Below are 72,089 nucleotides of genomic sequence, written 5' to 3'. Positions count from 1 at the left end.
GCTTACTCAGTTTATTTCTTCATGTTTTATAGAGGTTCGTTAGCTAGCTCGATTTGGACGGCGTAGGAGATAAGCATCACACTATCCAGTCGATTTCTCAGTACTTTTGAACTCATAGAAGTTGTGTAAATATGGCATGTATAGGCTAGTTTATGGGAATATGTTTTTGGATACTTTAGCTTATTGTATAGTTATGTGTTTTGATGTTCTTAAGCCATGAGATTTGGCTTAATTGTTATAATGGTCAAATGTGTATAAGATGATATGTTTTGGAAAGTTTGCTTAAGAAGGATTTTATGCATTTGATAATAGTGGTATGTGATGAGTTGGTGATTGGGAAATGCTTGAATGTTATTTGATATTAGGATAGGTATAAGGTTGAATCATATTAGTTTTACATGTGTTTAAATGCACAAATGGTATTGATTTGAGAATGTAAATGATTGGTTTTAAAATGGTATGTATGTGCATTGAAATGGTTGTTTATAGTTGCTCATATTGTATGTGAATTTGGTACTATATGAATGGTTTAAGTACATGTGTTTTAGGGTGTGAAAAGTGGCTTAAACCAAGCCTCTTTCATGCCACACAGCCTGAGTACATCGGCGTGTGACCCTTATTCGAAAATTTTTCTAAGTTTTCCCAAAACTTTTATATGTTATCGATTCAGTCCCAAACGTATGAATTAAGCTTTGTATGGTCGATTTAAGCATGTTATGAATATGAATAATTGATAATTACTGAAATGAAATGATATTTGTTAAATGTTTGATGAATTACCGATTTGAACTGAGTTAAAAGTCCGGTAATGCCTCTTAACCTATTCCGGTGACTATTACGAGTTAGGGGTGTTACAATACATGTAAGGTTACCAATCCAGGCTAAACCTTTAAAACGACATCAATTTACCAATCCAGGCTAAACCTATGTCTCATGTATCTTCAAGTCCACAACAAATGTTGGATCTCGGTAATCATCGGTGATAAATCTATACAAGTGTGCATGAAGCCTTTACTAAGTTCACTCGGGCATTTTCAACACACACACGTACACATACATTTCTTTCCAATTTAGTCCAAATCTCACCTTTTGTACCAAATCGTAAACAATCCAAATTTCAACCAAACATACATTTACTCAAAATTTAAAGACATAAAAATTTAGGTACAATAATACCATATGAAATTACCTAGCAAAACAATAAGCAATTGTATATTTAAGGACTAATTAACAATTTTACCTTTTCCCGATTATCCTTAGTCTAATTCAATTCCCAATCTATACAATAATTCGGTTCAATTTATCAATACCAATCATTTAATACTATTCCCTAATCTACATGTACCAATTGAATTTCATTTTTGAATGTTTGCTAAAGTTTTTCAATTTATTCAATTTAGTCCCTAAATTGAAATTACCATAACTTTCAAATTGAGCTTCAATTTTGAAACTGCATCTTTCTATGACACTCTATTATCAATTATTACATAAATTTCACATCAATTTCAAAATTTATACACTTTAGTCATTATGCTCAAAAACTAGCAATTAAACATTACAAATTAGTACTTTTTCACATTTAAGCTTAAAATATAACAATTTAACTCCAATTTCTTTAAGAAACCAACAATGGCATCTTTCAAAAACTTTAAGAATTCTACAAATTGGTACATGGACTAGTTATATCAAGTTTCCACGACCTCAAAAATATAAAAGTTATAAGAAAATGATTAAATTAAACTCACCAATTCAAGGGTCGAATATGTTGAAGCTTTGCAAATGGCTTCCTAGGTTTTCAGTGGAGAAGAAGGAAAAATATAAATATGATAGCTTTTATTAATAGCACCTACCACCATTTGACCATTTAAAAATGGTCTAATTACTCAATTAGTCCTTTAGTTATTTAAAAATCTATAGCAATAAAATTTTACAATTTAGTCATTGTTCCTTACTTAACTATCACTTTGATAAAATTATGGGACCAAACTTTAATAAAATTTTATATTAGCCTTATAAATATTATTATTTAATATTTACAGACTCAAACTACGAAAATGGGGTTCTAAAACTGTCATTTTCGACACCATTGAAAATCTAACTATTACATTGTGGATATCAATAAGCATAAATCCAAAGCAAAGAAAGATAAGGAGATGAATTCTTTAAGTCTCTTATAATCTGTGAAAAATTGATTTTCATAGAGTTTGAGTGTAAATGGAGACAAAATCGTGGAACGAGTATAGACTAATGTGAAAGATGAAAGGTTATGGAAAAAAAAGATGAAAAATGAGAGATGAACAAATGAAACATGAAAATTGAAAGTTAATATGAAAAATGAAATAGTGGAAAGGGATAAAATTAGGTTACATTTTTTAATTGTACTTTTTGGTAATAGGCCTTGTCGAAACCATTTTTTTTATTGTTGGAAAAAACAAAAAAAAATTAGTTGTCGATGAAAATTTGGAGTCGCCACCAATCTTTTATTAAGGTGTGATTGGGTCACCTAAAAACGACTTTGGTCTATGAATTTTAGAAAAACGGGTCCGGGAGTCGGTTACGTATGAGGAAGGATTAGCACCCTCATAACGCCCAAAAATTGGTACCTAGTTCATTAATTAATGTCTTAATGTTGAAAATTTGAAAAATAAAATCCTTAGCAAAAACTTAAAAACATTACGTATTAAAACCCTTATCATTTCAGAGAAAGAAAATGTCACACCCAATGCGTTAGGGCACGACATTCTAATTTCCTCAAAAATGAATTAGGCCAGAATACTCGTGTAATAAAAATTTAAAAGAATATCCATTTATTCAAGATTTAAGAAATCGCGGCCCAATACGTTAGGGCACAATTTCTCCAAAATCCTAAACTTGGAATATTTCCTTTATTATTTTTTAGAAAAAATCTTCATTTCGAGAAATCAATGCGTCACATCCAATATGTTAGGACACAACGTGTTGAATTCCCAATAATGAGTTATTATTTTTTGATTAAAGAGAAATGCTTGATTGTTAGATTTAACGAAGAAAATCGGAACCCAATACGTTAGGGCTCAATTTCCTTGAAAATCCTAAATGCAAGCATTATCTCAATTTTGAAAAGTTTGAAATCGAGTAAAAAATGATGTGATGCTGCATTAAATATACAATGCAATAATAAATATTACAATAGCATAGAAATAATATGAATAAACAAAATCGATAACATGCAAAGTATCAAATAAATAAAAATATGAAAACATAAATCAACAAAATAAAAAATAAATAAAGAAAAGAGAGCGTAACATATACATTGGAATTATGAGAAATAAAATACATGATTTACATATAAAATTTGAATTATAAAATTTATATAATGCATATATGAAAATAAAGAAAAAATATATAAATATACATATGTAAAATTTTTAAATATATTTGTTAAAGATATAAATATGCATTTATGCATTTTCAAAAATATAAAGAAATGCGCGTATGTATATGAAAATATAATAGAATATTAGAGAAAAATAAATATATATATACATGTAAAATATATTAAAATAATTAAATAATATTGACATTAAAAATATATGTATTTATAAATATGAAAATATTAGTTAAAAATAAATATGTACATGTATAAAAATAAATATACATGTATATATATATAGATTTAAAAAATAATAATACTTACTCTATTAAAGTTAATTAATTTTAAGAAAAATATTAAAAGAGACTAAATTGAACTACAAATATAAAAATCTGGGGTAGATTCGCAAATAATTAAAGACTGGGGGGTATCATTGAACATGCTAACAATTCAGAGGGGCTGGAAAGGAAATTATCCCTTCTCCTCTGAAACGACGCCGTTGCAAATTGGACCAAATTGAAATTGAAACAAATAGAATGGTAAATTTTAAAAAAAATAAAAAAAAACTTAACTGGAAATATATTAAAAGGCAGAGGGGCTAAAAACGCAATTTTCCCCTCCGCTCAAAAACACGCGGATCCTAGGCCGGGTCGGGTCAGAGTCGGGTTGGCCTCCCAAAACGACGCCGTTTTGGGCGTCTGGGGGCCCTCCAAAACGGTACCGTTTTGGTACCGTATAAAAGCCCCCATTCCTCCAAAAACAATTCATTTTAAAACATTTTTAAGAAAAAAACCAAAATCCTTTCAAAAAAAAACTCTCAACCCCTTTGTCCTCGGCCATCGGTCGGTCATTGGCCCCCCGCTCCGGCCACCGACCATCAATGACGGCGCCGCTGTATGCGGTGGCCGGAAAGACGAAAATCTCAGATCTGACCCTTTCAAAACCTTTAAAACTGGATCTAGCCCCGAAATTTCCAAAATATTAACGGAGGGGGCCTCAAATCTCGAGAAACCTTTAGGTTTTCGGCCGTGAATCCTCGGTGACGACTTCCTCTGCCATCCGCGGCGGTTGGGGCTCGAATACAGGTTGTTTTATTTCCTTTTTGTACTTATATTTATACGCATGCAAATAAAAAAATAGTAAACTAAAATAAAGCAAATAAATATACCTTTTTGTACTTATATTTATACGCATGCAAATAAAAAAATAGTAAACTAAAATAAAGCAAATAAATATAGACCTTTAAATAGATTTTTTGCTTTCTCTGTATTGAACTCGTTATTCGTATTTGCTGTGAAAACAACAGTTTTTTATTGATTTTTCCCCCTATCCTATTACAGTGTATTGAGTTTGATTTTATAGCAAACAATGAAACAAGAAAAGTAAACAAAATCTTCTAGTATCTTGCTTGATTCGTGATTTCAAAGATTTTTCTTGCCGTATTCTGTTTTGTTTCCTTCCTTGTTGCGCAGGTATGAAGATCGTGCGAAGATTCGGGGGCATGGTTGCGGCGGCCAAAGTTTACCCTAGAACTCTAGGGTTTCTGAAATTGTTCTTGGGCCTGGGGGTTAATTTTGGGTCATTCGTTATTGTATTTTGTTTTGGGTTTTGGGCCCAAAAAAAACTGTTGTATTTGGACCATTTAGTTTCACGTAGGCCGGGCAAATTTGGCCCATTACAAGCCTAATGAACACATGAATTGGAGTGCTCCACATGACCTGGACACACGGCCGTGTGGATACTGGAGCTAATTTTTTTTCAATTTTAATTCGAGACACACGATATCAGTGAGTTACATAGCCTAGAGACAGGGTTGTGTGTGTCTCACATGGCCTCGTACACGGGTTTGGGAGAAGCGAAAGATCATCGCAGACAGATGTATCCTAGGCTATGTTGATACTGGAAGTATTGTTATTTTATTTTTGAAGCATCACACGAGCTAAGATGATCCACACGACTTGACGACATGACGTGTGTGGCACACGACCTTGACACATGGATATGACATAGGCCGTGTGAATCTTGGAGTTAATTTTTTTTTAAGATTTCGAGTAAGGCATGAGCTGAAACTGTACACAAGAGAGTAAAACACAGCTTTATGGCCCAACATGGGCCAATACACGACTGTGTCCCCCTATAAAGTTGAAAACCCAAACTTTTTTTTTACTTTTACCTTTCTAACCGTTTTTCACCCCCTTCCTATTCCACCGTTCCCACAAATCCACAACCCTCACCGTCATCGATCTTTCCCTTACCGATCCGACCACCTATCCACACATTCATGTGTTGACCCTGCTTATCCCTCTCACGCTATTCCTTTTCTCCTCCACTTACACCGAATCGTTCTTCCCCCTATTCCCTTTCGCAACATCAGAATCCCTCGCCATCGATTAGCACCACACTCTCACCAATCCCTCTTCTTTTCACCACATCCACTGTTCTTCGCTTCACCCTATTCCTCTTTGACTTCGCGCAACAACTGTGGCTAAAACCTCCGTGCCTTGTCCTCTTCCATTTTTTTTCACTACTCGCACTTCTACCTGACCACCAGCCACCAAGCTACATCTGTTCCTCCTTTCTCACCGTACATAAATCATTTCCCCTTCCACATTCGAACCCAACCATCATCACCATTCCTTCTCCAATGACCACAACCACGACCTGCCCCTCCATGTGCCATCCACCGCATCTCTATTGACTACCTCTATCACCGTCGGAAATAACCCCCACCATCTAAAATGACGACGACGAGGGTTATGGATTGGTTGAAATGGTGGAAGGGGAAGGGAAAGGGGTGAAAAACGGTTAGAAAGGAAAAAGTAAAAAACAAGTTAGGGTTTTCAACTTTAAAGGGGGAATGGTCATGTATTGGCTTGTGCTCGGCCACACGGTCATGCCTCACTCTCGTGTGTACACTTTCAACCCAAGTGTCATTTGAAATCTAAAAAATATTAGCTATAGGACTCACACAGCGTAAGACACGTCCGTGTGTCCAGGCCATGTGCCACAAACTGCCTGTGTAGCTAGGCCATATGGGTCATCTTAGCCCTTATAATGCTTCAAAAAGAAAATAACAATACTACCAGTATCAACATTGCCTAGGACATGCCTGTGTGTCTAGGTCTTCTATCACACAAGGCCGTTTGCCATGCCGTGTGCAATGATCCTTCGCTTCTCCCACGCCCGTGTGTGAGGTCATGTGTCTCACACGATCATGTCTCTAGACTATGTAACTCAATGATGTGTTTCTCGAATTAAAATTGAAAAAATTTTAGCTCTAGTATCAACGACCTAGGACATACCCGTGTGTCCTGGTTGTATGGAACACCCCAAACTGTGTGTTTACTTTTTTTAAGTAATAAATTTTTTTATTATATATATACTTTTATTTTTTATTTTTTTTAAAGAGCATGAAAGTAAACTGAAAGATAAAAACACTCAGGTTGCCTCTCAAGAAATTCTTATTTAAAGTCTAAGCTTGACTTTTCTCTTTTTGAGTAAACGGTTAAGACGGATATTAGAGCCAAAGCTCCTCTCTATCATTATCATTATTACCACCGGAATAAAATTTGGGACAATGATCGTTTACCTTGAATGTGTCGTATTCAGGATGTGTTACCTCAATTGTACCGTATGGAAAAATGATTTATACCACACATAGGTTGAACCCTTTTTACTTAAACGCTGAAGGAAAAATTCGTGGATTTGATTTTTCTAATAGTACTTTATCCCCAACTTTGAATTGGTTCATTCTCTTCACCTGCACATCATGGCATTGCTTTGTTACTTCATTTTACTCTATCTATTGCTCATCAACCTTCGTTCGTCATTCATCTAATTGGTCAAGCTGCACCGTTCACTCTTCACTTGTCCCTCAAGTTCTATCATTTTCAATAAAATATGTCTTCAACATGTTTTCATAAGGGATTTCTTACAAAAAATGTTTAGCCACATGATTACTAACATTAGCAAAACAATTAGTATCATCTCGCTCACTTGGGACTCCCACAAAATCACGTGCTTTAAGAGTAATATTTTCATCACCTACACGAAACACAAGTTCACCGGTACCCACATCAACAAAATTTCTAGCAGTGGCTAAAAAGGGTTGACCTAAGATCATAGGTACCTCAATATCCTCATCCATGTCCAATACAAAAAAAAAATCAACAGAGAATATAAATTTATTAGCTTTCACAAGTACATCCTCAATAATACCCCTAGGATATCTAATTGGTCTATCCGTTAATTGAATACTCATCCTAGTGGATTTAGGTTCCCCAATACCAAGTTGTTTGAACATCTTATAAGGCATGACATTTATACTAGCCCCCAAATTAGCCAAAGCTTTTTCAACATTTAAACTACCAATGAGACAAGGAATAGTAAAATTCCCTGGATCTTTAAGTTTGTTGGGTAGTTTGTTTTGGAGAATGATTGAGCAAACTACAATTAGCTCTACAGTCGACAAGTCGTCTAATTTCCTTTTATTTGTTAACAGCTCCTTTAAAAATTTTACATACTTTGGCATTTGCGAAAGATCTTCAACAAACGGTAAGTTAATGTACAATTTTCTTTAGAGTTCAAGAAATTTACCATATTATTCTTTTATGTGGTCTCTCTTTAATGCTACTGGACATGAAACTCGTGGTTTGTAGTTTTTGATTATCGACTTACTAACCTTTCCACATTTCGAACAGTGATTGCATGGATTTGCTCCTTTGGGTTAGTTCCAGTGTTGCTAGGTAAGCTACATTGTGGTCTTTCTGAAACAAGTTTGGCAAGCTGTCCAATTTGATTTTCAAGCACATGAATCGATGCTTGCTAATTTTTAGTGTTGTTTCAGTGTTTTAAAATCGAGTTTCAAACACCGAAATAAATTTAGCTAACATCTCCTCAAGGTTTGGTTTCTTTTCTTGCTAATAAAGTTGCTGAAAACCCGAATGAGGTTGTGACCTTTAATTTCCTTAACCACCCTAAGAGAAATTTGTACAGTTCCTCCAACCTGCATTATAACTATTGCTATAAGGGTTATTTTACCCAATAAGTAAACTTGCTCATGCTCCATGTTAAACTTGAAGGGTGAATATTCTAAACTAATCATCCCCGCTCCGTTCGTATCACATTGCATTACTAGGTTCACTTGCGTAGAAAAATTCAAACCATCAATTTTCTTATTCAGTGCTTCCACTTGACTTGTAAACATAGCAACTGCATCTAGATTAAAAACACTGTTTGCTTTCATCAGTTTTGTTCTCATGACTTGTCACTAATAGTTATTTAGTGCTTTTTCCTCATTAAAAACTTGAGCTAGCTCGGGTGTTTTGTTATTCAGAGTTCCACCAGCTGTTGCATCAAATAATTGCCTAGTCAAGGGATTCAAACCATTGTAGAAGGTTTGAACTTATAACCACAAAGGTAACCCATGAGGAGAGAACCTTCACAAAATATCCTTAAATCTCTCGCATGCATCATATAATGTCTCCAAATCAATTTAAGCAAAAGAAGAGATGTCGTTCCTCAACTTAGCTATTTTAGTCGGTGGGAAGTACTTCAACATAAATTTTTCAGTCAATTGCGCCTAAGTAGTGATAGCACCCTGTGGAAGTGAAATCAACCATTGTTTTCCCTTGCTCCTCAAAGAGAATGGGAACAATAGTAAGCGTATGGCATCATCAATAGCGTCATTGATCTTAAATGTGTCACAAATATCTAGAAAGTTAGCCAAATGAGTATATAGATCTTCATCTTACAAACCATCAAACTGAAAATAGTGTTGTACCATCTGAATTGTGTTCGGCTTCAGCTCAAAATTGTTTACAGTAATAGTCGGTCTCACAATACTCAATTCAACCCCAATCATAATAGGTTTAGCATAATCATACATAATACGATGAGCAGGAGCTACAGGAAGCTGTTGATTATTTTGATTATCACCCATCTCCACAGCAATATCCTTTTCCTCTTGATCGTCTACAATATTCGGTTGATTTTGCCTTGTTTCTCTAACCTCTTTACGATTTCTATGAGCAGTCTTTTCAACTTCACTATAAAAAATTAACAGTTCCGACAGGTTTCCTCTAGGCATAAACCAAAAGAACCGATCAGAGTCAAACAAACGAAAAATTAGAATGTAAAAATTAAATTAAAAATAAAAATAAAAAATGGATAACTTAAGAGAAATAATTTTTTCCTAATATTTTAGTCCCCAACAACGATGCCAAAAACATGATGCAATCGTAAACCAACTAAAAATTCGACAAAGGTAAGTGCACCTATAAATTAATAGTGTAGCTACGGTGAGCAAAGATATCATTCCCACGCAGACTAAAAGTACTAGTAATTAATGTCTTTCTATTATTTAACCGATAAATTCGAATAATTGATTGAAAACTAAAATTAACTAAACTAATTGCTAACAAACATGACAAAGAACAATTTAGGAAAATAAATTATTAACAACCAAGAAGTGAAACAATACCCAGGAAAGAATTCATCTAGATTTCATCTGTCATTATCAATCTTAATTACGTAATTTCTTCACTTAGTATCTTACTTCGTAGAAATCCCTTAATTATGCTAATATCTTTCTTCAAGATTGATGTGTCATAATTCGGTGTAATAGTTTAAACTAATTTCTGCACTTTAGGATCTTGAAAGCAAGCATTTTCATTAAATTTTAATGATGTTTTTTTAAGTTTTATTAAAGTTAATGAAATGTGCAAATTGAGTCCTTTATTGACCTTAAGGGTCAGATTAGGCCTAAGGGTTAGCTAGTGAACTTTGTAAGTGTGCAGGAGACCATTAGAAGGCATACTAAACCAATAACGGTCACTATGTCACAACATAGAATGATCAATGTCGCAACATAGAGAGTAGAATGGAAAAATCATGAGACTGCCTTCGATGTCGCGACATATCCTAAGGGTGCTGCGACATACCCCTAAAGATATCCCAAGAGGAGTATACTAAATTTTATTTCACGACACAGGTCATGGTGTGTTGCAACATTGACTCTCAACAAAAATTAACACGAGCCAAGAGGCGTTTTGGCCTGCACAATCAAACTTAAAGCTTGGGAACATCAGCTAACCTAGGGTTAAGGACAACAACCACCTAAAATTTATAAATAGGCTCAATTATCACATATTATAGACATCAATTACTTAGTTTAGAATTATGCTTTTAATTTCAGTTCAGTTTTCTTTATTCTTAAGTTTTAGATTTATTTTCATGTTGTTCTTTGTTTACCTTGAGAGATCTGATTTATGGAGACAATCAAATTGTGTGGATTCGCATTCATTCTTAATACAAATCAAGCTTTTTCTTAAACTCTATATTTTCAATTCATTCAACAAGCTTGTTCTTTATATCGATTCTATATTGATTATGAAAACCATGAGGAACTAATCCTTTTATGGGGGATTAGGGAGTGGAGGTATGATCTTTTAACTATTTTATAAGGTTACTCAATGGATCAGCTGTTTAGGAAAGGAAGAACCTAAACCCTAGGCCTGACAACCCTAGGAAGTCATCAAGGTGGGAATTGACCCAAAATTGGTACGGCCTATCCGTAAACACCTTCACCCCAAGTCAGTCTGGACTGTGAGGTCAGAAGATAAGTAGTCCTTACTGACTCATTATTTGAGTGGAAGATCGGAAGATCATGCTGGAATAACAAGTAGTTGATTGACAAAAACCTAAAGTGACTATTGATGGGGATGACCGAAGCGAGCTAATCACCCATAATCATATTTGATTTATTTCATTTCTCGATCTCTTGATTTTTTATTTCTTTCCTTATTATATTTTATTATTTCTTAAAAAATCCTTTTATTATGTTTTCGTATTATAACTGATTTAGAGTACTAATTAGATCTTTCAGTGTTCTGGTTAAAATCAATCTAGCACTAGCCCTCCTTGGGTACGATCCTCAGAGTACTTACCTACTCCGTTGTAACTATATTACAATTGGACCCGTATACTTGCGGATACCGCCTCATCGATATAGTTTTTACTGCAGTATCCACACTTTGGACATTAGTACGTCCGGAGGCAGTCAAAGACTAAGAGCAACTGACTTTAAGTTGATTAATTGAAATCTCTTTTTAATTAAAACCCTTATTATCGCATTAAATTGATCTATGGATCCCCCTATTAGATTTGAATCTAATTCGAAAGATTTATGCCATCTTATTTCTAAGATTGCATGCAACTCCACTTAATTACGCTAGATCTACTCTTAAACAGGTTCTATTCCTCCTCTGATTTAAGCAAATTAAACATGGATCAATAGTCTTGAAATATCAAACAAAGAATTAAACACACATAATTAAATACAAGATCCAAGTATTTATTGCGTAAAAATATATATTAAATAATAGAATCCATCCTAGGGTTCATATCTCTAGGTATTTGGAAAATAGTTCATGATAGCAAATAAAAACATCTCAAAGGCAGTATAACCAAAAGAAACAAAGAAACTCATAATAAACTTCAAAGAAATTAAAAGGAGATCTTTAATTTTGATGGAAATCTGCTTCAGAATCGCTTCAATGGTGTTTTTCGAGTTGTTTTCTCGAATATTCTATGAAGGCTCTCTCCTATCTTCTTATTTTTGTCATATATAGGTCTTAGAATGCCCCAAAGACCTAAAAATTGTGTTTCTCCGCTGTTTACAGTGCAAATCATGATTTTGACATGGTCTGGCACACACTCGTGTGATAGCCTGTGTGGCTCACACGACGGTGTCTCCAGCCCGTGTGGCCCTTGTACCTTGCTCCGATTTTTGCTCCTTTTGCTCGCAAATGCTCTCCTAAGTATTGAAACATAAATTTAAAGGATTAGGAGCATAACATTCACCATTTTACATCGAATAATCATCCAAAAATGGATTAAGAATTGGATTAAAGCATGTTACTTTTAGCACTTATCACCTAACAATAGTTGGGCTTATTGATGGTCTATAATTTAGAAGTCTAAAATTATAAGTTTGTTTGTTCTTTAAAGTACTTTTTTAATAATTATTATTTTATATTATTGAATTGATTGAACCATGGTTGAATATGTTGGATTAGGAATCAGTGGTCTGATAGATTCAACCACATTTTGGTTTAAGAAAACATTAACAAAAGTTATTAGCAATTCAAGTTCATGTGTTTACCAATAATTGGACTAACTTCTCAATTTTAATAAAATACGAAGACCAAATTTTGACAAATTAAAGTAGAGGTACTACCTACTCAACTAGAACTACACCAAAACAGGCTTTTAGCGGCACTTTTAGCGGCGCTTGGACAAAAAATACAGGTAAAAATCGAGCATTAGCAGCGCTTTATGGAAATCGCCACAAAAGATCGAGCATTAGCAGCGTTTTTGAAAACGCCAAAAAAAGCTAAAGCCCAAAAAACTAAAGCCTCGTTTTTCTTACCTTCGGGGCTTTAGCGAAAATCGCCACTTTTAAAAAAGCGCCGCTAATGCTCTATGTTTTAGAGGCGTTTTTAAAAAAGCGTCGCTAAAGCTTGGGGTTTTAGTGGCGTTTTTGAAAAAGTGCCGCTAATGCTCGATGTTTTAGCGGCGTTTTTTAAAAAGCGCCGCTAATGTTGGGTGCTTTAGCGGCATTTTTTAAAAAGCGCCGCTAAAAACATTTTATCTTAATTGGTTTATTTATATTAATTAAATAAAATTCAATTTATTTCTAATTGAATATTTAAAATCTTCAGAAAAAATAATGACACGTAGAAATAAGTTGAAATAAAACACATGGAAAAATTAAAATACTATTATTTAAAATAATTTTAAAGTTTTTGGGTACATGATTACTGATTTTTTAATTTATATATTAAAAATTTCTTATAAAATCGTAAAAGAGATAGTATTAATTTTAAAATATTGAATTAATTTTCACTATGGTTTAGGGTTTTTGGTTTAGGGTATATGATTTATTTAAGATTTAAGGTCGGTTTAGGAGTTACCATTTTAAGGTTTATGGAGTATGGGTTTAGGGATTAGGGATTATGGTTTAAGGGTCGGGATTTAAGGTTTCAAGGTAAGGGTTTAGGGGTTAGACATTAAGGGTTAAGAGTTAGGGATTTAAGGTTTAGGGATTCAAGGGCCAGGTTAGGGTTTTGGGTTTAGATTAATTATTTTTTTAATTTATATTTTAAATATGTTCTTATATAATTGTAAAAGAGATAATAATAAATTTATTTAGGGTTTTTAGTTTAGGGTATATGATTAATTTAAGATTTAAAACCGGTTTCGGAGTTCATATTTTAAGGTTTAGGGAGTATGGAATTAGGGATTGTGGTTTAAGGGTTGGGATTTAAGGTTTAGGGGTTATGGGTTAGGGGTTTAAGGGTTAGACGTTAGGGGTTAAGAGTTAGGGTTTTAGGATTTAGGGATTCAAGGGTCGAGTTAGGGTTTTGGGTTTAGATTAATTATTTTTTTAATTTATATTTTAACTATGTTCTTATATAATTGTAAAAGAGATAATAATAAATTAAATATATTGAAATTATGAGTGTAGTTTAAATTATTTTAAATATGAGTATACTTTATATGTATTGAATGGTTAATTTAGGGTTGAAGGTTAACGTTTACTTTAGATTTGTTAAATGATAAAATTTTATACAATTAATTAATGTTTTTATATTTAAAAAAATTTAATCTAAATCATTTGATATATTTAAATATTAGTTTAAATAGAATTAATAAATAAGTTAAAAAAGTAATAGATTGATATGGATATTTAGGTATAATTATTTATTTTGGAGAGGACCAAATTATAAGAAATAAAATAAAATAAAAAAATAAAAGGCATTAGCGGCACTTTTTAAAAAACGCCACTATAGATAGAGCATTAGCGGCGTTTTTTAAAAAACGCCGCTATAGATCGAGCATTAGCGGCTTTTCTTCAAAAATGCCGCTATAGATTGAGCTTTAGCAGCGCTATTTTAAAAACGCCGCAAAAAATAAGCACAACGAGTTTTAGAGGCATTAGCGACGCTTTTTAAAAAACGCCGCTATAAAATTAAGCATTAGCAGCGTTTTTCATTTTATTTTTTTCCCCACCAAAAAATTTGAAGCGCGCCCACTTATCATCCTAAACCCTAACCCCGCCAATATCTCTCCTTCGGCTCTACCCTTTTATCAAAACTGAGCGCCACTTTTTACCCTTTCTTCTTATAACTCAAAACACCAAACCCCCCTTCGCAACTGCTCACTTTCGCCAGGTACCTCTTCCTTTACCCTCCTATCCCTAGATCTCGATTTCCCCTTTTCTATTTCGATTTTGTATTTTGTTTTATTTGATGGCATTGAATCGCTAATTCGTTTCCAAGCTTCGGTTCTGTTTGGTTACTGAGAAAAAAACTTAAGATTTGAAGCGCGTTTTTTTCCCTTTTGGCAGAGAAAAAATGGACCAGTACCAGAAAGTGGAGAAGCCGAAGGCTGAGACGCTAATAAACGAGAATGAGCTGAGGATTATAGTTCAAGGGAGAATGAGGAATTACATTTCTTACGCCATGACTCTGCTTCAGGTTTTTCATTGTTTCGCTTAATATACCTTCCCTCTGTTATTCTTTTCATTGTTTCAGGTCTCATTTGGGTTTTACAGGAGAAAGGTGCAAATAAGATTGTGCTTAAAGCTACAGGTAGAGCTATAAACAAGACTGTCATGATTGCTGAATTAATTATGGTTTGTAGAAGCAGCCAGATGATTTGTAGTGGCAGTATTATACATGAGCTATCTCAGCTGCTTTTTACTTGTTTCTGCTTTATTTGACCATTTCTATCTCAATTTTCCCACCATTTTATGTTATGTTTCTTATACTTTCTAATCTCTCTGTTTGACTCGTATCAGGTCTATGGGGCTTTACGCATGACTGTGAAAATATTCTTGATGTGGAATTCCAAAATGGTAATAGATGGTGGTGAAGACACAACTGTTGCAACTTCATGGCTTGAGGCTAGTAATTTAGTTGCTGTCCCCTGTGTATGGTTGTTGCTTTCTTGAAGTATTCACTAATTTAAAAGAATCAGGAAAGCCATTTTCTGGAAGTTGTTTATATTTTATGTGAATTTGGGCGGTAGAGTATACTTATAGTTTACTTGTAATTTATGATTTATTATACTTTATATGAGGAGCTTGATGCTGGGGATATGGAGCGGACAAGAGATGTGTACAGGTATCTTTATGTTCTTGCAATGGATTAATGGTTCTGTTGGTTGCTATTATTGCTAAATTGCAAATGAAATAATTGCTTTACTAATAAATCTTGTCAACTAACTCTGCAAGAAATTTGCCAGTTGGCTACTATTTGAACGTTTGCATGTTTTGGTTTCATGTTCTGCTAACAGTCCATTTCATTACCCTGTAACAGTCCATTTTTCCTTTTTCTTTTACTTTTTTTTTTCTCATTTTCAATGTTTATTTTAGCGAAGTGCCCTAATGTAAGTTGAAAAATTCAACAGAAATGTTTTGTTTGATTCTTAATTTGGAATTGTGATTTTTTTCACTGTTTCGATATGCTAAATCAGAACTCACAGTAATATGAGTATTATTGTGCTTTTATTTTTGTTTTTCTTTCTTCGTTGACTGGAGACTGAGAGCGAAGACTACAACAGTAGCTGAGTTTTGCTTTTTTGATTTTTTTGTGTGATTATTGTAATTATTATTTTTAATTTTTGTCCGGTCGCAGCTCTCTTTGAAGTTTATTGACACCGAGCAATTTCAAAGGTAAGTGTGTACTTTTATTTTATTATTGGTTTAGCTTCAATTCAGATCTCATTTATTGTTCTTTTGATTTTGATGATACAGGCTCCGTGAGCTGAAACAACTTGGTAAAGAATGATTGACTCAAAAAAATCAAACCTTGATGTTTCTTAGTGTATGCTAAATGCAAGAACTAAATCTACTTATTGTTTCCATGTTCCTATTCTTGTTTGCAGCAAATATGCTATAGAGATTTGAAATTAGAAAATACCCTTTTAGATGGAAGTCCTGCACCTCGTTTGAAAATCTGCGATTTCGGTTACTCTAAGGTTTGGGAATAATTATATATAGTCCATCTTAAATGTCAGTTGCTTTATGATTTTCAAATCATTAAGTTGTTTTTTTAACACTTGGTGTAGTCATCTCTGTTGCATTCAAGACCCAAATCAACAGTTGGAACTCCAGCATATATAGCACCGGAAGTTCTGGCACGGCGAGAGTATGATGGAAAGGTATTATTTCAACTGTATAAAAAATAAAAGAAGTAATATCTGTGTGAAATAGAAAAAATCTAGCTGAGCATTCTATTGATCTGGTGTGCTATTTTTGCCTTTGAAGCCTAACATGTGATCACAAATATCTAATCCAAAGATTTTGAAATGCATGATAGTATCTATTCTTCCACTTCTTGGATTTTCTCATTTTTTATTCGATTTATTACTTTAAAAATATAAGAGATGTGATGAAATGCATTTTGTAGTTGTCCTTGTTTATGAAAGTTTGCAATGCCTTAGACATGTTGGAAGGGATCAGGTTAATTCTCACATGCTTGTTATAGTCGAGTACCTTTTTCATTCTCTTCTTAATTTGACATCCGTCTCTTAATATGTTAATAGAGAGAAATTTTGAGCATTAACCAGACAATTATTATATCATGCTTTTCTGCAATTTAAAGTTTTTCTTAGCGGCTGCGTTTTATTAGGTGATGATATATTAGAAACTTGTAGTAGCCAAAGCTAAAATTAGCAGACCTTGTTTGGAAACTGATTCAACCCATAAATGGTGATTGTAAACTGTGTGAAGTTCCAAATTACTAATTAGTAATTGGCCTTTGTATGTGAAATAACTGTCCTTTCGGACCTGCACTTTATTGTATGTTCTGCACAAGGTGGGATTGTTGTGTTGGTTGTTACTAGGGGTAATGAGTTTTGGCATATGGATATACAGATCTATATGTTTGTGTTCGTCAGCAATGAGATACAGCTTAATTGGTATATGAAGAGTTTCCACAAGAAATGCTTAAAGCAATATTGCTTCCATTTTTGTCATTACATATTAAGCCTTTTCCACAAAAAAATGATGGCCTTTTTATCATTACATATTAAGCCTTTTCTACATCTGACATGAAAGCACATGTAGGGTGATTGAAAATGAGTATTTAGGTCTGAGAAATGGCATACTGGATCAATCAGCCATACTGCTTTCAAGCCATGGTTATCTAACTTACATGAACTGCAAAGTAAGTCAAACATTTTGTAGTAGTTTTAGGAATAACATATCCTTTGTTTGGAAGTGTTCGATCTATTTTTGTTAGCTTGGCACTACTTATGCTTAATTTAGTCTTCATACAATTGCTATAATTTGGTTATCAGCGAGATTTATGATTGTTTTCTATTTTTATTGATTTATGTAGTCAATCTCTCTTCTTTTTGCAAATTAATACTATTGTTCCTTGTTAAAAAATTGAATAGTTTAGACAATCATTAGAAAGAATGCCTGTTTGTGACACATGGAAGAGCTATTGAGATTGTTTGTTAGTATGGTTCAACCTGCTGCTAAAGTTGCACATAATTGTTTGCTATAATTTTTTTTTGAGCCTTAATGGCTATATATATTTTTTATTTTTAACATCTCTGTTGTTTACCAAGTTTGTTGGTTTATCTGATCATTTGGTTTTGCATCCTTTAGATATTGAAGGTGTAGTAGAGGATTCAATCTCTTCAAGCTGGAAAAGACAAGGCTTAGCACTTCTTCAAGTGGAGTGTTATTTAATGTTGCATTCCATGGTCGTTTATCTTAGTCGGAACTTGAATTTTTGTAGCTACCTTTTATACTAGCCTCTTTAACCATGATTGTTAATTATTACGTGTTTTGTAGCTTCTTTTATATTTGGGCGATTTAATATAGATCAAATGAGTTGTGAGATAGATTGCTCATTTATTTAAACATAATATTTTAATTCTAAATTTAAATTCATTAATTTTTTTATCCTTAAAAGTATATAGTTTAAAGCTTAAATTTCAAAAATAAAACATAATATAATATTTATTATAGAAATAAATATTATTTAATTAATTTTTTTAAAAGCATGTTTTAGTGGCGTTTGTGGCAAAAGTGCCCGCTAAAGGTCATGATCTTTAGCGGTGTTTGTGTTAGAAGCGCCGGTAAAGACCATGATCTTTAGCGGCGTTTTTTCACATAAACGCTGCTAAAGTTAGCGACGTTGTCAATAGCGGCATTTTTTATGCCGTTAAAAGTCTGTTTTGGTGTAGTGTGGGTATGAAACTTTTATGTATTTAGGGTTATTTTTCTTACAAATCTAGACTTGGAAAAAAAAGTTTGCAAATTATACTTAGTTGTGTATTAAATTCAAAGTTAAATTGTTTTATTGAAGTTATCAAAACTTTTTTCCAAATGCATTTTTTTAACTTGTTACTTAAATGTAGGGAGTGTAAATACTTGCAAGCTACTTGAGTTTAATCTGAAAAACCATGAACTCGGCTTAGTAATTATCTAGCTAAGCTTGAGCTATCAATCGAGTCAAATTCAAGATTAGAAATAATCGGCTCGAACAACTTGTGAGACTTATTGAGATTTTCATTTTTAAATATTTTATATTATTAAATTATGTTATTGCTCATAACCCTAATTTTAGTTATTGAGCATAGCTTGAGCTCAAACTTGAAGATGTCCGAGCTTAATCGAGTTTGAGTATGAAAGTTGATAAACAAGCTTAATGAGTGATTAACACTTATGGCATTTGATTCACTATTAGTATATTATTTTAAAACACAAAGTATATTAACTTTTATTTCAAGCCTAAGATTACAATTTTAATTAGCATATAACTATGACTTTCTTTTAATGAAAGGTAACTAGAAACCACCATCTGGAGGTCATATGTTAACTTATGCTTGTGAAGCTTAGAGTAGGTAGAATCCAACAACAGTTACGACACTGACGATGAGAGTGGCGACCTTGATTACAATAGCATTAGAGGGTGTTGGTGCGGGACTATCATTACTAGATTTCAAGCTATCACTATCAGCAACATCACCCGCACTTTTAGGGCTACAAGAAGGGGCATCAGAAACTTCATCATTGATAGTTGGTGGAGGAGGTTATGAGACCACCTCGGGGGACTCAACGTCAGGAATGAATCCCTTTTTGGACTTAGGGTTGCCGCTTTTGCTAAGGCTAGGGGAAGAGGAGCTTGAAGAGCTCTTTGGGGCTGCAGAATGAGATGACTTGGGTGCTATTTCGTCGGATTTTGATGGTGAGAAGAAGGGCTATTGGAGGATTGTGACAGTGACTTGATAGAGGAAGTCTTGGGGGAGAAAGCCGGAGAAGAAGAAGATAGTGGCTTCGAAGGTGAAGAATCCTTAGAAGGGGCTGGTGAAGTTGATGAATCAACTGAAAATACCCCAACAACAGCCATGAAAACAAGTGCAACAACAGCAAGATCTTGGTAGGCCATCTTTCACTTTTACTTCTTAATAATTTCTTATACACTTGTTATCTTTTTATCATTAAAATATTGAGATATATATATTCAATAGTGTGTGTAAGAGAAGTGAATTTCTTATGAACCTTTAACATCTCAAAATAGTAGATTAAGATTTTGTTTTGTTGTTTATTCTTTTTAGATAAATATCTAATTTAATTGTTAATGTTTGTTTATACTGATATTTGTCCTTTAAAAATTGTACAATAAACTAATTATTGTAGTAACCATATTTAAACTTATAACAAAACTTTTCAATGGTTAAACTTTTAAATGCAATTAAAATTTAAACCAACAATATATTTTATGTTAAAAGTAAATTGACTTATTCAGTTAACTTTGTTATATTTGTCTCTTCTGTCTTATCTAATATCTAATTATCTATCATATTTTATATTCCTCAATGGCTTCATTAAATGGAAAGAACCATGGGTTCGAGTTCGTATTATTACGAAAAAGATGTGAAGCTGCAATGCCTATTTCATGATCTCTCAAATGTTGATTTTTCATGAATAAAGCGGTTTGTATGGTTCACCTTATGGTTGATCATGGGCGGATAGGAACTTGTAGTCTTGTGAAACAGTGTTTTTTTCCTCTCTCTAACCTAAAGGTTGGCCTAATGTTTTTCTTTTGGGGAAAGGGGAAACGTGTTTTAGCATCAATATTCAAGTTGCCAACTTGTCTCACCTATTTTCCTATTTTATAATTTGTTAAATTTATTTACTTTGCTTTAATTGTTAGAGCTTCTGTCTGATACTTAGATGATTATGTTCATGTTTATGTGTTTATTAACACTTAGTTGTTGAAATCAAATTGGATAGGTCGATTAGATTGAAAACTAGTCGATATATCGATCTAAAATAAGAAGAAAAATCAATTGACCTACAAACCGGTATAAAACGTGAACCGGATAAACTATTAAAAAACCGATTCAATGGATATTTTTAATATTTTAGGCCAAAACGAAAAAAAATTGTTCTTTTTTTCATTCAAAAGCCCTTCAAGCTCTCTGTTAAATCTACTCATCCGCTTTTCTTTTCTTTTTTTGCTAAAAAACCCAGAGCATAGAAAGATAAAGAGATAAATTATTAAAGTCTTTTATAAATGGAGAATAAGTGGTTTTTGTTAGAGTTTGAGTTATTCAATTGTCTTTCTTATACTTTATATCGTCCATTTCTTATCTAGTAGCTATCATATATTTTATGCTTCAAAGGTTCTATTAATGAAAAGAAACGTGGGTTCTAAGTTCATATTATTATGAAAAATTGTGAAGTTGCAATGGTTATTTTATGATCTCTCGAATGTTGAGCTTTCATGTACAGAGTGGTTTGTATGGTTCATCTTATCTTTTCCTTGCTTGTATGGTTGATTATATAGAAGATTTATTAATATTGGGAGGAATAAAATAAAGAAAATGATAAAGAATATATTGGAGAAGAGAAATAAATTTTGTATGGAAGAAATAAAATTCTTTCTAATAATTTTTTTAAATCACACTTAAAATCTTCATTACATACAACTCTTTATATAAGAGTTGTAAGTGACTATTCATCTATATCACTAAATGCTAGGAGTTGTGACTATTCATGCATGTGTGTAACCTTTCATATTCAAGTCTCTTCACTATTCATAATGTGTGTAACTTTTCATCTTCAAGTCTCTTCACTCTTCATATTCAAGTCTCTTCACTCTTCTAACTTTTCATAATTTATTTGTGCAATATTAATTTAATTATGTGCCAATAATGCCTCCCTTAAATTAAACTTGCTTTGAACTCCCAACCTTTCAACATTTTTTCTTGAATACTTGTCCACTTAGCGGCTTTGTGAAAATATCAACCATCTGATCTTCCGTCTTGCAATATTCAACTTAAACATCACCATTATTCACTAGTTCCCTCAAGAAGTGATATCGAATGCGAATGTGTTTGTCCTTCTATGAAGAACTGGATCTTTTGTGACCGAAATAGTAGAACTATTGTCACAAAAAAAATTGTTGACTTGCTCTGTTTCTGCTTAAGACTCTCCAAAATTCTACGTAACCAAATCAATTGACATCCTGCATAAGATGCAGCGATATATTCAGCTTCTGTAGTCGAAAGCGCCACAACTGATTGTTTCTTTGAGCTCCATGAAACTGCACCAATACTGAGGTGAAAAACATAACCAGAAGTGCTTCTGCTATCATCAATGCTTCCTGCTAAATCACTATCCATATAACCAATGAGATCAACTAATGTATTAGCTTTATAGAAAATTTCATAATCAATGGTTCCCTTCACATATCTCAATATTCTCTTGGCAGCCTCCCAGTGATTGGAGTAAGGTTTCTCCATGAATCTACTCACCAAGCTAACAGCAAACACGATGTCAGGCCTTGTCGAAGTCAGATACATCAACTTTCCAACCAAACTTCTGAATATGGTGGAATTGACTAGCTTTCCTTCACCCTCTTTAGATAACTTCAGACCTGTAGTAAAGACTGGATTCACATTTTCCATCTTGAACCTTTTTAGAACTTCCTTTGCGTAGCTCTCTTGTGAAATAAAAATTCCTTTCTCGGATTGATGAACTTCAATGCCAAGAAAATGATGAAGTTCTCCCAAATCTATCATCTTAAATTCTGCCATCATTGAGTGCTGAAATTCTTTCAACATCTTCACATCATTTCCTGTAAAAATAAGATCATCAACGTAGAGACTTACAACCATGAATCTTCCTTGAGAATTGTCTTTGATGTAGAGAGTATGCTCATATGGACATTTCTGGAATCCACACTTCTGAAAATAAGAATCGATGCGGCTGTACCAAGCTCGGGGTGATTGCTTCAATCCGTACAAAGCTTTCTTCAACTTGTAAACTTTTTCTGCTTCTCCTTTTTTGACAAACCCTGGTGGTTGATCAACATAGACTTCTTCTTTGAGAACACCATTCAAAAACACAGATTTTATGTCCATTTGGAATATTTTCCAATTGTTTTGGGTAGCAAGAGAAATAAGTAACCGAACTGTCTCAAGTATTGAAGCTGGAGCTAATACTTCTGTAAAATCTTCTCCTTCCTTTTGCTTATATCCTTTTGCAACCAGTCTTGCCTTGTACTTTTTGATAGAGCCATTCGGATTCATCTTTGTCTTGTACACACATTTGACTCCAATTAAATTCTTGTGGGGCGGCAAATCTGTAAGCTCCCATGTATCATTGTTTTCAATTGAGCAAATCTCTTCTTTCATGGCTTTCCTCCATATTTCTTCTTGATATGCATCATCAAAAGAAAATGGATCTTCTCCTGCAAAAAAGGCAAAGAATACAACATCATTTTGCACAACTTCATCAGTTACATCATATAACTCTTGGATGCTTCTCGTTTTTCAGATCGGGCTGGATGAAGAAGAATTCGATGAAGAACTTGGGGAAGCAGGAGGATTTCCTACTTGAGCATCATCTTCAACATTCTCAATTACTACCTCTTCTTCTTCTTCTTCAAGATCAAAAGGAAAAATTGGCAAATTTTCTTTTTCAACTTCCATATCTTCAAACATGGAATTTTCATCAAACCGAACATCTCGGCTTATCACAATCTTCTTTGTCACCGGATTGTACAACTTGTATGCCTTACTTCTTTCACTATAGCCAATGAAAATGAATTTCTCTGACTTGTCATCCAACTTACTTCTCATTGCATCTGGAATATGAGAGTAAGCAACACTCTCAAATACTCTAAGATGAGGAACACTAGGCTTTGTACCATACCACGCCTCATGTGGTGTGCAATTCTCCAAGCTTCTTGTCGGCGATCTGTTGATAAGATAAACTGCACAGAAAACAGCTTCAGCCCAAAATCTTCTTGATAACCTCTTCTTCTTAAGAAGACATCTAGCCATTTCCATAATTGTTTTATTCTTTCTTTCACACACACCATTTTGCTGAGGCATATGGCGGACTGTCATTTCATGCCGGATGCCACTATCTCGGCAATATTTCTCAAATTCTTTCGAAAAATATTCACCTCCACGATCTGTCCGTAAGGTGTTAATTTTCATCCTAGTAAAGTTCTCCACTTCTGCCTTGAAATCTTTGAATCTCTGAAAAGCCTCTGATTTTTCTTGTACACAATACACCAATAACTTTCTTGAGTAATCATCAATGAAAGAGATAAAGTAACGATTACCTCCCAAAGATGAAATTGTCATTGGACCACAAAGATCCGAGTGAATAAGTTGCAATGGTCTTCTTGCTTTCCACGAGGATTAAGAAGGAAAACCAATTTTGTGTTGCTTTCCAAGTTGACATGCTTCACAAATATCATCAAGCCGATTGATTTTTGGTAAACCTCTGACCATCATCTTCCTTGAAAGCATCTCCAAATTTCCATAGTTCAAATGTCCATATCTATCATGCCATAACTTTGAAACTTCTTTATGAGCACCAATAAAGCAAGACATATTCTGATTTTGAAGGGTGAAAGAGAAAAGATTATTTGATGCCACTCCAACTCTAGCAACAACCTGATTTTTCCTTGATAAATAGCAAGCCATGTCACGAAAATGAATATCATACCCCTTCGTCAAAAGATGCCAACGCTAAGTAGATTATTTTTAAGACTAGGAACAAAATAAACTCCAGACATTTTCTCTACCCTTCCTTGCTTTGTTTTGAACTCCAACTCACCAACACCACTAACTTTGTAAGCCTTGCCATCTCCTACTTTTACTTCTCCACAATCAGATTCAAAGAACTTCAAAAATAAATTTTTGCTACCTGTAATATGCTTGCTAGCACCACTGTCTATGTACCAGACATCATCAATCTCTCCACCATGAGACACGAGCAACAAAGTTTCTTGCTTTTGCTCTTGATTATTTTGTACTATATTAGCTTCATTTTTCTCTTCTTTCTTGTACCAGCATTCACTTGCCAAATGACTAGGTTTGCGACAATGATAACATTCAAAATAGCCACGACCTCTTTCTCTTTGATTGCCACGTCCACGTCCTCTTTGTGATCCTCTAAAATTCTAACTTTGGTTGGCTTCGTTCCATCCATTCTCCGTGCTTGCATCTTCACCTCTTTCACGAGCATTTGAGCCTCTTCCTCTAAAATTTCTTCCTCTTCCACGACCGCGATCTCTCCCTCTTTGATTTTTAAAATCTCCCTTCTTCTCATTTAGAGACAACTTTGACTGGAGTGCTTGATCTAGATCTACTTCCTTCTTCTTGTTGTTTAATCTTTCTTCATGGGCTTGCAACGAACCTGTGAGTTCATCAATAGTCATGGTACTCAAGTCCTTTGATTCTTCAATGGCTACCACAATGTAGTCAAATCTGGAATCCAAAGAACAGAGGATTTTCTCAACACCACGAATATCATCCATAGTTTCACCATTTCTTTTTAATTGGTTGACTATAGACAAAACCCGTGAACAGTAATCAGAAACTGATTCCGACTCTATTTTTTGCAATCTTTCAAACTCTCCTCGAAGAGTTTGCAACCGAACTCTTTTCACCTTTTCATCTCCTTTGAAAGAATTTTGTAAAATCTCCCATGCTTGTTTTGCCGTGGTGGCACAAGCTATTTTTTCCCATGCCGCTTCATATGATTCAACTCCTTAATATATCCAAAATAAGGCTTGTTGATTTTTCTTCCTTGATTTTCTTAAACTCTCTTTTTGAACTTGTGATAATCCTTCCTCCTCTTCAGCCTCAACTTCATTATAACATTTTTCAACAATCTCCCAAACTTCTAAAGATCCAAGAAGAGCTTTCATTTGGATACTCCATTTGTCATAATTTTCTTGGGTTAATTGGGGAACGGAAGAAAGAGGAATAGAATTGTTCATTTCGATCGAACAAGGCTCTGATACCGATTTGTAGAAGATTGATTAATACTTTGAGAAACAAAACAAAGAAAATGATAAAGAATATACTAAAGAAGAGAAATAAATTTTGTATGAAAGAAATAAAATTCTTTCTAATAAAATTTTTTTTTAAATCACACTGAAAATCTTCATCACATACAACTCTTTATATAGGAGTTGTAAGTGACTATTCATCTATATCACTAAATGCTAGGAGTTGTGACTATTCATGCATGTGTGTAACCTTTCATATTCAAGTCTCTTCACTCTTCATAATGTGTGTAACTTTTCATCTTCAAGTCTCTTCACTCTTCATATTCAAGTCTCTTCAGTCTTCTAACTTTTCATAACTTATTTGTACAAGATTAATTTAATTATGTGCCAACAGATTATGGGCTAATAAATCACTTGTAGATCTGATTAAGATTTGTGTTATCTTTTAAGTCTAAAAGGCCAACCTAATATTTTGAAAATAAAAATGACTTCATCTCTAATATTCAAGTTGCCTGCATAGTTTGACCTATTTTCTTATTTCATAATTTGTTAATTTTCTTTTCTTTTCTTTTACTAAGAATTATTTATGGTAGGGGTTAAAATTTTCATGTAACACTTAGATAACATGAGTTTTTTTTTTTTTGCTCAGTCGATTGGTAAATTCCAACTACTTTCAAAGATGAAAAGATTACAAAACTCCCAGAGTAACTTTCACTCCGAAGCACACTCGACCGGAGACATTCAACATCAACGCAAACAAAATTAATAGCCAGCGAATGACAGTCACCACCAAACATTAAATAATGAAGGTCTCCTTACACTTGCTTTTGCCAGAGCATCAACCATACCATTATCTTGCCAGTGAATAAATGTGAATTGAACTCGAACTAACCTGCTTTTGCCAGAGTATCAACCATACCATTATCTTGCCAGTGAATATATGTGAATTGAACTCGAACTAACGAGTAAATGACACAAGTTCATGTTCATGTGTTAATCAACACTAAAAACAAAAACTATTAATAATTTAAATTCATGTATTTACTAATAATTGAATTAAGTTCTCAATTTAAAAAAAAATAAAAGTAGGGACTGCCATCTCAATTCAAAAGTAAATTGATATAATACCTTTGCTGAAGTTATCACAACTTTTTGTTAATTGGTTGCTTAAATGTAGCAAATATTGCAAGACCACGACGATGACTTGTATAAAAATTTAAGATATTTTATTTCAAATACGATGCAATTAAAATCGGATCTAAATCAAATGCCAAATGTATATAAAAAAATTGTAGTTTTATACACTATTTTTGGGTTTTGAATTAGTATCTTCAGATCAGTCTTTTCAGTTTTTAATTCCTTTTCCTTTTGGATACTTTCTCTCGAAAGAGTTTCCATCTCATCTGAATTAAGAATGGTATGTTAGCTCTTAATTCAATTTATTTCTTAAAATATTAGGTAATTGTAATTTTCTTTATTTTTATTACTAATGATTTGGTTTATGATATAATTTTCTGAATCTTCTAATCATCGTCGAAGCAATTATGGATATAATCCAATGAATAAATCAGACAATTGGTGTAATTTTGTTATATTATAAAATTTCATACACTAATAATATGGATTACTCGAATAATGTCTTAAACTAGTCTATTATAGAATTAGAATAGTGTTGGTTATGTGTTCTAATAAATGTTTTGATCACTTTCATCAGTCTAGTATTTATAAAGATACACCAGGGAAAGACAAGCATAAGGGACGCCACCATGGATTAAGCCAACAGAAGAAGCAAGAGATTAAAGAAGCATTTGAACTATTCGACACTGATGGATCTGGTATATAAGCTTAATTGCATCATAATTTATTATGCTTTTCGGATTTGAATGTAACTTTAAATTTTATTTCAAGTTTTTATGTATTTAAAAAAAATTCAAAGATGATCATTTCTTAATATTCATATCCAGATGGATATTCTTTTGAGTCTCAATTCTCCACATTTTACTAAATTATAGTCTGAATTTTGCTGTCCAGGTACCATTGATGCCAAAGAGCTTAATGTTGCCATGAGGTATACATACATACATACATACATACATACATACATACATACATTTTACCTGATATCAGAACTAAATAGAGCTAATCGTTTTTAGCATTACAGGGCACTAGGTTTCGAGATGACAGAAGAGGTAATCTTTCAAATATCCTGGTTGTGCTATATATAGCATGTTAAGTTTATATATATGTATATATATTCAGAATCCTTTAATGTTTAATCTGCTACATCACATTCACACACACACACCAGCAAATCGAACAAATGATTGCAGGTGTAGATAAAGATGGAAGTGGAGCCATTGATTTTGATGAATTTGTGTATATGATGACTGCCAAAATTGGTGAAAGAGACACTAAAGAAGAGCTTACGAAAGCATTCCAAATCATTGATCAAGATAACAACGTAAATATCTGCTTCTGTCTTTTCTGGTTATTTGCATCAGAATTCCTCAACTATGGTTAAAATAACAATGCAAATATTAAATTGCTAATACATGTGTATCTACAGCATTTATAGTTCTGACTTGACTTGTTAAAAACACGAAACTACCCTCGAAAAATTTATTAACATTAAAATGTTAAATTCAAGCTATCCATTTACTATCTTTTAACGTCTAAATTAACAGATCTGATTAATAAAATATTATTTTAAGAACTCAATTGAAACATATTTGAAGTTCTAATAGATAGTTTGCCCATGTTTATTAACCCTTCTTCATTTGAATTCAGGGAAAGATATCTGCCCAAGACATTGAACGCATAGCAAACGAGCTTGGTGTAAACCTGACTAAAAAAGAGATTCAAGACATGATTGAAGAAGCTGATAAAGATAGTAAGCTCCAATAACATTTCTTCTTCAATCTTAATATACAATTTGTCATCTAAGTTTCAAGGAAAGCTTATTAGTTAATGGTTGATAATTTTGAATACAGATGATGGAGAGGTAAGTATGGACGAGTTCATGAGGATGATGAAGAGAACAACATATGGATACTAGAAAGTTCCATTTTAATGGTGAATTGGAAGGGTTTTTGCTGCAGTCAATGCTTTAAAAATGTTTTCGATTTTCTATAAACTGAACTGAACGTTTCATCATCGCATTTAAACATATAGCTGATCTATATTATGTTAAAAGATGAATTAAATTATAGAGGTTTGACTTTGTTATATCATGCGGTAGTGTAGAGTTGTTGATGAATTGTATTGTGAGTTGCAAGTAAAGATATTGTCAAAGTTGTGTGACCTAAATTTCTGTTAAAGAAATAAAATATAGTGACAAAATAGGGGGATTTGTGGGGGCAAAGGTCAAGGGCCGAATTAATTAGAGTCAGCCATGATTGAAACTTTACTCAACAATTGGTATAACATCAAATCTTGAGTTCAATGAGACAAAGTACATCATTAGTAAGTCACTGCTAGTGTCACGAGCCAAAGTGCAAAGCCCGTAACCATCGCACCAAATGTTCCTATGGAGGTCTATCGTTTAGATGCAGATCATTTGGCCCACAAGAGCTGGCCTGATTCAAAGAGCTGTTAGATTGAAGCCTAGGTGGCTCAATGATAAAGATATGGCAACATAGGCTACCTTGGTTAATAGGGAAACTAATCTTAGAAGATTGAGGAGAATCATATCTTGTAAGATTAGATTGTATTTGATTATATAATCTTGTAAATCCCTAGATTTAAGGGATAGGCTAATCTCGTCCATTGATGTAACTTGATCTAGACCGTCGGTTTTGGGGGAGCTCAACTATAAATAGAGAGTCTCCCCCTCACTTGTAACTCACTTTATTCTTTGATTGTTTCTTGTATTCTTTACGAGAAAGTAATACAATTAAGAGCATTTACTCAAACACCTCTCGTGCATAATTTTCTATGGCTTTCTGTTCTTTTGTGCTTTCTTTTGATAGTGTTGCTTCCGCTATATAAATTGATGATTTGGAGGAATTCTTTGTGAATCTTCTATTGTTTGATGGTTAGGCTGACTTAGGCATATTTGGTACAAAAGGAATGCCTAAGGCCGCAAGGAACACGAGACAAAAGTTCTAACCCCGTGATAAGTGGTATCAAAGCTTTGGTTGTGAAGGCACCATTGGGATGTCAAAAGAAGATTTTGATCAAAAGTGGGTCGATAAACTAATCATTTTGAAGGATATGTTGTCGATAGTAGAGAAACGAGTGAATAAACTCGAGGAGTCCATGGGGGACACGAATGACTCACAAGATGCGCTTGGTGAACGCATAGATGACTTGGCGGAGCAATCCAAGGACTTTGTAACCATATGTCTCACTTCCAATAGGGATAATGTGCAAGAGTTGCTGAATTTTCATAAGAAGAAGATGACAGAAAGGAATGATGCTCTCAAGGCCATGGTGATTGCTTGAAGGAGGAAACAATGGCCACAAAAAAGGCTTTGAACACAAGAATAGAGGAGCTTGAGGGAGAGCTTCCCTTGTGTCGAGCAACCGTGGGGAATAGAGTGCCAAGTGCAGCACTCAATTGTGAATATGTCTCTAAGCTGAAAGAGTTTGCAGGGGCAAGGTCTACGTGCGAAGTGGACAGTTTCTTGTGGAGGATGGAGCACTATTTTCATGCCAAAGGCATCATGAATGATGTGAGTAAGGTAAATACTACCTCCATGTTTCTTACTGATATTGTGCTTTTATGGTGGCGAGGCTATTCCACAAATAAAATGCATTATGAGATTGGAACTTAGGACGAGTTCCAAGGCGAGTTGAAGGGGTAGTTTTATCCAAAATTTGTCGAGAAGGAAGCTCGAGCAAAGTTACGATGGCCTACGCAACGAGGCACAGTGGGGGAGTATGTTCGAGAGTTAAAGGAACTCATGCTTCAAATTTCAGATGTGACCGAGAAAGAGGCATTACTTGCTTTCAAGAATGGATTAAAGTTGTGGGTTAGACAGGAAGTGGAATAAGGAGGTGTCCAAGAGCTGTCGAAAGCTATGACGGTAGCGGAGTCCATGGTCAAGCTTAATCTAGGGAAAGACAAACTTGAGTCTTCCAAGTCTGAGGAAATGGGTGTATGTGAAAGGAATCAAAGAAAAAATAATGATGTTAGTGGAAACGACAACGATGGTGGTAATGGGAAACCACGAGTTGAGAAGAAGAAACCTAACAAAAAGATAGGCAATTGAAATGTTTTCTTTGCGATGGTCCACATTTGTTAAAAATAATGTCCGAAGAAATTCGAGCTTTCTAAAAAGGACGAGCCGAAAGGTAAGGCTGCGAGACTTGGTTCGATCGCAAGGGGTATAAAAACCAAGGAGGCCGAATGTGATAAGAAGCTAGTGGAGTACTTCTTATGTCATGGTTTGAATAGGTTGCGAAAATGTCCGAGGAAGCCTACCATCAAAGGGGATGATATGCCAAACGAGGAGCTCAAGAAGTTTGGTTCAAATAAAGGAAAATTCGAAGCCAATAGGGCAACGAGGAGCAAGAAGAAGCAAGTAAAGTGCTTCTTATATCGTGGTCCACATGAGTTGCAAAAATGTCCAAAGCAAACCGTGGTCAAAGAAAAGGCAGCATCGAAGCTTGTTGAGTCATCGAAGAGGCTTCCACCCAAGGAAGAGGTGAGTTTGTCATCGAACTTAGGGGAAAAATGGTGATGAAAACAATGAAGCTAGGACCAATGAAGTTCAATTCAAGTAAAGCGACAGAGTTGGTCGAGTCATCGGCGTGGCTTCCACCCATGGAAGAAGTGAGTTTGGCATTGGACTTAGAGAAAAAAGTAGCGTTGCAAGCTTTAAAGCTAGGATCAATGAGGCTCACTTCTATTGACACATCGGAGGAGCTACCACCTATGGGAGAGGTAGGTTGTGCATCAAATTTTGGAAAGGTGGTGATGTAAGTTGGGCAGTTGACTTGAGTAAATGCGACGGGTAAGGTACATTCTGAACACTTTGGTAGTGTTTTCCATTCTAACTTGTTGACTTGGCAAGAACGTAGGGAGCTTTTCAAAGTTCTAAAGCAAGGAGGCCGGGGAACTGTGGGCAATTCGAAGCCAAGTGGTGTGAATCAAAAGGGTTTTCGTTTGAAGTGAGTCAGAATGTGGGCCAGAGAGAGTCGTGACTTCTTGCCAACTAGATGTACCAACAAGTGGGACGGTTCAAGTTAGTAGGTGACGTAAGTAGAATCAAAAGTTTCGACGGAAGGAAAAAGCTAAGGCATCGAGACGAAACCAAAGTGAATCAAGTTAGTGTCATTCCAAAGGCACAATGAGGGCGTTGCAGGAATGGATGGGGAGAATGTCACTGGCCAAAGTGCAAAGCCCATGACCATCACACCAAATGTGTCCTATAGAGGTCTATAATTTTGATGGGGATCATTTGGCCCATAAGAGCTGACCCGATTCAAAGAGTTGTTGAATAAGCCTATCAAATTGAAGCCTGGGTGGTCCAATGATGAAGATATGGCAACATAGGTTACCTTGGTAAATAGGGAAACTAATCTTAGAAGATTGAGGGGAATCATATCTTATAAAATTAGATTGGATTTGATTATGTAAATTGATTATGTAATCTTGTAAATCCCTAGATTTAAGGGATAGGCTAATCTCGTATGTCGATGTAACTTGATCTAGACCGTCGGTTTTGGGGGAGCTCAACTATAAATAGAGAGTCTCCCCCTCATTTGTAACTCATTTCATTCTTTGATTGTTTCTTGTATTCTTTGAGAGAAAGTAATACGATTGAGAGAATTTACGCAAACATCTCTTGTACATAGTTTTTTGTGGCTTTTTGTTCTTTTATGCTTTCTTTTTGCAATATTGCTTTTGCTATATAAATTGGTGCCTTAGAGGAATTCTTTGTGAATCCTCAATTTTTTGATGGGTAGGCTGACTTAGGCGTGTTTGGTACAAAAGGAACACCTAAGGCTGCACAGGATGTGAGACGAAAGTTCTAGCCCCGTGACACTAGCACTATAAATAAATTCATCCTAAGATTAAAGTGCTAGGCACCCGTAGTGGTAATTGAAAGATGAGTAATGTACTCTTAATGGACCCATAACATAAATATGTTAGAATTTTATAATTACAGGAACACTCTTGATGGGATCTACCTATGTAAGTGTGAAGTGTGGTTGTTTCTAGGAGCTTAAGGGCTTCGCTCTAACAACACTCATGAAAAGAGGACACAGACACATGGTCATAATAGTGTCCCTAAATATTATGCATTGATCGATGTTGAAATCATTGTGTGAGATGCGTTAGACTAATCAAATGGAATAGTTGGTTCAAAGCTTAATCTACCATGCAATTTTGATTAACTTTAACATGTTTTCACTAAGTGATGGTTCAATTGTAAGACATGTTCATTTATGAAAATTGATTTCCAAGAATATCAAAATCTAAAATATTTTGAAACTGGGGGGAGATTGTTGGAATATATCTTTTGATTATTGGTAAAGAATTATATCACTTGATTTTTGACAAAGAATTATAACTATTTAAACAATATTATTTGAATAGTTATGTTTAATCAAGAGATATTAGATGAATAATTACATCTTTTTAGATATGTGATTATTCAAAAAGACACCTCTTGAAAGATATCTTTATGAAGATACATGAAAATTCATATAAATAGGAGTGAGATTTTATTTGGAATATATACCAAAATTCTCAAAAAGTTCTTTCTATCGTTCCTCCATCTTCTTCTATTATTAAATTGTTCTATAAAGAATTAATATACAAATTCTTTATAAAAATTAATTTTCTTGTTATACATTGCTCAGTGCTTAATGGATTATTTTCGTCAGTACAAAATGCAAATAGTCATCGGACTTCATTATACCCTCGAGGTTCATTTACTCGAAACTCATTTGCACAACAAATATAGGTGGAGGTGAATAAAACCTTAAAGATAGTGCCTTGATAGACACCTTGAAGCCTTGTCATATTTCTTCATTTTCTATTCAAGTTCTTATTCGTATTCCATTCATGTGTTCGAGATTTTCCTCATTGAAGATTTGCACTAACATTCCACTCACTAAAATAAATAAACAAATATACTAATTGAATCAAGAAACCAGGTAAATAACACAAATGATGAAGATGGTTTGATTAACAAATATTTTAAACAAATAAAAAAAGTAACTTAAAATAACCAATCAAAATATCATATGATGCTCAGAAGAGGAAAAATCTAGTAACTACTATAATATTGGCGATGCCAATGATGACTTCAGTTGCATCAGAATTAAAGGGTGCTGGTGTAGAACTGTCATTATTAGAATTCGGGCTTTCACTATCAATTGCATCGTCCTTGCTTTTTAGGGCTTGGAGAAGAGTCAAAAATTTGGTATTGACATTTGGTGAAGGAGAGGATGATATGTCCTCAAGTGACTCAGCGTCAAAAGATGATCCTTTCTTGGTCTCAGGGTTGTCGCTTTTGCTATGGCTAGGAGAGGAAGTGCTTGAAAAACTCTTTGGGGCTCCAATAAGAGAATATTTAGAAGCTCATCTGTTAGATTTCGATGGATATGAAGAAGGCCTTTTGAAGGATGGTGTCGGTGAGTTGGTGGAGGAAGCCGAGAAAGAAGATGGTGACTTTTGGGGGGAAGAAGCCTTGGAAGGGGTTGGTGAAGGAGATTTATCGGTGGCAAATACCCTAACCATAGCTATGAAAACAAGTGCAACGACAACAAGACCTTGGTGAGCCATCTATTTCTTTTGCTTCTCGATAGTTTCTTATATATGTATTAACTTTTCTTTCATGAAATATGGATGTGTATATATATTTCTTTATGTAAAGGAATTGCTATTTTTTTTTGTACGATATTAAACCCTTTTAACATCTTAAAAAAAAATTTAATGTTTTATTGCATTTTTTTAGGGTTTTTAACTTTTATTTTTAGGAAATTAATAAACAAACATACTAACTTAGTAGTTGATGTTTGGTATATACTAATATTTTTCCTTTTAAATTGTACACTATACCAAATATAGCGATAACCATATTTTAATTATAACATAACCTTTCAATTGTTTGATTCATGTTTTTGAGTTGTTGAGTTTGAATTTTGTAACCTAAAAATAATATTTATTATATAGAAATTCCAAGGGTTTATATTGACCTCTTTAGTGAATAAAATACATATTAATATACAATTTTAATGATATATTCAATATTATTATAATATAGTTAATGTGATCTTGACTATATTATATTAAATTATTATAAAATAAAATTTTAAATATAAATATAAATTTTAAAAAGCAAATTGAGTTATTATGTTGACTTTGTAGTATTTTGCATCTGCAACATTTGTTCTAATATGTTTCATATATTATATGCTTCAATGGTGTTGTTGAAATATATGAAGTTGTAATGTACTGAAAGATGTGCCTACTTCCTCCACCACTACGACACAACAACTTGTCATATTTGGAAGATTAGTATTTTGTTGAAACAAACCTTTGGGTCATGTTGATATTTTTAAACGATGTAAGCCCATAAATGGATATCAATTCGCTTGGAGAAACATATTTAAAAGATTAAGTCGGATCATATCATGTATATTGAATACCTTGGATCAAGAAAGTTGGAAAGACTCAAAGCATTGAAGACATACCAGCAACAAGTCCATTTTACTTGGTCGCTAATATTATATTTTATTCAACTATTTTAGCTACTAAATAAAAGGGATAGTGATTGATCTTCATTATGTTAGCAAGTCTTAAAAACCTTATATGATTGGGGCACACGTATAAGTTGATGTACAATTTTTTTTAGAGTATGTTCATCTTAGGAACATTATCTGTAAGAGTGCATTTGCAATTGTAAACCTGTGTAGTTTGGTTTTATAAGCTAAGTTTTCAAAGGGAGAACCTAGTGGTGCTAGATATAGCCTTTGAGATACAAAAGTGAGGATCCTTCATTGGGTTGTGTTAGAATTAGGACCGCTTGTTGTAACCTTTCAAACCCGACCTAGATGTTATAGCCGAATCTTGAAGGTTACATTAGCCATTGAAATGGCCAAGTAAAAACGTTTGGTTTAGAAATCACTATTTTGATCAATTTTTTGAAAACTTAGTGTGGTTGCATTTGATTTGTTAAAAACATCAGATGGTTAGGCCGTCTATAATTTAAGTTCAATTTATTAGAAGGTTGTGTCGTCTGAAAAAAAAATCCAATTGATTCTATCAACAAACCTTTAAAACTTCATTGTACCTTTACATAGCAGAAAAATTGTTGCATTTCATTTTTGTATAAAAATTTGAGTTTTAAATCATTTTTGGTCGATTATTAAATTCGCTCGATTTTTAACCAAATTTTTCATGCATACAAATAAAAACCAAATAAAACCACTTATGCCACAGTCCATACTTAATAAAATTTACAATATCAAAACAAAACCAAAATAAATAAATTAAAATTTAAAAATACTTTATAAAGTGAAAATCCGTGACGAGACCTTCATATGTCAAGTCCGATCCTAATCTCACAGGTTATCTGTAAGGAGTTAACTAGGGGGTGAGCTTAAAAAGCTAGTGTGAGTCTAAGCAAAAATAAGCCTTGCATAGGTATACAATCAGTCAATGACATTTTAACAGTTCATACAGTTTATCATGGCATAACAAGATTTAGTGTATGGCATGCTCAAATGTAACAACACAAAAGTCATACCTATCCATCCGCTACACACCACGAGTTCCCCAAAATCTATCATCAGAACACCAAAACCATAAGAGCCGAAGCTCGATGTGGTTAAACCACCAGTAACAGTATGCAATAAATGTAACCTCCCAAACCCGACCTAGATGTTATGGCTAGATTGAGAAGGCTACATTAGTCATCAAAATGGCTAACCTAACTTATGTTACTTTTTAAGACTTTAAATAAAATTATTTTAGAGAAAACTATAGTTTTACTTTGAGTTAGCTTAAAAGCATCCAGTCATTAGGTCGTGTATGCTTAGGATTCGTTTTATTGTTGACAGTGTTGTTTTAAAAAAAACCGTTTGCTTGTCGTTCTTCTTTAAAAAAAAAACTCGAAGTTAAACTAATGCAGCGAAAAAAATCATTTTTCAAGTCATTTTGGAAAATTAGTTGTCTTATCAATTTGTTTTTTCAAAAACAGTTCCTTTGCAATGTAGTGGAAGCTATGGAACAGTATTAAATTTTACTTAAGCCTAATATCATGTATTATCTGGTTATTATGCTTGTGTAATTCATGCATGCAAAAATCCCCAAAAGAAAAGTTACCAAGCCACAGACTAGAAATAATTAAAAATTAAAAGTCAAAACCAATAAAGACTTAATAATACTTAATTAAATAATAATAATCCGAGGTCCAAGTTGATTCTTCGAATGCCGAGTCCGATTCTAATTTTGAGGTTTGCTTGAAAAGCTAAACACTATTTGGGGGTGAGCTTATGAAAAGCTCAATGTGAGTCGAATAATCATTTAAATGGGCAAAAACTTCAAATACAGTGAAATATATTAGCATTAACAGAAGAAAAGAGAACCAACATAGGAATTTCATGTCATTACATAGCCATGATCAAATTGATGTCAAACGGTGTATGAGCATAGGTCATCATTCATTCGAGTAACAATCATTAATTTCGATACCATTAAATACAACAAAATACAATGCGTAGCATAAATCAATAACATTCAAATATGTCGTGCACATGATGCAATGCAAAAAGGTTCTTACCCATACCATCCGCTACACACCACAAGATCCCCAGAACTCGTCTGTCAAACTCCAAAACATTATGAGCATAGCTCGATGTGTTAAAACCACCGAATAATCAATAATGCAGAAAATCTATCAGATATCAAATAGTGCGATACAATCGCCAATAACATGTTATACGCGATAAAAAAACCAATCCCCTTGGTACTCCAGGTGCAATGCACTGGCTAAGTTAGTTATTAAAATAGTATTAGATTTTTTTATATTTTCTTTTGAATTATTTAGATTTGATTTAGTTTTGTGTTTTATTTATTTTCTTTTTATTTTTATTTGTACTTTTATTTTTCTTGTTATTTGTTTTTATTTTATTTTTCAGAATTATGTGCTTTATTTTTTTATTATGTACTTTACTATTATTGTTTTTTAATTTTTTCTATTTGTTTTGTCACCCTTTATCTTATTTTATTTTTTTATCTTCTTATTAGTGTGCTCAGAATATGTACTTCATTTAGAATCTCCTACGATTCTAGATTTCACTATTTCGACAAATTCATCCAAATTCAGGGTAGTTTTAGTTCTCTTCCTCCCTTATGATATTTTGCTTATTTTGTTCATATCTATTTGTGGCAATATACATCTTAAGTTTGCGGAGGATTTTATATGCTTATGCGATATTGTAACACCCCAAACCCAGCCTAGGCGTCAAGGCAAGTCTGAAAAGTTACATTGATGTTACTAGTAAAACCCACCTTTTATAAACATAAATAAAAGAAAACCATTCGATAAATTATAACAATTAGAAAAGCCAGTCTATCATTCAATAGTTTGAAAAGTCATACTACTAAAGAAAATTGAAACGTTTAACACTATAAAGAAAGAGGTGATAAAGCAGACTGACCAAGCTTCCACAACGCCGACTTGACCAATACTGTAAGCTACCTAAAATTCAGTAAACAACAAAATGAGTTGTGAACCCAATGTATAATAGAAATAGATTCAACTAAAGTACAATTATAATAATAAATTCTTGAAACTCAAGTTCCAACCAGAATCAAAGAATATTTAGTACAGATTTAAAGTATCAGTTATATGGTAGAACAATTAGAATTTAGATACAGAATAGATTAAAAACAGATGCAGTCATTCCTACCCCATCCACTACACACCATCTCTGACCATCCCAACACACAGTTAAGGGAATTAAATACCCATCCATCCCTACACATCATATAGTGTCAGTCTGACACATTCAATGAGATGAAAACTAGTTGCAGATCAAATTGCGATTAAACGTCAGATTCACATAAAAGTCGTGGCTTAGCCACTGAATCAGAATAGATCACTTCCTTCTTTACATAATTCTCATCCAATGCAAATGCAGGTTACAGATGTCAAAAATGTACACACAGTCATTCAGATTTAATTCATAGTTAGGTAGTACAGATCAATATCATCAACAATCATCATAATCAATATACATTTGTATAATTAATATCTCCGTCTCAGATTATCAGATAGCACTCATAAGGTCTAATTCAGACCATATATACATTACAGATGGCCTAGTGTTGTGCGGAAGCGTGTAAAAGAGTAAAATTATTGTACTAAAAAATCACACTAAGTTCAATTCCCAAGAAAGAGAGGTGGATCACAAGGATCGCTTAAGTACCAGGTCTTTCCTAGCCAGAATATCCCTCAATCGTAATTTAATAGCACAATAAATCACTACAATCACACTCACAATTCATGCAGAATAATACAATAAAGAACACAAGAATATAACGAGGTTCAGCAAATTTTGCCTACGTCCTCGGGCACTACCAAATATATTTCACTCCAAAATACAAGTGAGAATTTACAAAGAGAGAGAGAGAGAGAGAGAGAGAGAGAGAGAAAACAATGCCTTAAGTAGAGAATGGAAAATTTAGGATGATGAAAAAGAGAAATGGTTAGGCCTATTTATAGTTGAGGTTCAGGGATCAAAATTGCAATTATCTTATGCCAAATCTCAATCCCACTTTTGGTGCCTTAAATCTCAGATTTTGATACCCATATCTTTCTGATATCCATATCTTTGACTTTCTATAAATATGGATGATTTCTAATAATCTCCACCTTGAAGATTTGATTCGAATAATCTTATCTTCACACAATTCTCTCTGCCTTTGTCAACAACACTTAATAGTGCCTTCTTCAACTGTTAAACTTGCCTAGCTTTCATAAACTGATCAAATCGTTTGTATCACTGCCTCGATTGTTTCAATCCATAAAGCGACTTTGTCAGTTTGCAAACCCAATTTTCTTTATCAGCAACCTTGAATCCATCTGGCTGAGTCATATAGATTTCCTCTTCTAAATCACCATGTAAAAATGTGGTCTTCACATCGAGCTGAACTAGTTCAAGATCATATTGTGCAACCAAGGCTAGCAAAATTTGAATAGACGAATCCTTCACAATTGGAGAAAACACTTTATTGTAGTCTATTCCTTCTTTCTGAGCATAACCCTTTGCTACCAATCTAGCCTTGTATCGAACTTCATTTTTACTAGGAAATCCTTCCTTCTTTGCATATACCCATTTGCATCCAATTGCCTTCTTTCCTTTGGGTAGTGTCACCAACTCCCAAGTCCTTTTTTTATGAAGAGACTGCATTTCTTCATTCATATATTGCTTCCACTTTACACCATCAGGGTTACTTCTTGCTTCTGTGTAAGTAGAAGGAACACCATCATCTACAATTGGAAGTGCATAGGCCACCATATCATCAAAGCGAACAGGCATACGAATCTCTTTTCTTGGCCTCCTATATGCAATTGAATCATGTTGCTGTAGAAGTTCTTGGGTCAAAACTTCTTCATCATTTGTTCCTTCAATATTAGATGAATCATCATTAACCTTTTCAAGCTCCACCTGCTGCAAAGTGCCACTGGTTTTGTTATCCTTTTGTAAATCCTTGTTCTTCATCATGGTTGATTCATCAAAAGTCAAATCTATACTGAAAACAATCTTCCTTGTATCAGGACACCAGAGACGGTATCATTTTATTCCACCAGTTATACCCATGAATAATGCTTTATTTACTCTTGGGTCTAACTTAGATTATTTTACATGATAATATGCAGTGGAACCAAAAACATGTAAAGAATCATAATCAATAGCAGGTTTACCAGCCCACCTCTCCATAGGAGTTTTTCTATTTATTGCAGCTGATGGCAACCGGTTAATTAGATGGTACGTATATGTAACTGCCTCAGCCCAAAATTCCTTGCCCAATCCAGCATTGGACAACATACATCGAACTTTCTCCAGTATAGTACGATTCATACGTTTTGCCACCCCATTCTGTTGTAATGTATCTCGAAAAGTGAAGTGTCACACAATGCCCTCATCTTGACATACTTGTAGAAATGGATCATTCTTGTACTCAGTACCATTGTCTGATCGAAGTCGTTTGACCTTTCAACCAGCCTGGGTCTCCACCATCTTCTTCCATTTTAGAAATGCATCCAAAACGTCATTTTTCCTTTTCATTAGATACACTCATACTTTTCTTGAATAATCATCAACAAAAGTAACAAAATAGTGCATTCCTCCAAAAAAAAAAGCCACTTTAGTAGGTCCCCAAATAAAGACTTATGTCTTGTTCTCAATTATGTGTGCTTAATTCTTGGTTTGATATTTCTAGATTATTAATCAATTTTTAAAAGAGTATGAATCCAGAAAAAAAACTATAATATTGACGATGCCAATGATAGTTTTAGTTGCATCAGAATTAAATGGTGCTGATGCAGGACTATCATTATTGGAAGTCGGACTTTCACTATCAACTGCATCGCCCTTGCTTTTTTGGGCATGGAGAAGAGACAAAACTTTGTCAGTGACATTTGGTGAAGGCAGGGATGAGACGTCCTCAACTGACTCAGCGTCAAAAGAGGATCCTTCCTTGCTCTCGGGGCTACCGCTCTTGCTATGGCCAGGAGAGGAAGAGCTTCAAAAACTCTTTGGGGCTCCAACAGGAGATGATTTGGGTGTTCTTCCGTCGGAAGAGGACTTGGTAGAGGAAGTCGAGGAAGAATAAGATGGCGACTTTGTAGGGGAAGAAGCCTTGGAAGGAGTTGGTGAAGGTGATTTATCGGTGGCAAATGCGCCATCCACGACAATGAAAACAAGTGCAACAACAATAAGATCTTGGCGGGCCATCTTTCTCTTTTGCTTCTCGATAGATTCTTATATATGTATTAACTTTTCTTTGATCAAGTATTGATGTGTGTATATATATATTTCTTTATGTAACAAAATTGTTTTTTTTGGACGGTACTAAACCATTTTAACATCTTAAAAAAATATTTTAAGGTTTTGTTGCATTTTTGTGAGGGTTTTTTAACTTCTATTTGTTAGGAAAATAATTTAGAAATAAAATGTTAATTTAGTAGTTGATGTTTGGTATATACTAATATTTTTCCTTTTAAATTGTACACTAAACTAAATATAGCGGTAACCATATTTTACCTTATAACAAAACCTTTCAATTATTTGATTCATGTTTTTAGTTGTTGAGTTTGGATTTTGTAAGGTGATATTATATTGAATTAAACTATTTTAGCTACTGAATAGAAAAGATTATGATTGATATTCATTATGTTTACAAGTCCCAAAATCTTATATAATTAGGATAGATATAGCCTTTGAGATACAAAAGTAAGGATCCTTCATTGGGGTGTGTTAGAATTAGGACCGCTTGTTGTATTTTCTTCAAGGATGGTGGATTCATCTTGTTGAGCTATGCTCCATATATGTAGAAAAATCGAACTGTGTAAAAAATCTTATTTACATTGTACCATTCGTAGCTTTGGTAGAAGTGCCCACATCCGCAGCAAGCTTTACTCATACTTTGTTGCTTGTAGATTTAGCAACATGCAGACTTAGCAATTATTTCAGGACAACAGGTACCAAGAAATGGAAAGAATGAGGGATTATAAGTTCAAATTATGAAAAATTGTGAAATCAATGCTTATTTCATGAGTATAATGGGTTTTATGGTTAACCTTATCAACCATTGGTAGGGTTAATAAGAGGCAAAAAGGTCACTTGTTGACCCATTTAAAGGTTGGGTTATTTGTCAAAGTCCAAAGATCTGCCTGATATTTAGATCGTAAAAAATGGTCTTGGGTTGCAATATTCATGTTTTGATCCTAGTTTAGCCCACTTTCAAATTTTATAATATGTTAATTTTCCTTTTTATATATTATGTAATTTATGTTAACTCAGAAAGAAATAAATACATAAATATTAAAAGTGCTAAATTTACTTATTTGTAATTAAAATTTTAATCGAATCATATATATCAAATTTATAAATATTTAAAAAAATAACATTTTTAATAAAAATAAAAACAAATTTAGATAGAACATAGATGGTTCTAAAAGTGTCTTGATCTTAGCTAGTTTCAAACACATGCTTGCATGGACAAAATTTGAGACCAATATTATAGATTAGATCAAGTTTGGGTAACTATATAGGATGTTGATGACATTCATGAGCCTAACCTACCTAATAAATAATCTAATCTCTTAACCCAAAGTCACATAGTTACAAAAAAAAAATCAATAATTTCCTTATTCAAAAACAAATCTTATTTACATTGTTAAGTATTTATTTGTTTATAACACTTTAGTCTTTATTGGATGAAATTATTGAAATAAAATATTATTACTAAAGAATTCAAATATTTCATTATGGAAATTAATTAGTGAATATTTTGAAATTTTAAATAAACAAATTTATTAAGTTCCTTATTTGCTAATATCAATCTTGTGACAATCGATAAACATTAATATTGTATCAACATAATAGTAAACTACATTCTTAGTGATAATTATGTCATATTCTTAGTATGTAAATAAGTGATAATTACGTTTGAGAACATGTGTCAAAACGAGTAATTTTTTAGCAAGCATGGTGAGATATGTCATTCCACATATATCATTCCCAATCAACAATAAAAAAAATTTGTCTAACCCTGCAATTTTTATCTTAGAGGTTTTAGCTCAACAAGCTCTTCCAAACCTCCATTCATCAAACACTACAATTAGAGAGTTTGACTACTAAGTCCTCCATTTGTACCCAAATCAACTAAAAAAGGCCAAAAACTCTATTAACCAAACACCCTACTATATTCAAATGCAAATATAAGATTAGGGGGACTAATAAAACACTTTAAAAACTTAGAAACAAAGGAAATATATGATAAATAAGACCTAAAATGATCATTTACTGTGGACTCATCTCATAAACTTTAAGAATGATAATAAAGAAATTTAATAACAACAAACTTTTTTTTGCCCAACATAAAAATTCTCCACCATTTTCGCTTCAAAAATTACAAGTACATGGTGTCATTGAAAATAATATTTACAAGGAAATAAATCCATTGAAGGAAGTATTCTTATGATCAAATCCAAGGGGAATAATTGCTACCATTATCAAAAACTTATTTATTTCACTCATTAAAATAACCAAACACTATAGTAATTGAATCAAGAAACCAGGTAAATAACACAAATGATGAAAACAATTTGATTAAAAAATATATTAAATAAATAAATAAAATAAAATAACCAATCACAATATCATGTGATGCTTAAAAGAGGAAGAATCCAGTAAAAACTACAATATTGACAATGCCAATGATGGCTTTAGTTGCATCAGAATTAAATGGTGTCGGTGCAGGACTGTCATTATTGGAAGTCGGGCTTTCACTATCAATTGCATCGCCCTTGCTTTTTAGGGCATGGAGAAGAGACAAAACTTTGTCAGCAACATTTGGTGAAGGCGGGGATGAGACGTCCTCAACTGACTCAGCGTCAAAAGAGAATCCTTCCTTGCTCTCGGGGCTACCACTCTTGCTATGGCCAGGAGAGGAAGAGCTTGAAAAACTCTTTGGGGCTCCAACAGGAGATGATTTGGGTGCTCTTCCGTCGGAAGAGGACTTGGTAGAGGACGTCGAGGAAGAAGAAGATGGCGACTTTGCGGGGGAAGAAGCCTTAGAAGGGGTTGGTGAAGGTGATTTATCGGTGGCAAATGCGCCAACCGCGACAATGAAAACAAGTGCAACAACAGCAAGATCTTGGCAAGCCATCTTTCTCTTTTGCTTCTCAATAGATTCTTATATATGTATTAACTTTTCTTTGATCAAGTATTGATGTTTATATATATATATATATTTCTTTATGTAACAGAATTGCTTCTTTTTTTTACGGTACTAAACTATTTTAACATCTTAAGAAAATATTCTAAGGTTTTGTTGCATTTTTTTGAGGGTTTTTAACTTCTATTTGTTAGGAAAATAATTTAGAAATAAAATTCTAATTTAGTTGTTAATGTTCGTATATACTAATATTTTTCCTTTTAAATTGTACACTAAACTAAATACAGCGGTAACCATATTTTACCTTATAACAAAACCTTTCAATTGTTTGATTCCTTGTTTTTAGTTGTTGAGTTTGGATTTTGTAAAGTAATATTATATTCTATTAAAATATTTTAGCTCCTGAATAAAAAGGATTGTGATTTATCATCATTATGTTAACAAGTCCCAAAATCTTATATAATTAGGATAGATATAGCCTTTGAGGTACAAAAGTAAGGATCCTTCATTGGGGCATGTTAGAATTAGGATCGTTTGTTGTATTTTCTTCAAGGATAGTGGAATCATCTTGTTGAGCTATGCTCCACATATGTAGAAAAATCGAACTGTGTAAAAAATCTTATTTACATTGTTAAGTATTTATTTGTTTATAACACTTTAGTCTGTTTTGGGTGAAATTATTGAAATAAAATATTATTACTAAAGAATTAAAACATTCACTATGGAAATTAATTAGTGAATATTTTGAAATTTTAAATAAAAATTTATTAACTTCCTTATTTGCAAATATCAATCTTGTGACAACTGATAAACATTAATATTGTATCAACATAATAGTAAACTACATTCTTAGTGGTAATTATGTCATGTTTTCAGTATGTAAATAAGTGATAATTAGGTTTGAGAACATGTATCAAAACGAGTAATTTTTTAGCAAGCATGGTGAGATATGTCATTCCACATATATCATTCCCAATCAACAGTAAAAAAAATTGTCCAACCCTGCAATTTTTATCTTCGAGGTTTTAGCTCAACAAGCTCTTCCAAACCTCCATTCATCAAACACTACAATTTGAGGGTTTGACTACTAAGTCCTCCATTTGTACCCTAATCAACTAAAAAAGGCCAAAAACTCTATTTACCAAACACCGCTACTACAGTCAAATGCAAATATAAGATTAGGGGGACTAATAAAACACTTTAAAAACTTAGAAACAAAGGAAATATATGATAAATAAGACCTAAAATGATCCTTTACTGCGGCCTCATCTCATAAACTTTAAGAATGATAATAAATAAATTTAATAACAACAAACTTTTTTTGCCCAACATAAAAATTCTCCACCATTGTAGCTTCAAAAATTACAAGTACATGGTGTCATTGAAAATAATATTTACAATGAAATAAATCCATTGCAGGAAGTATTCTTATGATCAAATCCAAGGGAATAATTGCTACCATTATCAAAAACTTATTTATTTCACTCATTAAAATAACTAAACACTATAGTAATTGAATCAAGAACCCAGGTAAATAACACAAATGATGAAAACACTTAGATTAAAAAATATATTAAATAAATAAATAAAATAAAATAACCCATCACAATATCATGTGATGCTTAAAAGAGGAAGAATCCAGTAAAAACTACAATATTGACAATGCCAATGATGGCTTTAGTTGCATCAGAATTAAATGGTGCCGGTGCAGGACTGTCATTATTGGAAGTCGGGCTTTCACTATCAACTGCATCGCCCTTGCTTTTTAGGGCATGGAGAAGAGACAAAACTTTGTCAGTGACATTTGGGGAAGGCGGGAATGAGACGACCTCAACTGACTCAGAGTCAAAAGATGATCCTTCCTTGCTCTCGGGGCTACAGCTCTTGCTATGGCCAGGAGAGGAAGAGCTTGAAAAACTCTTTGGGGCTCCAACAGGAGCTGATTTGGGTGCTCTTCCGTCGGAAGAGGACTTGGTGGAGGCAGTCGAGGAAGAATAAGATGGCGACTTTGCAGGGGAAGAAGACTTGGAAGGGGTTGTAGAAGGTGATTTATCGATGGCAAATGCGCCAACCATGGCAACGAAAACAAGTGCAACAACAATAAGATCTTGGCGGGCCATCTTTCTCTTTTGCTTCTCGATAGATTCTTATATATGTATTAACTGTTCGTTGATCAAGTATTGATGTGTTTATATATATATATTTCTTTATGTAACGGAATTGCTTTTTTTTTCGGTACTAAACCATTTTAACATCTTAAAAAGATATTCTAAGGTTTTGTTGCATTTTTGTAAGGGTTTTTTAACTTCTATTTGTTAGAAAAATAACTTAGAAATAAAATGCTAATTTAGTAGTTGATGTTCGTATATACTAATATTTTTCTTTTAAATTTTACACTAAACCAAATATAGCTATAACCATATTTTACCTTATAACAAAACCTTTCAACTTTTTGATTCATGTTTTTCAGTTGTTGAGTTTGGATTTTGTAAGGTGATTTTCTATTCTATTAAACTGTTTTAGCTACTGAATAGAAAGGATTGTGCTTGATCTTCATTATGTTAACAAGTCCCAAAATCTTATCAAATTAGGATAGATATAGCCTTTAAGGTAAAAAAGTAAGGATCCTTCATTGGGGTGTGTTAGAATTAGGATGGCTTGTTGTATTTTCTTCAAGGATAGTGGAATCATCTTGTTGAGCTATGCTCCACAAGATATAGAAATATCGAACTGTGTAAAAAATCTTATTTACATTGTTAAGTATTTATTTGTTTATAATACTTTAGTCTTTATTTGGTGAAATTATTGAAATAAAATATTATTACTGAAAAATAAAAACATTCATTATGGAAATTAATTAGTGAATATTTTTAAAATTTTAAATAAGAAAATTTATTAAGTTCCTTACTTGCAAATATCAATCTTGTGACAACTGATAAACATTAATATTGTATCAACATAATAGTAAACTACATTCTTAGTGGTAATTATGTCATGTTTTCAGTATGTAAATAAGTGATAATTAGGTTTGAGAACATGTGTCAAAACGAGTAATTTTTTAGCAAGCATGGTGAGATATGTCATTCTACATATATCATTCACAATCAACAGTAAAAAAAATTTGTCCAAACCTGCGGTTTTTATCTTGGAGGTTTTAGCTCAACAAGCTCTTCCAAACCTCCATTCATCAAACACTACAATTAGAGGGTTTGACTACTAGGTCCTCCATTTGTACCCAAATCAACTAAAAAAAGGCCAAAAACTCTATTTACCAAACACCCCTATTATATTCAAATGCAAATATAAGATTAGGGGTGACTAATAAACCACTTTAAAAACTTAGAAACAAAGGAAATTTATGATAAATAAGACCTAAAATGAACCTTTATTGTGGCCTCATCTCATAAACTTTAAGAATGATAATAACGAAATTTAATAACAACAAACTTTTTTTGCCCAACATAAAAATTCTCCACCATTGTCGCTTCAAAAATTACAAGTACATGGTGTCAGTGAAAAATAATATTTACAATGAAATCAATCCATTGAAGGAAGTATTCTTATGATCAAATCCAAGGGGAATAATTGCTACCATTATCAAAAAATTATTTATTTCACTCATTAAAATAACCAAACACTATAGTAATTGAATCAAGAAACCAGGTAAATAACACAAATGATGAAAACAATTTGATTAAAAAATATATTAAATAAATAAATAAAATAAAATAACCAATCACAATATCATGTGATGCTTAAAAGAGGAAGAATCCAGTAAAAACTACAATATTGACAATGCCAATGATGGCTTTAGTTGCATCAGAATTAAATGGTGCCGGTGCAGGACTGTCATTATTGGAAGTCGGGCTTTCACTATCAACTGCATCGCCCTTGCTTTTTAGGGCATGGAGAAGAGTCAAAACTTTGTCAGCGACATTTGGTGAAGGCGGGGATGAGACGTCCTCAACTGACTCAGTGTCAAAAGAGAATCCTTCCTTACTCTCGGGGCTACCGCTCTTGCTATGGCCAGGAGAGGAAGAGCTTGAAAAACTCTTTGGGGCTCCAACAGGAGATGATTTGGGTGCTCTTCCGTCGGAAGAGGACTTGGTGGAGGCAGTCGAGGAAGAATAAGATGGCGACGTTGCAGGGGAAGAAGACTTAGAAGGGGTTGGTGAAGGTGATTTATCGGTGGCAAATGCGCCAACCACGGCAATGAAAACAAGTGCAACAACAATAAGATCTTGGCGGGCCATCTTTCTTTTTTGCTTCCCGATAGATTCTTATATATGTATTAACTTTTCGTTGATCAAGTATTGATGTGTTTATATATATATATTTCTTTATGTAACGGAATTGCTTTTTTTTTTTGGTACTAAACCATTTTAACATCTTAAAAAGATATTCTAAGGTTTTGTTGCATTTTGTAAGGGTTTTTAACTTCTATTTGTTAGAAAAATAATTTAGAAATAAAATGCTAATTGAGTAGTTGATGTTCCGTGTATACTAATATTTTTCTTTTAAATTGTACACTAAACCAAATATAGCGGTAACCATATTTTACCTTATAACAAAACCTTTCAACTTTTTGATTCATGTTTTTCAGGTTGTTGAGTTTGGATTTTGTAAGGTGATATTCTATTCTATTAAACTGTTTTAGCTCTTGAATAGAAAGGATTGTGATTGATCTTCATTATGTTAACAAGTCCCAAAATCTTATAAAATTAGGATAGATATAGCCTTTGAGGTAAAAAAAGTAAGGATCCTTCATTGGGGTGTGTTAGAATTAGGATCGCTTGTTGTATTTTCTTCAAGGATAGTGGAATCATCTTGTTGAGCTATGCTCCACAAGATGTAGAAATATCGAACTGTGTAAAAATCCTATTTACATGGTTAAGTATTTTTTGTTTATAATACTTTCGTCTTTATTGGGTGAAATTATTGAAATAAAATATTATTACTAAAAATAAAAACATTCATTATGGAAATTAATTAGTGAATATTTTTAAAATTTTAAATAAGCAAATTTATTAAGTTCCTTACTTGCAAATATCAATCTTGTGACAACTGATAAACATTAATATTGTATCAACATAATAGTAAACTACATTCTTAGTGGTAATTATGTCATGTTTTCAGTATGTAAATAAGTGATAATTAGGTTGGAGAACATGTGTCAAAACGAGTAATTTTTTAGCAAGCATGGTGAGATATGTCATTCCACATATATCATTCCCAATCAACAGTAAAAAAAATTTGTCCAAACCTGAGATTTTTATCTTGGAGGTTTTAGCTCAACAAGCTCTTCCAAACCTCCATTCATCAAACACTACAATTAGAGGGTTTGACTACTAGGTCCTCCATTTGTACCCAAATCAATTAAAAAAAGGCCAAAAACTCTATTTACCAAACACCCCTATTATATTCAAATGCAAATATAAGATTAGGGGGGACTAATAAACCACTTTAAAAACTTAGAAACAAAGGAAATTTATGATAAATAAGACCTAAAATGAACCTTTATTGTGGCCTCATCTCATAAACTTTAAGAATGACGAAATTTAATTACAACAAACTTTTTCTGCCCAACATAAAAATTCTCCACCATTGTCGCTTCAAAAATTACAAGTACATGGTGTCACTGAAAAATAATATTTACAATGAAATCAATCCATTGAAGGAAGTATTCTTATGATCAAATCCAAGGGGAATAATTGCTACCATTATCAAAAACTTATTTATTTCACTCATTAAAATAACCAAACACTATAGTAATTGAATCAAGAAACCAGGTAAATAACACAAATGATGAAAACAATTTGATTAAAAAATATATTAAATAAATAAATAAAATAAAATAACCAATCACAATATCATGTGATGCTTAAAAGAGGAAGAATCCAGTAAAAACTACAATATTGACAATGCCAATGATGGCTTTAGTTGCATCAGAATTAAATGGTGCCGGTGCAGGACTGTCATTATTGGAAGTCGGGCTTTCACTATCAACTGCATCGCCCTTGCTTTTTAAGGCATGGAGAAGAGTCAAAACTTTGTCAGCGACATTTGGTGAAGGCGGGGATGAGACGTCCTCAACTGACTCAGTGTCAAAAGAGAATCCTTCCTTACTCTCGGGGCTACCGCTCTTGCTATGGCCAGGAGAGGAAGAGCTTGAAAAACTCTTTGGGGCTCCAACAGGAGATGATTTGGGTGCTCTTCCGTCGGAAGAGGACTTGGTGGAGGCAGTCGAGGAAGAATAAGATGGTGACTTTGCAGGGGAAGAAGACTTGGAAGGGGTTGGTGAAGGTGATTTATCGGTGGCAAATGCGCCAACCATGGCAATGAAAACAAGTGCAACAACAATAAGATCTTGGCGGGCCATCTTTCTCTTTTGCTTCTCGATAGATTCTTATATATGTATTAACTTTTCGTTGATCAAGTATTGATGTGTTTATATATATATATTTCTTTATGTAACGGGATTTCTTTTTTTTCGGTACTAAACCATTTTAACATCTTAAAAGGATATTCTAAGGTTTTGTTGCATTTTTGTAAGGGTTTTTTAACTTCTATTTGTTAGAAAAATAATTTAGAAATAAAATGCTAATTTAGTAGTTGATGTTCCGTATATACTAATATTTTTTCTTTTAAATTGTACACTAAACCAAATACAGCGGTAACCATATTTTACCTTATAACAAAACCTTTCAACTTTTTGATTCATGTTTTTCAGTTGTTGAGTTTGGATTTTGTAAGGTGATATTCTATTCTATTAAACTGTTTTAGCTACTGAATAGAAAGGATTGTGATTGATCTTCATTATGTTAACAAGTCCCAAAATCTTATAAAATTAGGATAGATATAGCCTTTGAGGTAAAAAAAGTAAGGATCCTTCATTGGGGTGTGTTAGAATTAGGATCGCTTGTTGTATTTTCTTCAAGGATAGTGGAATCATCTTGTTGAGCTATGCTCCACAAGATGTAGAAATATCGAACTGTGTAAAAAATCTTATTTACATTGTTAAGTATTTATTTGTTTATAATACTTTTGTCTTTATTGGGTGAAATTATTGAAATAAAATATTATTACTGAAAAATAAAAACATTCATTATGGAAATTAATTAGTGAATATTTTTAAAATTTTAAATAAGCAAATTTATTAAGTTCCTTACTTGCAAATATCAATCTTGCGACAACTGATAAACATTAATATTGTATCAACATAATAGTAAACTACATTCTTAGTGGTAATTATGTCAGGTTTTCAGTATGTAAATAAGTGATAATTAGGTTTGAGAACATGTGTCAAAACGAGTAATTTTTTAGCAAGCATGGTGAGATATGTCATTCCACATATATCATTCCCAATCAACAGTAAAAAAAATTTGTCCAAACCTGAGATTTTTATCTTGGAGGTTTTAGCTCAACAAGCTCTTCCAAACCTCCATTCATTAAACACTACAATTAGAGGGTTTGACTACTAGGTCCTCCATTTGTACCCAAATCAACTAAAAACAGGCCAAAAACTCTATTTACCAAACACCCCTATTATATTCAAATGCAAATATAAGATTAGGGGGGGACTAATAAACCACTTTAAAAACTTAGAAACAAAGGAAATTCATGATAAATAAGACCTAAAATGAACCTTTACTGTGGCCTCATCTCATAAACTTTAAGAATGACGAAATTTAATAACAACAAACTTTTTCTGCCCAACATAAAAATTCTCCACCATTGTCGGTTCAAAAATTACAAGTACATGGTGTCACTGAAAAATAATATTTACAATGAAATCAATCCATTGAAGGAAGTATTCTTATGATCAAATCCAAGGGGAATAATTGCTACCATTATCAAAAACTTATTTATTTCACTCATTAAAATAACCAAACACTATAGTAATTGAATCAAGAAACCAGGTAAATAACACAAATGATGAAAACAATTTGATTAAAAAATATATTAAATAAATAAATAAAATAAAATAACCAATCACAATATCATGTGATGCTTAAAAGAGGAAGAATCCAGTAAAAACTACAATATTGACAATGCCAATGATGGCTTTAGTTGCATCAGAATTAAATGGTGCCGGTGCAGGACTGTCATTATTGGAAGTCGGGCTTTCACTATCAACTGCATCCCCTTGCTTTTTAGGGCATGGAGAAGAGTCAAAACTTTGTCGTGACATTTGGTGAAAGCGGGGATGAGGCGTCCTCAATGACTCGGTGTCAAAGAGAATCCTTTCTTACTCTCGGGGCTACCGCTCTTGCTATGGCCAGGAGAGGAAGAGCTTCAAAAACTCTTTGGGGCTCCAACAGGAGATGATTTGGGTGCTCTTCCGTCGGAAGAGGACTTGGTGGAGGCAGTCGAGGAAGAATAAGATGGTGACTTTGCAGGGGAAGAAGACTTGGAAGGGGTTGGTGAAGGTGATTTATCGGTGGCAAATGCGCCAACCATGGCAATGAAAACAAGTGCAACAACAATAAGATCTTGGCGGGCCATCTTTCTCTTTTGCTTCTCGATAGATTCTTATATATGTATTAACCTTTCGCTGATCAAGTATTGATGTGTTTATATATATATATATTTCTTTATGTAACGGGATTGCTTTTTTTTCGGTACTAAACCATTTTAACATCTTAAAAAGATATTCTAAGGTTTTGTTGCATTTTTGTAAGGGTTTTTAACTTCTATTTGTTAGAAAAATAATTTAGAAATAAAATGCTAATTTAGTAGTTGATGTTCCGTATATACTAATATTTTTCTTTTAAATTGTACACTAAACCAAATACTGCGGTAACCATATTTTACCTTATAACAAAACCTTTCAACTTTTGATTCATGTTTTTCAGGTTGTTGAGTTTGGATTTTGTAAGGTGATATTCTATTCTATTAAACTGTTTTAGCTCTTGAATAGAAAGGATTGTGATTGATCTTCATTATGTTAACAAGTCCCAAAATCTTATAAAATTCGGATAGATATAGCCTTTGAGGTAAAAAAAGTAAGGATCCTTCATTGGGGTGTGTTAGAATTAGGATCGCTTGTTGTATTTTCTTCAAGGATAGTGGAATCATCTTGTTGAGCTATGCTCCACAAGATGTAGAAATATCAAACTGTGTAAAAAATCTTATTTACATTGTTAAGTATTTATTTGTTTATAATACTTTCGTCTTTATTGGGTGAAATTATTGAAATAAAATATTATTACTGAAAAATAAAAACATTCATTATGGAAATTAATTAGTGAATATTTTAAAATTTTAAATAAGCAAATTTATTAAGTTCCTTACTTGCAAATATCAATCTTGTGACAAGCGATAAACATTAATATTGTATCAACATAATAGTAAACTACATTCTTAGTGGTAATTATGTCGGTTTTCAGATGTAAATAAGTGATAATTAGGTTTGAGAACATGTGTCAAAACGAGTAATTTTTTAGCAAGCATGGTGAGATATGTCATTCCACATATATCATTCCCAATCAACAGTAAAAAAAATTTGTCCAAACCTGAGATTTTTATCTTGGAGGTTTTAGCTCAACAAGCTCTTCCAAACCTCCATTCATTAAACACTACAATTAGAGGGTTTGACTACTAGGTCCTCCATTTGTACCCAAATCAACTAAAAAAAGGCCAAAAACTCTATTTACCAAACACCCCTATTATATTCAAATGCAAATATAAGATTAGGGGGGGACTAATAAACCACTTTAAAAACTTAGAAACAAAGGAAATTTATGATAAATAAGACCTAAAATGAACCTTTACTGTGTCCTCATCTTATAAACTTGAAGAATGATAATAACGAAATTTAATAACAACAAACTTTTTCTGCCCAACATAAAAATTCTCCACCATTGTCGCTTCAAAAATTACAAGTACATGGTGTCACTGAAAAATAATATTTACAATGAAATCAATCCATTGAAGGAAGTATTCTTATGATCAAATCCAAGGGGAATAATTGCTACCATTATCAAAAACTTATTTATTTCACTCATTAAAATAACCAAACACTATAGTAATTGAATCAAGAAACCAGGTAAATAACACAAATGATGAAAACAATTTGATTAAAAAAAATATTAAATAAATAAATAAAATAAAATAACCAATCACAATATCATGTGATGCTTAAAAGAGGAAGAATCCAGTAAAAACTACAATATTGACAATGCCAATGATGGCTTTAGTTGCATCAGAATTAAATGGTGCCGGTGCAGGACTGTTATTATTGGAAGTCGGGCTTTCACTATAAACTGCATCGCCCTTGCTTTTTAGGGCATGGAGAAGAGTCAAAACTTTGTCAGCGACATTTGGTGAAGGCGGGGATGAGACATCCTCAACTGACTCAGTGTCAAAAGAGAATCCTTCCTTACTCTCAGGGCTACCGCTCTTGCTATGGCCAGGAGAGGAAGAGCTTGAAAAACTCTTTGGGGCTCCAACAGGAGCTGATTTGGGTGCTCTTCCGTCGGAAGAGGACTTGGTGGAGGAAGTCGAGGAAGAATAAGATGGCGACTTTGCAGGGGAAGAAGAATTGGAAGGGGTTGGTGAAGGTGATTTATCGGTGGCAAATGCGCCAACCACGGCAATGAAAACAAGTGCAACAACAATAAGATCTTGGCGGGCCATCTTTCTCTTTTGCTTCTCGATAGATTCTTATATATGTATTAACTTTTCGTTGATCAAGTATTGATGTGTTTATATATATATATATTTCTTTATGTAACGGAATTGCTTTTTTTTTTCGGTACTAAACCATTTTAACATCTTAAAAAGATATTCTAAGGTTTTGTTGCATTTTTGTAAGGGTTTTTCAACTTCTATTTGTTAGAAAATAATTTAGAAATAAAATGCTAATTTAGTAGTTGATGTTCGTATATACTAATATTTTTCCATTTAAATTGTACACTAAACTAAATATAGCGGTAACCATATTTTACCTTATAACAAAACCTTTCAATTGTTTAATTCATGTTTTTAGTTGTTGAGTTTGGATTTTGTAAGGTGATATTCTATTCTATTAAACTATTTTAGCTACTGAATAGAAAGGATTGTGATTGATCTTCATTATGTTAACAAGTCCCAAAATCTTATAAAATTAGGATAGATATAGCCTTTGAGGTACAAAAGTAAGGATCCTTTATTGGGGTGTGTTAGAATTAGGATCGCTTGTTGTATTTTCTTCAAGGATAATGGAATCATCTTGTTGAGCTATGCTCCACAAGATGTAGAAATATCGAACTGTGTAAAAAATCTTATTTACATTGTTAAGTATTTATTTGTTTATAATACTTTAGTCTTTATTGGGTGAAATTATTGAAATAAAATATTATTACTGAAAAATTAAAACATTCATTCTGGAAATTAATTAGTGAATATTTTTGAAATTTTAAATAAGCAAATTTATTAAGTTCCTTACTTGCAAATATCAATCTTGTGACAACTGATAAACATTAATATTGTATCAACATAATAGTAAACTACATTCTTAGTGGTAATTATGTCATGTTTTCAGTATGTAAATAAGTGATAATTAGGTTTGATAACATGTGTCAAAACGAGTAATTTTTTAGCAAGCATGGTGAGATATGTCATTCCACATATATCATTCCCAATCAACAGTAAAAAAAATTTGTCCAAACATGCGATTTTTATCTTGGAGGTTTTAGCTCAACAAGCTCTTCCAAACCTCCATTCATCAAACACTACAATTAGAGGGTTTGACTACTAGGTCCTCCATTTGTACCCAAATCAACTAAAAAAAGGCCAAAAACTCTATTTACCAAACACCCCTATTATATTCAAATGCAAATATAAGATTAGGGGGGGACTAATAAACCATTTTAAAAACTTAGAAACAAAGGAAATTTATGATAAATAAGAATGATCTTGAATATATTATATTAAATTATTGTAATATAAAATTTTAAATTTAAATATAAATTTTAAAAAGCAGTTTGAGTTATTAGGTTGACTTTGTATTATTTTGCATCCGCAACATTTGTTATAATATGTGTCATATATTACATGCTTCAATGGTGTTTTTGAAATATATGAAGTTGTAATGTGCAAAAAGAAGTGCTTACTTCCTCCTATTGCGACACAATAACAACTTGTCATATTCGGAAGATTAACATTTTATTGAACCAAATATTTGGGTCATATTGATATTGTTGAACGATTTAAGCCCATAAATGGAGATCAATTCATTTGGAGGAACATATTTAGAATATCGAGTCGGATTATATCATGTGTATTAAATACATTGGATCAAGGAAGTTGGAATGACTAAACATCAATGAATACATACCAGCAACAAGTCCATTTTACTTGGTCACTAATATTATATTATATTCAACTATTTTAGCTACTGAATAGAAGGATTGTGATTGATCTTCATTATGTTAGAAAATTTCAAAAACCTTATATAATTGGGATAGATATAGCCTTTGAGATGCAAAAGTAATGATCCTTCATTGGGTGTGTTAGAATTAGGCCCGCTTGTTGTATTTTCTTCAAGGATAGTAGATTCATCTCGTTGAGCTATACTCCGCATACGTAGGAAAATCGAACTGTGTAAAAAAAATTGTCTCTTGTTTACATTATATCATTCGCAATTTTTGTAGAAGTGCCCACTTCTACATCAAGTTCTTCTCATGCTTTGTTTCTTGCAGATTTAATAACTTGTAGACTTAGCAATTGTTTCAGGTCAACAGGTACCATGAAATGGAAAGAATGTGGAACTATAAGTTCAAATTATGAGAAATTATGAAACGTCAAAAAAGTTCAAGAACAATGAAAAATTGCAAGAGTGAAGGATAGGATGAGACCTCTTCAAGTGACTCAACATCAAACGGGGATTCTTTCTTGGTCTCTAGGCTTTCTCATTTGCTAGGTCTAGGAAAGGAAGATCTTGAAGAACTCTTTTAGGCTCCAATAGGAGATAATTTGGATGCTCCTCCGTTAGATTTCGATTGTGATGGAGAGGGATTGTTGGAGGATGGTGTCGATGACTTGTTGGAAGAGGACTTGGGGGAGGAAGCCAAGGAAGAAGAAGATGGCGACTTTGTGCGGGAAGAAGCCTTGGAATGGGGTGGTGAAGGTGGTGAATGGGAAGGAAATGCACCAACAATATCTATGAAAGCAAGTGCAACAACAACAAGATCCTGGTGGGCCATCTTTCTCTCTTTTTTTCTTGATAGTTTCTTATATCTGTTTTAACTTTTATTTGACGAAGTATTGATGTGTGTCAATATAAACGAAATTAAAATAAGTGAGAAATAAGAAAAGGTTATAGATATGATGAACGAAAATCTCTTTGCTTTTTAGCTTGGGGGTTTTAGCTCAACAAGCTCTTCCAAACCTCCATTCATCAAACACTACAATTAGAGGGTTTGACTACTAGGTCCTCCATTTGTACCCAAATCAACTAAAAAAAGGCCAAAAACTCTATTTACCAAACACCCCTATTATATTCAAATGCAAATATAAGATTAGGGAGGACTAATAAACCACTTTAAAAACTTAGAAACAAAGGAAATTTATGATAAATAAGACCTAAAATGAACTTTTACTGTGGCCTCATCTCATAAACTTTAAGAATGATAATAACGAAATTTAATAACAACAAACTTTTTCTGCCCAACATAAAAATTCTCCACCATTGTCGCTTCAAAAATTACAAGTACATGGTGTCACTGAAAAATAATATTTACAATAAAATCAATCCATTGAAGGAAGTATTCTTATGATCAAATCCAAGGGGAATAATTGCTACCATTATCAAAAACTTATTTATTTCACTCATTAAAATAACCAAACACTATAGTAATTGAATCAAGAAACCAGGTAAATAACACAAATGATGAAAACAATTTGATTAAAAATATATTAAATAAATAAATAAAATAAAATAACCAATCACAATATCATGTGATGCTTAAAGAGGAAGAATCCATAAAACTACAATATTGACAATGCCATGTGATGGCTTTAGTTGCATCGAAATTAAATGGTGCGGTGCAGGATATCATTATTGGAAGTCGGGCTTTCACTATCAACTGCATCGCCCTTGCTTTTTAGGGCATGGAGAAGAGACAAAACTTTGTCAGTGACATTTGGTGAAGGCGGGGATGAGACGTCCTCAACTGACTCAGCGTCAAAAGAGGATCCTTCCTTGCTCTCGGGGCTACCGCTCTTGCTATGGCCAGGAGAGGAAGAGCTTGAAAAACTCTTTGGGGCTCCAACAGAAGATGATTTGGGTGCTCTTCCGTCGGAAGAGGACTTAGTAGAGGAAGCCGAGGAAGAAGAAGATGGCGACTTTGCAGGGGAAGAAGCCTTGGAAGGAGTTGGTGGTGGTGATTTATCAGTGGCAAATGCCCCAACCACAGCAATGAAAACAAGTGCAACAACAATAAAATCTTGGAGGGCCATCTTTCTCTTTTTCTTCTCAATAGATTCTTATATATGTATTAACTTTTCTTTGATGAAGTATTGATGTGTGTATCTATATATATTTCTTTATGTAACGGAATTGCTCTTTTTTTTTTGGACGATACTAAACCATTTTAACATCTTACAAAAATATTTTAAGGTTTTGTTGCATTTTGTGAGGGTTTTTAACTTCTATTTGTTAGGAAAAATAATTTAGAAATAAAATGTTAATTTAGTAGTTGATGTTTGGTATATACTAATATTTTTTCCTTTTAAATTGTACACTAAACCAAATATAGCGATAACCATATTTTACCTTATAACAAAACCTTTCAATTGTTTGATTATTTTTTTAGTTGTTGAGTTTGAATTTTGTAAGGTGAAAAATAAGATTTATTAGACGAAATTCTAAGGGTTTATCTTGATATCTTTAGCGAATAAAAATACATATTAATATACTAGCTTTAATGACACATTCGAGATTATTATAATATAGTTAAAATGATCTTGAATATATTATATTAAATTATTATAATATAAAATTTTACATTTAAATATAAATTTTAAAAAGCAGTTTGAGTTATTAGGTTGACTTTGTATTATTTTGCATCTGCAACATTTGTTATAATATATGTGTCATATATTACATGCTTCAATGGTGTTTTTGAAATATATGAAGTTGTAATGTGCAAAAAGAAGTGCTTACTTCCTCCTATTGCGACCCAATAACAACTTGTCATATTCGGAAGATTAACATTTTATTGAACCAAATATTTGGGTCATATTGATATTGTTGAACGATTTAAGCCCATAAATGGAGATCAATTCATTTAGAGGAACATATTTAGAAGATCGAGGTGGATTATATCATGTGTATTAAATACATTGGATCAAGGAAGTTGGAATGACTCAAAGCATTGAATACATACCAGCAACAAGTCCATTTTACTTGGTCGCTAATATTATATTATATTCAACTATTTTAGCTACTGAATAGAAGGATTGTGATTGATCTTCATTATGTTAGAAAATTTCAAAAACCTTATATAATTGGGATAGATATAGCCTTTGAAATGCAAAAGTAATGATCCTTCATTGGGTGTGTTAGAATTAGGCCCGCTTGTTGTATTTTCTTCAAGGATAGTGGATTCATCTCGTTGAGTTATACTCCGCATACGTAGGAAAATCGAACTGTGTAAAAAAATTGTCTCTTGTTTACATTATATCATTCGCAATTTTTGTAGAAGTGCCCACTTCTACATCAAGTTCTTCTCATGCTTTGTTTCTTGCAAATTTAACAACTTGTAGACTTAGCAATTGTTTCAGGTCAACAGGTACCATGAAATGGAAAGAATGTGGAATTATAAGTTCAAATTATGAAAAATTATGAAACGTCAAAAAAGTTCAAGAACAATGAAAAATTGCAAGAATGAAGGATGGGATGAGACCTCTTCAAGCGACTCAACATGAAAAGGGGATTCTTTCTTGGTCTCGAGGCTTTCTCATTTGCTAGGTCTAGGAAAGGAAGATCTTGAAGAACTCTTTGAGGCTCCAATAGGAGATGATTTGGGTGCTCCTCCGTTAGATTTCGATTGTGATGGAGAGGGATTGTTGGAGGATGGTGTCGACGATTTGTTGGAAGAGGACTTGGGGGAGGAAGCCAAGGAAGAAGAAGATGGCGACTTTGTGGGGGAAGAAGACTTGGAATGGGGCGGTGAAGGTGATGAATGGGAAGGAAATGCACCAACAATATCTATGAAAGCAAGTGCAACAACAACAAGATCCTGGCGGGCCATCTTTCTCTCTTTTTTTCTTGATAGTTTCTTGTATCTGTTTTAACTTTTATTTGACGAAGTATTGATGTGTGTCAATATAAACGAAATTAAAATAAGTGAGAAATAAGAAAAGGTTATAGATATGATGAACGAAAATCTCTTTGCTTTTATTGAAACTCCAAAAAGTGTTGATTTGCATCCACAAGAGTGAGATTCCAAAGTGATTGACAACAGCCGAAAATAAAATTGAAGCTAAAGAAAACTAAAGAGTAAAATATTCTAACGTACAACTAATTAACCTAACATGGTCGCAATGAAAAGAAAGAAACAAAGATGCTACTAAATCTTGGAAAAATATTTACCCAGGCAACTAAATTTTAGTAGCTTAATATTAATTTTGTTTTTATTTTATGCATCAATACACTTTTCCGATGCTAATTGTTAATAAGTATTTTATTCACATTTAAAAAATTACATTTTATGGATTTCATTCACTATGAGTAAAAAACTTTTATTTAGGGGCTCAAGAATAATAATAATAATAATAATACATCAATTAGCCTATAAATATTACTTTTTGTACTACATATAACTAGAAACGGTCATTTGAAGGCCTTTTGTGAATAGGGTTGTAAATGAACTGAGCTTGAATTAATAAACCTCTGTTCATATTTGTTTGTTTAATTTTAAGCTTATTCATGTTTAGTTTGTATTCGTTAAAATTTTAAATTTTGTTCATATTTATTTATTTAAAATTATGTGTGTTCATGTTCGTTTGTTTAATGCTCACGAATATGTTCATTTAACTTAATCGAACATGCTCACAAACATTAAACGAATATGTTCATGAACATATAATTGAACATGTTCACGAACAATGTTAATAAATAATAAACAAACAAACAAACAATAAATACATACACATATATTGTTTAGATATAAAATAGTCAAATATAAATATTAATAATTATATTATAAATAAAAAATACAAACCAAGATCATTTTATTAATATATACTAATGGAACAATAAACGAGTTTTAAAATAATTTATTAATATATATAGTGATAGAATTTTATAAAAAAATATCATTAATAAACAAACGAGTCAATAAACGAGCTTGTTCGTGAACATAAATGAACAGAACACACCTCTATTCATGTTCGTGCGTTTATTAAATGAACATAAAAAATTTAGTTATACTCGTTTATTTAGCTTAATAAACAAACATAAATAAATATTATACGAACGGTTCACGAACAGTTTATTGAAGGTTGTGTTTATTTACGCCCAATTCATCAACTTGTGAGGCTTAGAAGAAGAAGAATTCAGTAACAACTACGACACCGGCGATGCCAGTGAAGGCTTTGATTTTTATGGAATTAGAAGGTTCTGGTGCAGGACTATCATTACTAGATTTTGGGCTTTCATTATCAACGAACTCATCGTTGCTTTTAGTGGTAGGAGTAGGGGAGTGAGATATTTCACCATCGGTAGTCGGTGAAGGAGGGGATAACACCTCTTCTGGGGACTCAGCGTCAGAAGAGGATCCTTTCTTAGCCTTGGGGTATTCGTTTTAGTTGGGGCTAGGAGAAGAGGAGTTTAAGGAACTCTTTGGGGCTCTAACAGGAGATGACTTGGGTGCTCCTCCACTAGATTTAGACGGTGATGAAGAGGGGCTCCTGGAGGATGATGTCGGTGAGTTGGCAGGAGAGGAAGCTGAGGAAGAAAAAGAAGAAGATGGTGAGTTTGCAGGTGAAGAAGCCTTGGAAGGGGCTAGTGAAGGTGATGAATCGGCGGCAAACGCCCCAACAACAGCCATGAAAACAAGTGAAACAACAATATCTTGGCAGGCCATCTTTCTCTTTTGCTTCTCGATGGTTTATGATATATATATGTATGCGTGTGTAATGGAAGTGGTTTTCTTGTGAACGGGATTAAACCTTTAAAATCTCAAAAAAGAAAAAAAAACAATTAAGGTTTTGTTTTGTTGTTTGCGAGGCTTGTTTAACTTTTATTTTTAGGGAAAAATTTAAGAAATAAAAGGCTAATTTAGTAGTTAATGTTTTGCATATACTAATATTTTTCCTTTTAAAAGTCCACTAAACCAAATATACTACTAACCATATTGTAGATTATAACAAAGCCTTTCAATGGTTAGAGTTCAACATTTTGGGTTCAAGAGTTATGAGATAGAAATTCTAAGTTATTCTTCAATTAAGTAATACAACGAATAAACGTATTGGTTTCAACGACACATTTGAAATTATAATATGATAATAAAGGTATAATTAAATCATATTATATTATATTAGGGTTAGTATTTGGGACATTAGCAGTGTTTTTTTTTATTCAGTAAGTAACCTTAAAAATTTGTGTTAGAGTTGTGTGACCCAAATTCTAAGAGATTGCTTGCAAGTCAAGTTAAACAAAAATATATTTTTTTTCTAGAAGATTTAGTATTTATTAGTATAATACATTTAGCATTTATTAGTATAGTTTATTTGACTTACTAATTTAGCCTATAAATAGGCTCTTTTACAATCTTAGAAATAAACACCCATTAGATTAGAACTCATAACACATTCAGAGAATTTTGTATTTACATTTTGAGGGTTTTTTGTTTTTCGGGTTTTCGAGGTTTAGTTTTTATCTCCATCTTTTGTACTCTTCGTTCTTTTGTCATTATAGTAAAATTATCTTTGCCCGTGGTTTTTTATCCTCTTTGGAGGGGTTTTTCCACGTTAAATTTATGTGTTCATCTTCTCAATTTCTTCTGCTATTTTTACTTATTTGTTGCTTAATCTGGACGATCCTAACAATTTGTCATGGGTCATGTTTTTTAAAATATTTATTTTTTTAATATATTACTATGCCCCTATATGACACTTGTCAACCCCTAACCTTATTTCATGTGGAGTCTAAATATTGTATTGACAATATACCAAATATTTTCTAATTATATTTTATTATATTATAAATTTTTAAATTTAACTTTGAACATATAATACAAACTTTTGGTTCTAATTTTTATATTTACTTCAAAGAAAATTTAGTTATTGGGTTGACTTTGTAGTATTTTGTATCTGCCATGTCTGGTCTAATATTTGCCATAGGTACGATTAAATGGAAAGAAGCAGGAATTCCAAGGTCATATTATGATAAATTCTGAAGTTGCAATTCTGATTTCATGAGCCAAGTGGTTTGTGCGGCCGATTATATCTTGATTATGTGCAAATAGGTCACTTGAAGATTGTGTTTGAAGCCCAATGTTCCGCCTATTATTCGGAATGAAAAATGGGCTTCGCTCAAATATTAAGGGTGCAATTTTGATCTGGCTCCTTTTTTTCTAATTTTTTTTTATTTATTATGCAATTTATGCTACATAATAAGTAAAATATTATAATATTAGTTATATTTTTTTAAAGAAAAATTTCCATAAAAATTCAAAATAATCTTTAAAATCTTAAAAGGGTTTAGGCTTTAGATTTTTACAATATTGTGCTTGCTTAGGTAAAATTTGAGATACATATTTTGAGTTAAGCCAATCTTTTAAGTAACTTTATATGATTTTGATGTCATGCATGAACTTAACTCGACCTTTTAATGCCTTTACACTCTAAACTCGGTCTGTGTGGCTATAAAAAACTCTTGATTACCTTATTAAAAAAAAACTTATGAACAACACTGCAAATATGACAAAAATACACACTAAAATTGCAACATGTTAAATTCCAAAAATAAAATATAAAATTAGAATAGAACACTTAAAAACACATAGAAACAAAGTGTAAGCATATTAAGGCCTAAAGTGAGCCTATGATAAAGGACTCATCATACATAAACTTGGAGAGTAATAGCAGTGATATTTAAGAACAAAAATCTTCGAAATAGAAAAATATCCACTATTATCACCTACATGGTGTGGCTGATATATAAACTATCACTATATTAATGTCGATTGAGTCTTAGTTCAAATGGCATAAGTATTGTTATCTGCAGGAGGAGTGAATTCAAGTGCGCTGAAACACATTCTCCTCCTATTTATTAGTTGAGGTGGGACTATGATACTCCAAAAGTGTTGATTTGCATTTACAACCGAAAAAAAAAAATTGAAGCTAAAGTAAAATATTCAAATGCAATTTGGTTTTTATTTTCTTTTGAAAATTAATTACTTAAATAAATTGTAAGACTTTTCATTCACTTTCAGTACATAAATGTAAAACAAAAAAAGTATATAAACTTTTATTTGAGGCCTCAAGAGTACAACATCAATTAGTGTATAAATATTATTTTTGTACTACATATAACTAGAAACCACCATCTCAAGGCCTTTTGTGAACTTATGCATGTGAAGCTTAGAAGAGGAAGAATTCGGTAACAACTACAACACCGACAAAGCCAGTGATGGCTTTGATTGCTACGAAATTAAAAGGTTCTGCTGCAAGACTGTCATTAGTGGATTTTGGGCTTCCACTATCAACGACATCATCATTCCTTTTAGGGCTAGGAGAAGGGGAGTCAGAAAGTTCATCATCGGCAGTTGGGAGACTCAGCGTCAAAAGAGGATCCTTTTTTAGCCTTGAGGCTAGGAGAAGAGGAGCTTAAAAGAACTCTTTGGAGCTCCAATAGGAAATGACTTGCGTGCTCCCCTACCAGATTTGGATGGTCATAAGGATGGTGTTGGTGACTTGGCGGAAGAGGAATTGGAGGAGAAAGCGGAGGAATAAGAAGAATATGGTGAATTTGCAAGTGAAGAAGCCTTGGAAGGGGTTGCAACAGCCATGAAAACAAGTGCAACAATAATAATGTCTTGGCAGGCCATCTTTCTCTTTTGCTTTTTGATAGTTTCTTATGTTAGTACAAATCTCTAGTGAAAAAAAACTCGAACACACGAACGGAACTCGAACAGAAAAAGAAGAAATAGGACAAGGGTCCAAGGCATGTATCAAGTCACTATCTTTAAGGTTATATTCGCCTCCACCTATTTTCAGTATGCAAATGAGTTCCAAGCAAATTAACCTCGATGATACAATGAAGCCAATGACTTTTTGCGTTTTGCACTGACGAGAATAGCCCATTACACATTGAGCAATGTATGACAAGAAACTCAATTTCTATAAAGAATTTCTGCAGTAATACTTTATAAAATAATCTAATAATATTAGAAATTGAATGAAGGAAAAAAAGAATATTAGAATTTGTTGGTATATTTTCCAAATGAAATTTCATTCCTATTTATAGGAATTTTCATGTCTCTTCATAAATATATCTTTCATCGATAGGTGTCTTTCTAAATAATAATGTCTTTAAAATAAACACATAACTATTCATTTAATATTATAACTATTCAAATAATATTATTTAAATAGTTATAATTCTTTTTCAAAAAATCAAATAATATAACTTTTGGAACACTATAAATAGCTGAAAATGTTCCAACATCATTTTCTTTGTGTATAGGGGGGATGCATGTGTGTTTGTAATGGTAGAGCTTTTCTTGTGAACGGATTAAACCTTTGAAATCTAAAAAACAAATTAAGGTTTTTGTGTTGTTGATAAACAAAAAGCCAATTTAGTAGTTAATGTTTTGTCTTATAATAAATGTAAATTCAATTGGATATTTTCCCATTAATTGGTGGTGGTGGGTAACGCGTGGATGATATGCTAAATAGTTCATCATCTCTTTGTCTTTAAGGTTTCATACCAATTGTCATGGTTGACAGCATTGCTATTCGGAAATTTTCATGCAACAGCCAGAGCTGCGCTCTTAAGTTCTCACAAATTTGTCTTCATCAAATTCTATACGTCTCTGTATAATGACTTTTTATATTATACAGTTTATACCAAGAGTAGCAGTCGGTGTGTGAACAAAATGGCAGCCACTAAAAGACATGACAGTACAGCCGTTGTCTTAAACCAAACAGCTTTAATTAATATAATTGATAGTTATCTGTTATGACGGCTGTCATTTTCATATACCGTGCCAGATCGAAACTAGACATTCAATTGGATATTTTCCCATTAATTGGATAACACGTGGATCATATGCTAAATAGCTATTGCTACTCGGAAAATTTCATGCAACAGCCAAAGCTGTGCTCTCAAGTTCTCGGCTTTTTTATTAAACTAATCTTAAAAAATTATTATGGGAATTACTTGAAATGAATGGCACCAAGTCAATAAATCCCCCATTATTACTGGATAGTTGGTGGGGAATAAAAAAAAACTTTTTTTGGTGTCGATATTGCAATAGGCGATACCCATATATATTTTTTCATCTATATATTATAAAATACAGGTATTATCCTGATATAAAAAATATTTTTTATTAGGTGCCGGCATCCAGGTGGTTGGCAACGCCAAAAATATGTTTAAGTTTTTCTCGATAATTTTTGGTGCCAACATTGTGGTGGCTGGCATCCATGTAAATAATTTTTTTTTGTCATGTTTCTAGTGGCTAGCGCCCCAATAAAAAATTAATTTTTTTATCAACTTTTTCTTTCCAAATACCAATAGGCTATATATATCAGCCATAGGTGCACTTTGGGTTTTGATAAAACGAAAGTGAGGGAAATATTTTGTTTTTTGGCTTACTGAAGAGAAATAAATAGGGGAAGAGATTGAAATTTTTTTTATCTGTTTGGGGAGTGTACCATAAATTGAAGATTTCTATTATGTATTGGTAGTGATGCATTAACGAAGTTGAATTATATATTGCCACGATAACCGCAAAGGTTATGTTGTTAAGGGGTGAACGTGTCGGTTACGGTTTACACGAGTAGGTGGTAGTCTTCACGGACCAAACCTTGTATCACGAGATCCTCAAACTTAGGGCACCAGATTCCCAATTGACCATTTGGAGATGAGCTTAGTGTTGTTTGGTCGAAAGATCGAATAACAGATGTCGTTGCAATTCTTGCGCAATTTTATACATCATCCTCCCTTCCCCCCATCCGAGAAGATTGATCGGCATGGTAGACACGATATGGGCAAGTGGTCCAATTGTGGCCAAATGTTCAGCACACTCCACAATGTTCAGGTTTGCTCATCTCTTTAACATACATGTCGCCACAAATCCTCGTCATATGTGGTCGACCTTTAGGATGCCTATGGAGTTGCTGGTTTAGCAACATCTCAAATGCAGGTGGTGGTACTTCCCAATTCAAGACATCCGGCATTACAGGAAACTCATTCCCCCAGATACACAATGTGTATCGTAGCATGTAGACTTCGTCTATGAATTTTCGGCATTTAGATTAGTGGTCGCACACACTGCGTGGACATGTGCACACGGATATTGAAGGGTTTGAAACTTCCCGCACTTGCAGCGCCTATTATGAAGATCAATTGCATAGGACCTGGGTGGAACTCCCGCATGACGACTGATGTACTCTTGCACCCGGAAAGATTCCATGTCCCAAAAATACAGTTCTACATTCATCGATTACACCCTCTGAGCATTGATTTTAGGGCCTTCCTAACCTCCTTAATGTACACATGCCCGGCCTCCATTTGCTTCGCTTGTCTCAGTCCCATTCTTGGCATTAATGTGGCAAGCCTGTAGAACCACAATGCCGACACCTAAAAATACAAGAAAAAAATTAATTTTTTACTGGTTTTGGCCTCTAACATCACGGGATAAAAAAATTTTACTGACAAGGGTGCCAGCCACCATTGTGTCGGCACTAAAAATTATCGAAAAAAAATTGTAACATATTTTTGGAGATGGCGACCACCTGGACGCCGGTACCTAATAAAAAAATATTTTTTTACCCAGATAATACATGTATCTTATGATATACAAAGGGGGAAAAATATATACGGGTGCCGGCCATTGCAATGCCAGCATCAAAAAAAGTACTTTTTAAAACCCCCATTAATCATCAGGTAATGAGTTTTTTATATGATTGACTTGAGTGTCGGCCACTGACACTATTCATTTTAGGTCATTCCCGTAATTATTTTTGAACTTGGATCATTCTTATAAATATTAACCTTTTTTTAGATTAGTTTGGTAGAAGAGTCTGAGTTCTCGTGTTCAGTCTCCACAAATTATCTTGGTCAAATTCTACAAGTCTCTGTATAATGACCTTTTTTCTAATTGACTTCATTTTCTATTAACTTTTTTATTCTTAAGGTTAACTTTTTTCTATTAATTTTGTCGCTTATGCTTTAATATCTTTTTGATAGAAAACGCAATATTATTTTTCCAGCTTAACAAATTATATTATATTATATTATATTATATTATATTATATATATAGTAAGTGGCATTTTTTATTTTATTTTAATTTTATAATCATAATTATAATAAAATATATCTTTAAAAGGTAAATGGTTGTATCTTAATTGTTGACACCATTTTTTTTGGCGAAACAGGGTCGACTTGGATTTTGAAAATGAAAATAAAAATGGGAGTCGCCACCAATCCTTTTTGATGAGATGTGATCGGGTCACCTCGAAAAGTGGTTGTTTTTAATAAGCGATTCAAAACAACGATTTTTGGTCTACGAAATTTAGAAAACGGGTTCGGGAGTCGGTTACGTACGAAGAAGGATTAGCACCCTCATAACGCCCAAAATTGGTACCTAGTTGATTACTTAATGTCTTGGTGTCGAAAATTAAAAACTCGAAAAGAATTTAAAAATATGATCTCTCTTTATATTGTGTTATTTTAAAATTACTCGAATAAATCAAAATGGAAAATGCCTCCTTATCTCGAAGTAACAAGATGTCACATCCAGTAAGTTAGGACACGACACCTCGTATTTTTGAGAGTAAGCTTGCCTTTTATTTTTTATTTAAACCTCATTTATTTCAATTTTAAAAGGATAATCGGTTATTTAAGTTTAACGAGAAAATCGAAACCCCGTAAGTTAGGGCACGATTCTTCGTATTTCCTAAAACGCGAGATATTGCCTTATTTTAAAATTTTCCTTTTTTGAATAATGACAAGTGCAACACTTGAACGAGGTGTATTTGTTTTGTGATAAAATAAAATGGTTCATTATATGTATACAAATCAAACGCAGTTTTCAAAGTGATGAAACGAAATGGGATAATAACATAGCACACATTCAATTTATGAAAAAAATGTAAATAAACAAGTTATAACGTTCATAATGATAATGACCACACCACATGCATCATTTTAACATACCCATATTGATAATCCAAGTAAACGAAACGAAATAATAGGAAACAATTCTACGTAACTAATAGTCTAAAATAAGTAATTTACAAGAACTTTTCAAAATAAATGATAAAAGATTTCAAATAAACAATATATAAGAACTTAAAATGAACAATAAAAGGTTAAAAATAAAAATAAATAACAGTAATAATGTATAAAACAATTTTAAATTAAAGATAATATAGAAAAATTTTAAAAGATAATATATATATGATAGTTTGAACTAAATAGTGTACTATAAAAATACTAGATAACAACTTAAAGTAAATAATATATATAATTTAAAATAATAATAATAAAAGAACCCCCTTTTTAAAAAGAAAATAAATAAGTTAAATGATCTAAGGACGAGATTAAAAACGAAATAAAATTTGGGGGGTTTAAATTGTAAATAAATAAAAGAGGATTGCTGGGGACCGAAATGAAACACGCGTCAGGAACAAGGGACCGATCGAGCAATATTTCTATCACCAAAACGCGGCGTTCAGCGCGGATTAAAATGAAACCACCAGAAAGTTTTGTGGCAGCAATGTAAATAAAAAAGGGGACCTGATTGCGCTATGTTGCAAAAACGGAAGGGCTGAACATGCAGTTAGCCCCTCCAAGCAAAAACACGGGGATCTGCTACTGGGTCGGGTCGCATGCGTGGGTCAGACGTGAAACGACGTCGTTTTGGCCATTGTTGCCTAAACCCAAAACGGCGTCATTTTATTCATAATATAAATGCTAAAAAAATCAGAAAAAAAAAGTTTAACCCTTATTTTAAAAAAAATAGAGAGCTCAAACACTCTCTCTCTCGCATCCCCAAATTCGGCCGATAGTCCCGTCACCTGCGCCACCGTGACCCCGCCGTAGGTGGTGATCGGAAGCGACACGGAGGTCACCTTTTGGCCCGTTTCTCAAATGCCCAAAGGCTTAGGCTTCTGGGCCCTAAGACCGCAAGAAGCCTTCCTGGCCCCTCTCCGGTCCCGATTTCAGCGACCAAGATGGCTCCGGTGATAGAGAGAGGGACTCCGGCGATGGACAGTGACGCCGAGGTAAGCTTTTTGCTTTTTTTTTTTGTTTTCAGATATACAAAAAGGAAAATAAAAATAATGCTAAAACAAATTTAAATACTTTAACCGAGAATCAAGATTTCACCTTTTATTTTTTGCTTTTTATTTCTTAATAATCGTAAAAAAAAGGAAGAAGTGTTACAGTGCCCCTATTCGGTTTTTATAACCGATTTCAAGAAAAAACTTTAAACTTCTATTTTGTTGTTTTCGATTTGTTTTTCCGCTCTTGTCCCTTCGTATGTTGTTGTTTTTCTATTTGGCTTTTTTCCGTTGCGTGTTGCCTTGGTTTTGCAGGTGTCAAACGCGTGGACGGCTGGCGATTGGCGAGTCTTGAGCGGTGGCGACGTGCAGTGCAGGGAGCGCAAGCGGCGTAGTGGCTTAGGGCTAGGGTTTCTTTGTTGAAAAATTTTAATTTGTGGGCTTGAGTTTGGGCTTAGGGTTAATAATTAGGCTTGGGTTGTTGTTCGGATTTGTAACTAGGTTTGGGCTTTCGAGTTTTGCGCCCCGGCAAAATGGCAATTACATTAATTTCTTAAAACCAATACATACATATTCATGCGATTTCATTGGTTGTTTTTTTTTTCATTATTTTTTATATATTTATTTTTATATTAACAAGAATCATTCATATCTATACATATATTCATGCAATTAAAAATATATCAGAAGATAATTATAAAAATTATATCTTAATCTTATCCGATTCTTTTATTATTGTTTAGTTTACTTTTTAATATTTTTATTTTGTTCAACAAAATATTCCATGCTTTTCTAAGATTATTTTAAAAATATAGGTATATATATTTAAAATTAATTATTATAAATATATATTTTCAAAAATGTTATTTATCCAAGATAATATCACTCATATCATCAAATTTTGACAAAATCTAAATTTATGTATAAAAATAAAAATTATAAGTACCAAAATAGATTTAACTACCAAATTCAGGACCAAAATTATATTATCCATATTATACATTTTATGGTTTATATCGGCTATTTTACCCATTTGACCCCCAAAAAAATAATATTTATAAAAATAACTCTGGT

General features: G+C 33.0%; 7 protein-coding genes, 1 long non-coding RNA gene and 1 other non-coding gene across 12 annotated transcripts; 3 read left to right on the top strand and 6 right to left on the bottom strand.

Annotated features, from left to right (window-relative positions):
• Positions 1–8,772: 8,772 nt before the first annotated feature.
• Positions 8,773–8,879, top strand: LOC128039482 (small nucleolar RNA R71). The gene has a single exon (XR_008193986.1). It is a non-coding gene; the product is annotated as a small nucleolar RNA R71 (small nucleolar RNA).
• A 5,553-nt stretch (positions 8,880–14,432) lies between these two features.
• Positions 14,433–18,233, top strand: LOC105787608 (uncharacterized). 4 transcript variants are annotated; one of them, XR_001131611.2, is made up of 10 exons: positions 14,433–14,586; positions 14,763–14,892; positions 14,970–15,050; positions 15,216–15,540; positions 16,054–16,091; positions 16,173–16,195; positions 16,304–16,396; positions 16,487–16,579; positions 17,487–17,586; positions 18,036–18,233. It is a non-coding gene; the product is annotated as an uncharacterized LOC105787608 (long non-coding RNA). The 4 variants fall into 4 exon arrangements; XR_008191461.1 differs by lacking the exon at positions 17,487–17,586 and having other exon boundaries at positions 14,970–15,006; XR_001131613.2 differs by lacking the exon at positions 17,487–17,586.
• A 5,864-nt stretch (positions 18,234–24,097) lies between these two features.
• Positions 24,098–25,221, bottom strand: LOC128039291 (uncharacterized). The gene is made up of 3 exons (XM_052627763.1): positions 24,870–25,221; positions 24,487–24,635; positions 24,098–24,355 (listed from the first exon to the last, which is right to left on the bottom strand). Exons 1-3 carry the CDS (start codon positions 25,219–25,221, stop codon positions 24,098–24,100), a joined length of 759 nt encoding a protein of 252 aa, XP_052483723.1.
• Positions 25,222–27,376: 2,155 nt separating this feature from the next.
• LOC105787607 (caltractin) lies at positions 27,377–28,753 on the top strand. Its single transcript, XM_052627762.1, has 6 exons — positions 27,377–27,533; positions 27,730–27,766; positions 27,860–27,887; positions 28,007–28,159; positions 28,486–28,588; positions 28,689–28,753. The coding sequence occupies exons 1-6, from the start codon at positions 27,377–27,379 to the stop codon at positions 28,751–28,753; spliced, it is 543 nt and encodes a 180-aa protein (XP_052483722.1).
• Positions 28,754–44,062: 15,309 nt separating this feature from the next.
• LOC105784972 (uncharacterized) lies at positions 44,063–44,560 on the bottom strand. The gene has a single exon (XM_012610903.1). It carries the CDS (start codon positions 44,558–44,560, stop codon positions 44,063–44,065), a length of 498 nt encoding a protein of 165 aa, XP_012466357.1.
• A 1,631-nt stretch (positions 44,561–46,191) lies between these two features.
• Positions 46,192–46,689, bottom strand: LOC105784973 (classical arabinogalactan protein 6-like). The gene has a single exon (XM_012610904.1). It carries the CDS (start codon positions 46,687–46,689, stop codon positions 46,192–46,194), a length of 498 nt encoding a protein of 165 aa, XP_012466358.1.
• Positions 46,690–48,324: 1,635 nt separating this feature from the next.
• LOC128039290 (classical arabinogalactan protein 6-like) lies at positions 48,325–48,822 on the bottom strand. The gene has a single exon (XM_052627761.1). It carries the CDS (start codon positions 48,820–48,822, stop codon positions 48,325–48,327), a length of 498 nt encoding a protein of 165 aa, XP_052483721.1.
• Positions 48,823–50,450: 1,628 nt separating this feature from the next.
• LOC128039288 (classical arabinogalactan protein 6-like) lies at positions 50,451–50,948 on the bottom strand. Its single transcript, XM_052627760.1, has one exon. The coding sequence runs from the start codon at positions 50,946–50,948 to the stop codon at positions 50,451–50,453; it is 498 nt and encodes a 165-aa protein (XP_052483720.1).
• A 3,761-nt stretch (positions 50,949–54,709) lies between these two features.
• Positions 54,710–55,207, bottom strand: LOC105784974 (classical arabinogalactan protein 6-like). The gene has a single exon (XM_012610905.2). It carries the CDS (start codon positions 55,205–55,207, stop codon positions 54,710–54,712), a length of 498 nt encoding a protein of 165 aa, XP_012466359.2.
• Positions 55,208–72,089: the final 16,882 nt, after the last annotated feature.

Source organism: Gossypium raimondii, chromosome 2 (genome assembly GCF_025698545.1).
Source record: "Gossypium raimondii isolate GPD5lz chromosome 2, ASM2569854v1, whole genome shotgun sequence".
In the NCBI taxonomy this organism is placed as follows: Eukaryota; Viridiplantae; Streptophyta; class Magnoliopsida; order Malvales; family Malvaceae; genus Gossypium; species Gossypium raimondii.
This window is presented reverse-complemented; position numbering and strand designations above follow the sequence as displayed.

What these genes read in the sequence shown, in the direction of transcription:
- LOC128039291 (XM_052627763.1), bottom strand. Translation starts at nt 25,221, where the DNA reads ATGGATGATATTCGTGGTGTTGAGAAAATCCTCTGTTCTTTGGATTCC. An exon ending in ATGGAACGAAGCCAACCAAA is followed by an intron (nt 24,636 to 24,869) that starts GTTAGAATTTTA and finishes TCTGGTACATAG; the next exon opens with ACAGTGGTGCTAGCAAGCAT. An exon ending in TCAAAACAAAGCAAGGAAGG is followed by an intron (nt 24,356 to 24,486) that starts GTAGAGAAAATG and finishes AGGAAAAATCAG; the next exon opens with GTTGTTGCTAGAGTTGGAGT.
- LOC105787607 (XM_052627762.1), top strand. Translation starts at nt 27,377, where the DNA reads ATGTGTTCTAATAAATGTTTTGATCACTTTCATCAGTCTAGTATTTAT. An exon ending in ATTCGACACTGATGGATCTG is followed by an intron (nt 27,534 to 27,729) that starts GTATATAAGCTT and finishes TTTGCTGTCCAG; the next exon opens with GTACCATTGATGCCAAAGAG. An exon ending in TCATTGATCAAGATAACAAC is followed by an intron (nt 28,160 to 28,485) that starts GTAAATATCTGC and finishes ATTTGAATTCAG; the next exon opens with GGAAAGATATCTGCCCAAGA.
- LOC105784972 (XM_012610903.1), bottom strand. Translation starts at nt 44,560, where the DNA reads ATGGCTTGCCAAGATCTTGCTGTTGTTGCACTTGTTTTCATTGTCGCG.
- LOC105784973 (XM_012610904.1), bottom strand. Translation starts at nt 46,689, where the DNA reads ATGGCCCGCCAAGATCTTATTGTTGTTGCACTTGTTTTCGTTGCCATG.
- LOC128039290 (XM_052627761.1), bottom strand. Translation starts at nt 48,822, where the DNA reads ATGGCCCGCCAAGATCTTATTGTTGTTGCACTTGTTTTCATTGCCGTG.
- LOC128039288 (XM_052627760.1), bottom strand. Translation starts at nt 50,948, where the DNA reads ATGGCCCGCCAAGATCTTATTGTTGTTGCACTTGTTTTCATTGCCATG.
- LOC105784974 (XM_012610905.2), bottom strand. Translation starts at nt 55,207, where the DNA reads ATGGCCCGCCAAGATCTTATTGTTGTTGCACTTGTTTTCATTGCCGTG.